Here is a 62375-nt window from a genome sequence, read left to right as displayed (position 1 = left end):
AACGTACCTGCTGGAAGCTTCTGGAATCAAAAGCAAAATTTGTTGACACATTCTGCAACCTTGGAGTGTCAGATGTTCCATCAAAAGAGTTGTATGAGGAATTTTAAGAGTATGTTTCACTATTGTATGGAGTTAAGGGGAAAAGTGTAAATCAAGCAAGATATGATATCTTCAACAGAAAGTTTTCCAGACACAACAAGATTACAGATATATAATTACTGCCACTATGTCAGCAGACCCTTGAGTTTCATATACCTAGAGCACACTTCATTACTAAAGAATGGCAATCAGCAGATGTCAATGATTTTGTCAACAACAGTACACACAATGGATGGAACGAACAAATGGAGCCTAAATGGATTGAGACAGTGATTCTCACTGATGTCCAGGAACTGTTTACACATAATGAATATGAAGAATTTTCAGATTGCAGTGATGTGAGCGATCTTGAAGATTAATACACGACATACAGTCTGAAACACTAAAGGGAAGCATGTACAGTATATAGTAAAAGAATTAAATTATTGGCCTTGTTATGGCTTATTTATCTCATATATTCGGATTGCACATGAAAAACTGGTCCAGAAAATAATATGAGAATGTCAACCTCCAATTGGCACAAAATGAATTAATTGACAAAATTAACGTGATCAGATGGGAGAAATTTCTTGCATTTTGGGTCAAAGGTCAGTAACGTTATTTCCGGTCATTTTTACAGATAATGTTCTATTAGTCTGAATATAAACATCTATATTCTGGAGAGTTTGACACCAATTACAACTTTCTGTGTCGAGTAGTTACGGAGATATGATATCTGTTAGATATTAGGTCAAAGGTCAATAGAGATATTTCCGGCCATTTTCTGACAAAATGTTCTATTACATCAAATAGGAACATGTACATTCCGAATAATTTGACACCAAAATCACCTCTCTATGACCAGTGGTTGCCAAGATATCATAGTCTATTGTAACTGGCAGCCATTTTGAAAAAAAGCGCCCTCACGCGAAAGTTCTCAGGTTACAGCTCGTTTACCCAATATATTTGGATTCCCCAGAAAAAACTGGTCTAGAAAAGTCATATGAGAATTTCTACCTCTCCGGGTGGCACCTACCTCATTCATAGCCTAGTCTACTTTACTTATTTATATTTTGCACAAAAACGTGTTTTAATTTCAGTCCTTGTATACTGTTAACTATACAAATACAACTGAATATCAAGAATAAACTGTACTTTCAACAATTTAAATAAACACAATGTGGGGCCTAAGTTATATTTGTATTAATATATTAAAATGTTTATTTAAGATGTATTGTCCCCCAAAAACAGGAAAAATAAAGGTTAATAATTAAATCAGAATTTAAATAGGTTATTTTGTAATCTAATAAAGTTAATCCCTTCCGTAAAAAAAAGAAGAAAAAAGTATGTTTTCTTATATAAAATGACAAAATAAATGGTCAAATTCAACCAAAAACCCATTGGCTGGCAGCCAATCTATATTTTGCTTTAAATTAATTTTTTTTTAGGTAAATACATTGTTTTTCAATTTAAACTTTGTTCAAAGTGGATAACTATTACGTGACATTAAAATGGCATATTCGAAAAAAAATTGAAAAAAATATTATTTCAGGGGAGGACAACACATCTTTTATGTTACTGTGACCTCTTATAACTCTCCCGATATCCTTTCCGATCCTACTAATTAACTAATTACAGTACAATCTACCCAGTTTTTTGATAAACATGCATTCTTAAACAATTAAATAACAAATAAACAAAAGATATACTAGTAAAAAATGTTATAATAAATGCATGCAAATATTGGGTAAAACTTATGTCATTATTTCTATTCTTAATTGCGCCCTCTATGAATTGATGTAATTTTGAAATGCCATAGCGCCCTCTATAATTTAGACACGCACGATATCAATTACTGTATTCCCATGATTATTCCAAGTTCTAAATAATAATTTTATAGGATATATCAATATTAAATAATAATCGGATTGTATGTAATAAATATATATTTTCAAATTTTAATAAATAATTTTTCAATTTGAAACATTTCACTTAATATTAAAAGTTAGTAAATACATTTATTGATAATTATATTTATTATGTGTTACTCTCCTCTCGTCGTCGCGCGCTCTCCTCTTCCGCCGCCGCCCCGATCATAATTATAATATTCTGCTAATAGCATTCTTTCTGGCAATTTTTTTTTGTTTGAAATATTAAAATTCAATAATCATGCAATCTCCTTCCGGGTCTCACAGGTAAAAAAGTAGTCAACGGACGGACTGCCCGTAAAGCGACATACATAGCGACGGAAACATTGAATTTTTTGTATCATTATTACCTGGCGAGCAGCTAAATTCCATTGTGGAATTTAGTGTAAATGTGCCATATTTTTTAAGTAGTTTTGGTAAGATTATTTTTAGATATTATTGGTTTAAATTGTTATTATTTGTATAGATATTGTGCAGAATGGGTCGCTAAAAGTACAAAGCCCTCGCGGAAATCGAGAGAGGGCTTCACATGTGTGCGGTCTGTGCTTGCTGCCTCTCGTGGAACGGTTTTGTATGATAGAGAGCAGACGTGAATCACAGAAAACTGTCTCAAGTTCTGCTATGATTTAACCTAATATTAGTAAAAATATTCTTCTCATTTCAACAATTTTGTAGCATAACATGATCAAGACTGATTTTAATGCAAAGATTGTGGATAAAATATGGTAAGAAGTTTTAAATAATGCAATGAAATCTGAAAAATACGTCATGCAAAATGTCAGGCCTTGCCCTTTCTTTGCTGCTGGGATGGAATGCGTCCACCATTCGTTTTTTTCGCCGGTGACTTTTAATTTCTTAAAAATTGTTAGTTACCCAGTTGTTATAGCCTTATAATTAGTTCTGAATGAATATCGACCATTGTTGTGTATTATGTTCTGGTTTTTTTTTGATAAAATAAAGCCTTACAAATGAATACAAATTCCTTTGTTCAATCAAAGTTTAAATAACTTTTCAACCACCATGCCTCATTTAATGAGCCAACAAGAAGAATTCATTGCAAAATACATTTTATCAAATGTTATTCAATTCAATATTTATTGCAGATGATCTACACAGTAGACTAGACAGAAGAAAAATGTTATATTTTGTATGGCCTAAAGCCTAATTTAATTTTTCACAAAATCTTAATAATTCCCAGTGAACTTTTACCTGAATTTATAAATTAAAGTAAAATATGTATTTATTATTTTGTTTTATTTGATTCTTTGATGGCAAAACAACAAAGTACAAACTGGTCCAGGACCAGGTCGGATGAGAAATTCGCCTACAGTATGCACATGTACAGATAGGCCTGACGCCAATCACAAGTGTCTACTACACAGAGTAACACCGGTTCTCGTCAGATCACCGAAGTTAAGCAACGTTGGGCCCGGTTGCGTTCTGGATGGGAGACCGTCTAGAAATCGTGGGGGGTGCTGTATATACTGGAGAGTGATGGTGTAATGGTAATATCGGACTAGCATGTGATAGGCATGGGTTCGAGGTTATCTGTACCATACTAATTGCATCCTTAGGCAAGATGCTTTACTCTCATTGCCTAATCTGGTAGGCGCTGCACTGCTGGCTGCCGTGGGTCCGTGGAGGGCCTAATCCTAATTTCCTCACTGAGGACAAATATTAATACAAAATACAAATACAATAGTACAGACTGTGTCTACTACTTAGACAATGTTAGAAAATTCTTGCATGGGCCCATGTTTTATATTTTATTTTAATCATAAATTTTAAATGAATAAAATATAAAACACCTACACGTATGATTAACCGAAGAAGGTTGCCATTTTCATGGTTTTTTAAAAATTGTAATAATGTGCTAAAGAATTTACAATTTGGCAGACAGATCAGCGACCTTTCGCCAGTTTTGCAAAAGCAAATTTGACCTTAGCTTGTGTCACTGTGTGGTATAGTTTTATTAACATACAGGGTGGTTATGATACAAATGTTAGGATCATTCCATGCCAACAAATTTTATGAAAATCATGGCTGGGTATACCATCTCAGATTTCCTTGAAATTCACGTATAATATGCTAATATAACTATACGTCTCACGAACAAACCACAAATTTCCCATTTGGAATGTGTTGTCTGTGGCATTTTGATTCGTGTGTTCGTGAGACATTATGTAGTTGCATATTATGCTAGTTTCAAGGAATCTAAGATGGTACCCAGCCATCCCATTTGTTGAATTGGTATGGATTGACCCTTGGGTAAAACATGCCGAAAGCTGTTTTGCTTGAAAGAATAATTTTCTGTAAAGTTTTGTCTTTGCTCTTCAATAATTTTTTCGTATTTCAAGATAGAAATGGCAGATGGTTGAAATTATTGAAATAATAGGAAATTGAGTTTGTTTCCGTTGAAGATGCCATGGAGTACAGTACATACTATATTGCATGATGAGATTAAAATGTTTTTTAATATAAATAATTGATAATCATTTCCTTTCATCTGGACAATATTATTAAAATTGTTGAAGTAACACTAACAGTTATATGTTAGTAGCTAACCTCATTCTGTAAAGTTGTGTTTCAGCTGGGTGGTGTAAGCACTGTATGTTCTTTCTTTAGAGTTCTTTATATCCTGTTCATAACAAGTCGGATGTTAGATTTAATAAAGTAATGAAATCCATTATTTTCTTAGTAAACAACAGCAAAAAATAGCAATTGCGCCCTCGTGTGTGTGGAGAAACATACCTTGTTCAACATAAATGGGTAGTAGAGTCCATTAAGTATTTGGGGGTCCACTATTTCAGAACCTATTTAGATTATCGAATGTAGGAAAATACCATCTGGATCTTAAAAAAATGTTTGCGGAACGTTAATTTAAAAATATCAGGTGATTTTCAAGTAAAGTATCTTGGGAAGCAGGCAAGCAACATGGGGAACAACTAATTTGGGAAGTGATACTGTGTGACTCAATATTTCCACTTAGACAGTGTCCTGATATCATGTGGCTAGTATGAGGTCATTGATTAGTAATTATTATTTTAGACTGGTTTTAGACACTGTATGGTGTTATGCTTTCATAGTAAACATCGTCACTGGCATTGTACTGTACACAAGTAAAGTGTTGGACTCTAAATTACTCGCTGCAAACTGTAGTGTTGCAGATTCGGGAAAATGCCTGGTTGTGATAGTAACTCTAATTTGTTGTAGGTCAAAATCATTGATGCATGACATATTCTAAACGTCGTGCACTTACCTTCTTTCAGCATTCGTAGCGAATGAAAGTTCAGTGTCGTAAGAGGTATCTATCAGTATCACCTAGTGTATCTTTTCTTAGTTTGAACAGACTGTACACTAGAGGGTTGTATGCCATGGTGAATACAAAATCATACAGTACAGTACTACCGTACCTGTTTGTTTCTGAACAAGCCCAGTATTAAAATTATTACAAATCTGCCTATTTCGGACTACATTTAATCTGTAAAGAGGATGCTAAAATCATTATGCACAGACACCCAATAATGTAATTGAGGACACTGATCCTTATCCACACACTTTGCATTTCTTTGTGACTAAAAGTACAAAGGATTTTGAATTATTACCGTACTACCGTGATATTCGTCAACACGAATACGCTTTACGAATATGAAATGGGGATCAGCTCAAAAGTTTCACAAATGTATGACGTATCCGTTTTCGTTATCGTATTCGTAAGGTTGCGAAACCTCCCTATTCTACGATAAATTACACGAACTAGCCTATAAGCTTAATTTTCGACACCCTACACCTTGTGTATTTAGAGGCAACGTCGTACACGTGAGGGCGCTCGCTCGCATGGTGGAATACACAGTGTACTGTACATGTGCTGTTTTTGACGATCTGCATTTTTGGATCCTCGGGTATAAGCCCACCCCCAAGCTTGACGTGATTTCATGTTCAAGGGGGGTGGGCTTATACTTGCGTCAGTACGGTAATTTTTTTGTTTCCAATCTTGTTTGCTGTGTGTGACCACAACTTCCTTTTTCTGAATTTAATAGAAAGAATACTTTGGGCTTTGTACACTTTTTGTACTGTATATCTATCGGTTTCTTTTAATGTACTCCCTATTCATTTTATACTGATCTTGAAAGCATCTTGCTGTTATTCAGATTGATGTACGTATAACCTATAATGCTCTGTCTACACTAGCAAACTTTATTATGTGACAAAAAAAATGTGCCCTATGAACACGATGATCACTACTGTATTAAGCATCATATCTATTTTTAAGAATTGCATTTATGAACGATGATACTCATCCACTCCGTACATCCTTCATGTTTAATCGTACTGGGAGTGAGAGTACCATCAAGGTTATGGACAGCACGGTACCGACTGTCGTTTGTCCCACAATGCATATTTAGATACAATGACAAACACAAATAGTAAAACACCTGGGAACGCCTGATTGCGTTTATCCTCTGTACATATTTTATTGTTCTGTGTATTTTTCTTTGTGTTTTAACATTTTACTGATTTCATTCTATTTTTATATTAAGTTGCCATGAGAAAAACCAATTTCAAATCTTTCGTTGACGAACTGTTTGAATTAAAGTTATCTTGTATCTTGTAATTAATTTGTAATGGAAATCCCGCCACAAGATTCTCATCTGTATATTAATTGGCTAATTTTGTTTCCAAAAGATATTTACTGTATGCCACTGCCAGGTAATTGTCTATTAAATGTTTTCAAAATTGAACTAATTTTGAATTGTACTAATTTTGAATTGTACTAACTAAGTGTAAAGGTGGTACTACAGTATAATATATCATTATGATACAGATCTAGTTTACAGATTTTTAGTCGCGTGCAACGTGACTCTACAGCTCACTATATTGGTCGGTCGGTTGGTCGGTAAACGCTAACTTGAGCCCGCGACTGAAGCAATGTATGGCATTTTTTCAATTGGTTTGGAGGAACTAAGATCTTCCTGAAATGTTATATATTTTTTGCATTAAATTTGCATATTAACATAATAAGTTCATGAATAACCCTTGGTAGTTTTGGTTAAACGTAAAATAAACGTTTCACTGTCACTAATACGTTTGACATGGTTAATTAATGTTCTGTTACTTTTGTTAAACTATCAGCTGTAAAGAGTATCCAAGTAGGCCTACCTAGTTGAAAATACTAGGAGGATAAAGCAACGTGCAAAGAAACTGGCAACACTACCACATAATGCCAGACTTAGGACAATGAGCTATCATTTCCTTACGTTCAGAATGTTGGAAAACACTGATGCTCATTCAGAATTTCAAACAATTATAAGCTATGTAACGAATTATTGAAAACTTGCTACTAAATACAAAAATGTCAAATAATATTGTATTTTGTCTATTGAATTGACAAAATGTAACTTTTGGTGATCGTGTTTTTAATGGCTAGGCCTGCTGTACTGTAACCTGTACTGTACAACCACTATACAACAAAATGTGTAATTGTATGTTTCATATAAAACCATTTTTAATACCGGTTTGAGCCAATCTAATCCAGCAAATCTTTTTTGGTAAAGACTTGCGTCAGGAGAACACAGTTGCAAACTTATCTTATTATCTGTATACAACTAAACCCAGGTCTGAACAGACCCTTAGTTGAATTAAGAAACCAATATATGTCATTGTGCTAGTGTAGCCAACTGATTGGTTTCACCATGGTAATTACTCCTTGTTGTCATGGTTATTTTTAGCCCATTACAAACCGTCACTAATGACTAAGCAATTTCTTTGTCATGTTATTCAGATGTCATCTAGCGTTACTGAAGAACACTGCTCCGAGCCCCCTAGCAAAAAGTTGAAAGTTCAGACCGAGGTGGATACCAACAACGCCACAAATAATTCGCTTCCAACAACCAGTGTAAGTACGACTTTTGTTTTATTACTTCCAAAGTTCCAAATCTAACAGCGAAAAATTTCCAATTATAGGATGCCGTAAAATAATTTTCAAATATAAATTTTATAGATGTAAACACAATATAGACAACTTTAGAATGACTTTACCCTTTCCACATCTGCATGATAACTTGTCACAAGTTAAAACTAGGCAAACCGCGAGACATCTCGGAGAAAGAATAGTTGCGCGCTATTTGATTATTATGATTGGTCACATTAATGTCATAGTTTTAAACGTAACAAAAATGGTGTATTGTTTGGTTAATTATCTGTTTAGACGATCACATAATTTCAAACACTATTGATGTTGTTGCAAATTATTTAAAAAAATCAATATTTTAATGTGTCAAAAATAAAAGATGAATTTCCCTACTTTAAACAAGATTGAGTTTGCGTATACAACATTGAAAGAAACATATTATAAATTGGCAGTCGCATTTTTTTGTAATATTTTTGTACAAATTTAATAATTGATAAATTAGATTCAAAAGTATAGAAACACATTAAATACATTGTTCATATTTGTCTATAAGATCAGAAAATTCATTTGACAACAACCTAAAAAGTGTATGAGGTAAAATAACACAAAAAATAATTTATAAAAGAGAGCCAAAAGGTTACACCTGACTGAACAATTATTTACCGGAGTTGATAAAAAAAAGAACATTTAAAGAAAGGCATAATAGTATACCAGTTTTTGATTGAGGTGCTTGTATGTATTAAATGTACAGTATTAAAAGTATAACATTTATATGACAAGGCTTTTATCAATCGTTTTACTACACATCAAGAGCAATTAGAAAAAATTTCCTTAACTTTAAGTAATACTGTACTCAATGTAGATTAGGCCAAATAAGGATTACTTACACATGGTATTAGTTTAGATTTTTTTGTTAACATATTTTTACTATTATTAGGTGGAAATGGCAAAAAATGGGGATCAGACGGAAATTGATGAAGGTCTATACTCAAGACAGCTGTAAGAACATTTTTTAACATTATGAATTTATTAATTGTACTGATGAATATTCATGAACACGTTTACTGGTTCCGTCTCGTGTGCCAAGGAAAATATGTTGATGCACCATTTTACACGTCCGACGGGTTTTTACAAGCTCCTCAAGCTGATTAAAAATGATATATTCGTACTGCTCAGACAGAAACACTACAGCTCTGTGACAACAAATGTGATGTGCCCATATCATATAGACATGTCATATCTCTACCATAATTATTAGGCCATATCACTACCATAATTGGGCACACACTTTTTTTATCAAACTAGTTTTTACGAGCTCCTCAAGCTGCTCACAAATGATCTATTCGTACTGCTTAGACAGTACGAGTAGGACCTACCTACCCAAAAAGCTAGATTGCTTCAAAACAGTCAAATGCAAGCCTTTTGTTTGTACATAGACACAAATGGTTCCTACTGTAGTACAGTAGAACCTGTGTTTTACGTACCCTGATTTTACGTTCTCTCGATTTTATGTACGCTTAAAATAACAGATGACGTCATCATTTTCTTACATTGAGGGCGCAATTTAACAACAACAAAGCATGCACACAAAGCCACAATCATGGCTGTGTGAGGAATTCTGCTGTGTGTGGGACAAGCTACGCACGTGCATTCCCCCTAAAGCAGCGACTGTTTTTATTGATAGAAAACAATTATATTTTACACTTTATTTAAACATCGCACAGCCTGTATATACTGTACTTTTCTAGTTAGGCCTCACATCTTGCTAGGCCTGCTAGCCTAGCCTGAATAGTCTAGGCCTAGCTAGTGACCACCTCAGCCCATGGAGGTATCCTCCATGCTCAGCCTGCATACTGTACAGAAGTAGGCAAATACTACTACGATCTCTACGTATTTGGGGTCAATTTAAGGTCAACCTTGATTTTACGAATCCCTTGTTTTACGTACGCCTTTCGGTCCCGTACCGTACGTAAAATGAAGGTTCTACTGCATCCCCAAACTACATTTATATTGTTACAATATATCTGCACACAACATTGCTGTTCAACAACATTCTAGCCGCAGATTTTACTGTATGACATGTGATTATAATCACTGATGAAACCAAGTATCTTCGTCTCTAAAAAAAATAATTTCATGATGAATATCACTCTCTATAGTTGACTTTTTTGTTTGACTAAAAGACAAGATGATTTGACCGAAATTAATTTAGTTTGAATTTTAATTATGTTTTAAAAGCGTAGTGTCAACTCCGGTTTATAACAGTCTTTTAGAAAAGATTTTATTTTACTCTGAAAAATTGACTTAATTCAAAGTTTTACTTATTCCTCAAGATTATTTCTTTTTTCTTTACAGATATGTACTTGGCCATGACGCCATGAAACGCATGGGTCGGTCTGACGTTTTGATATCCGGAATGAAAGGTCTCGGTATAGAGATTGCAAAAAACGTTGTGCTGTCTGGCGTCAAGTCCGTCACAATACACGATGAAGGTGTGGTCTGTATGGCCGATCTATCTTCACAAGTAAGACATTTCTTTCCCTCTTTCCTACCCAAAAAGATTTTGTAGAGTCAAAGTACACATTTACAGGATGTCTTATGCAAATCGAACCACTAACACCAACACGTAATCGAATTGAAAATGATATCTATTTGCTATTTTGTCTGAATACATTGGATTCGCATGAATGAATTCACCTGGTGGAAAATCTTTAAGCTTCACACTTATTTTTGGTTGCTATTACAGTTTTTTCTTCGCAAAGAAGACATCGGCAAGAAAAGGGCAGAAGTGACGTCTCCCCGCCTGGCCGAGTTAAATTCCTACGTACCAGTATCGCATCACACCACTGCACTAAATGAGGCATTTGTTAGTAATTTTCAGGTGAGAATTTAATCATACTGGTAGTTTTAGTATGTTAATTTGTTATATAAGACCTGTTTTTTATCCATACAGAATATAGTTTTTTGTATAATTTCTGATGTTTAAAATATGTTCAGTAGTTTTATAACAGAAAAAATCTGTTTACAGTTTTGACATGTTGAGTTGGAAATACCTGCATAGCAATTAGTTTCATTTTTTTTATCAGTGGCAAACACTGCCATAGTGATGCAACTTCATGAGCAGGAAAGAGTAAATCTTAGGGGCCGTCCAAAAACTAATTTTCCGCGAGTTCCGCGATTTTACCTTCATAGTTCATTGAACCTCATTTCCGCGGAACGTGCGATACAAAAATATTCATTCGGAATGCTCGCGGAACGCAATTGATGAATATTCATATCAACAATCAAAATGTTGCCGCCCACATATCGCGAGTTCCGCGGGTAACGGCATAATAAATAGATGAGATAATAGTACAAAATAGCACGTTTTTTTAGGCCTAGCTAGGTTGGCCGACTTCGACTACAGTAGGCTAGTACTCTACTAGGCCTAGTCCTACTTAAACTACTCTGATACTAACGGAGAAAATGATACCAAAACTATTTGTTTGTAGGCCTTAACTACAACTATTCATACACAGGGTTTCAACCACGGTAAAATTCAAGCCAATGACATTATGTAGTAGAATATAAATTATAGTTATTTTCCGAGTTTCGATTTTTAAAGCTGTTTTTTTAATATAAAATTCAAAACACGGACGGACGCCGACCCCTCTCTCTCTGTTAGTTTAGAATTAATTCTGCACATGTATTGTGGAATATACCATTTCTTTGAGGTCGGTAAAAACGCGTTTGTTAATTTAGTGTACGACGTTGTTAAACAAGATTTTTCGATGATCTGTCGGCTGGATTATTTAGGTGGGTGCGATAAAATATAAATATAATATACTTCCAACGATCTTCGGATTGAGGTGCGTGTTTAACTTTGTTACTAAAAGTGGACACCCCTAATTTTAGACGTATAATGGACTGCACCATGTAGGAACGCACATGGTATTTTCTTATCAGAGGGTGCGTGTACGTCAAAAGGAATTGTTTTTCCAACGATCCTTCTAGATCTTTCGTGCGTGGAGGATGTATGTACACGACACGACGCCGTGTTAAATTTCTTATCAGAGGGGTGCGTGTGCGTCAAATGGAATTGTTTTCCCAATGAATTGAATTGCATGTGTTCTCGATCGGATCGGCGGTGGGAGGATAGGCTAGGAGTGCGTGTAATGCGTCGTAATCTGATTTATTATTTTCTTTCTGTACTGTACACAGGGGACTATCATTGTTTAACAAGCTAAGCATTTCATAATAAATCTAGGCCTACCTTGGTAGTTGTTTTTACCAGGCTAGCGGCGTGGCAATGACAATGTGGCGACAACGTTAAAAAATGTAAACGCAAGAAGGAGGCCTCTGCAAGCAAGGGAAATCCCCTTGCAAAGAAGTCAGGCGAATATGTTTGCGTCTCGTCCGAGTCGTTGTGTAAACAAATCTTCTTGACATTATTTTCTATCTACTTCAGTGGTTTTTATTGTGGTAAAACTCGGGAAGGGCACTCACATTTCATTTATTATTATCTATATATTTATTAATAACAAAAACAAGATCAGACACACGAATGGATATAACAATTGTAAACAATATTGAAATATTTGTTCTTCTGTAAACATCAATTACCGTAATACCTGGCTGGCAAAGCGTTATTCAAACGAGCACTATATTCTCTAGTATTGGCAATACTGCCGCGAGTTCCGCGATATTGTAAGGCTTTCGCGAGTCTCGCGATATTAATGAATATTCATGAGTTCCGCGAGAAAATCAAGCTTGAATGATTTTGCCTCATTACCGCAAGAGACGTTCACTTTCATGGTTGAGTAAGTAATAGGGTATGTTATCGCGGAACTCGCGGAAAATTAGTTTTTGGACGGCCCCTTAACAAAACACGAACTGAGAAATAACTAATAAATATAATTAAAATATTAAAATAAACAAATCAAATAATCAAAACAATTTACAATGCGAAAAGTACTTTACATTATGGTATAATAATCCCATAATCTTGTTGCATAATTATTTCAAAATATTTTATTTTTATTTTATTCAAACTCATTCCACAGCGGGAAACCCGCCCCTTACAGAATGGAATAAACTATACCATATAAAAATATATATAAATCTTAAAATCTAACAATACAAAATTATACAATTTTACTAATTTTATTACAAAAACTATGAAATGCTTGGCAAATTGGCTATTATTGCTCCAGTTCTACATGCATCATTGCTTCCCAAAGGTCATGGTTTGTCTACAAACATGTGGCCTAAGACAACCTCTGTGGGTGAAATCAATTATTGCAGGCGACAATTGTACAGTACATTAGTCTGTTGGGAGGTATTTTAGTAGCTGCATCATCACGTTTCTATGTTTGCTTTAAGATGTGATCGCAGCACTCGTTTACACTTGGTTTATTAGTACACAACTTCTTTTAAACAGTCCCTAAAATCATTGTATTTTTAAATTTTTTCACATAAGCATTTTATACAAATTTTTAATCTTTTAAATATTCGTATTTTAAATTTTGGATTTTAACTTTTAATCTATTCTCGTCTTAGTATAAGGAATCTGTGCAATTTGTTTCTCTATGTTTCTGGACCCCAATTGAAATAAGTTTTTAATTTTTGGGATATCCTTTTAACTCAAGTACTGTACTGATTTTTAATTGTTTACATGTTTTAATTGTATGTATCTATGTTGACTCAGTTAATAAAGAAATCAATCAATCAATCAATCAAATATTATTGTCGACATTTTGACGTTTGTTTCAGGTTGTCGTGTTGACAAATTCAACCTTAGATACCCAGCTTGCCTTGGGTGAGTTTTGCCACTCAAAGGGTATTCACATTATTGTAGCAGACACAAGAGGCTTATTTGGTCAGATCTTCTGTGATTTTGGCAAGGATTTTGTTGTCGTGGACACCACTGGAGAACAGCCAATTAGCAACATGGTTTCATCGGTTACTAAGGTATGCAATCCCAAAATGCATTATTATTTGCTATTTTTCAAATAAATGTAGATGGGAAAAAGATACAATTTTATCGACTGATTGACTCACTCTAACTGCTAACATTTGTTTAAAATTATTCTTCTTTTAAAATGTTAAATAAATACTGAACATTCTGAAATGGGTTATTTTATTTACGATTTTAGGATAAGGATGGAATTGTAATGTGTTTAGATGAGACCAGGCATGGCTTAGAGTCCGGAGATTATGTCACATTTGCAGAAGTTCAAGTAAGTATAAAATATTTTTTTCTTTTTAAAATGTGCTACCATTACCAAAAATTCAACCATTTATTTGTCATTTTTTAATTGAAAACATTTTTTTTTTCCCTATTTTTTTTTCTGTGGAAGTGTTTAAATAACCTATTAAAAGTCTGATTTAATTAATTGGGGGACAAAAAGTCTTTAAATTGTGACATCAGTTGACCTTCGATTTATCCACTATTTAATCATAGATGCTCTTGATTGCTCTTGATTATGGTCTCAACAATATTTTCATTTTATTACGTAGGGTATGGTTGAACTGAATCAGTGCCAACCGCGCAAGATAAAGGTGCTTGGTCCGTACTCGTTCAGTATTGGTGATACAACAAGCATGTCGGATTACACTAGAGGAGGTATTGTCACTCAAGTGAAGATGCCCACGAAAGTCTCATTTGTAAGTAAAAATACTTCGTCCTACTTTCTCAATATGGTGATTATTTTTTTTTTATATATTTTATTCAATCGAAACTTAACAGCGCTAATTACCGCCACTTAACAGGTTTGATACAAACAAAGCCAGGTCTGTTTTAAAGCACCTTGATTGGTCCTAACTTTGATCAAGGGCTTCTCTCGTCCTGTGCCCACCTTCACCAGAGGAAAGGCATAAGCCAATACGTCTGAGGCAGATACTAAATACTATTGTTGTAATTGTGTATTTGAAAATAGCGGACTATATCAATGTGTTTAGTTTATTTTCATTTATTTGTTCGACAAAAAAACGGCACCCAGAAGTCCCTCAGCTTAAAATTTACGACATTTTATACAGTACAAAAGTTAAAATTCACAAAAGCGAATAAAATGCAATATATGTTAAAAACAAATATGACTTAAATTTACATAAAAGTTATTAAGGTCACAGAAAATGGCATCGTTTGATATAGATTCAGACTTATATACTGTACAGAAAAAGTATGTATAGTTGTTATAATTATTCTGCTGCAGTAACTACATTTTGTTACTGCAGTAACATTACTTTAATGTGTTTCAAAGTATTTTATCAGGCAGTCACTGCACTAACAGTATTATTATCCTTTTAAAACCTTGCGAAATAATTGTATACATATCTTAAAAAGTAATTACTGCATCAACTGCAGTAGAAAATAATATTAGTATGACCCCTAATGTCAGCCCTAACTTCTAACCATTGAATAGCCTTATAGGAATAAAGAATAATGTAATATTGTGTACAAAAATTCATATTGACTGAATAAACCTTTTTTTTTTTTTTTTTGGATCTAGAAATCTATAAAACAATCTCTTGATGAACCAGAGTTTTTGCTAACAGACTTTGGCAAGTTTGACCGCCCAGGTCAACTTCACATAGGTTTTCAAGCCCTGCATGAATTCATTAAAACAAAAGGTGCTATTCCAAGACCTCGAAATAAAGTAAGTAAAAAAGTATATTTAAATTTGTTTTGGTGCAGGAAAAATTAAGCAACATTATTTTTAGATCTTAAGGTAAGCTTATGTTAACTGTTTCGATATAAGCTCCCCAAGCCACTAAGAGGTGCGGAAAAAATGTAGATGGTAAGAGTAACCATGACCAGTAGCGATAAGGCGTCATCTACAAATTATTTCAGACCACAAATCAGCGTCCAGACGCGTTTTCTATTGTTTACCCAAAAACGCGTCTCAAAACCCGTCTGATTTGGCTGCGTCTAGACGCCAATATGCATGTTCGACTATGGCCCCGCCCCTATATACGGCTGACTGCACATTGTTATACTGTGTACTGGTGTTAAACGCGCTACATACAAGTGAATTCATTGAGAGCGTGATATTAAATTATTATTTACAACCGGCAGTAAGACAAACAAATCAGTACAGGTATACCCTTTTACCGCCGACAGAGTATGTAAAGCGCAAATTTTCGTTTCTATTTATTCGCGACCTTTTATTTTTGCGATTTTATTTTTCTTGTGGTAAAGAGTGAATTTACCACATGCAAAAACGTTAAAGTTAACTTTTGGAACATGGAATCACTCAAACTATTGACCTACAGTACAGAAAGAAAATACTGCAACTTTACCTACGAAGTAGCTTTGTAGGCTACGTTGTTGGCTTCGTAGGTTCCATTGTTTGGCTTCGTAACCTCAATAAACAACTTTCAATGAACTACATTCTGAACTTCGTAGGGAGTTCGTAACCTAAATAAACAACCCTACGATGTTCTTAGTGAAGTAAGGTGTGAAATTAATGTGTTAAATTTAACTGGCGGAGGACCAAGTTGTAAATATAATATAATATTTTTTAATCGTAATCGTTTCCTTCGTGCGTGTTTACCTACTCAACGGCGAATATAAATATAAGTTTCCCACGATGTAAACGTAGAGACACGCGATCCAACACAGGTGAACCTCAACGAACAGGCCAACTAATAAACATATTATAGCGAACGTCCAGTCCATCCAGAACGATGCCGAGAAAAAAAGATCGTAAACATTCATTCTAAATATAGTATCAGAACGTTTTCAGTCGGTCGCTCAACATTTTGCTCAAAAAGACTGCCGACAGAAGACCGTAATAAATACAGACCTAGTTTTTTTGGTCACATGGCATGAAACGCGATACTCTGGTGGCTGCCGTCTGACGACGATAAAACTGTAATTAAGATAGTGTACCTGGATTTTGTGTCACATGACATGAAACATAATACTCTCTCTCTAGCTCTAAACTGCTCACATGTTTTTTCCCCTCCAAATTCTGGTCGAGCCTTTTTCTTTACACATGTCGTAATCATTTTAAACGGCCTAGGCCCTAGGCCTATGTTAAATCTTAATATGGAATATATATTTATTTTCATATCCTAGCCTAGGCGTCATTGTTTTTATAATTCGCTAACCCAAGGTAGGAGCGTTAAATAATTTATAGGCCTAGTGTAGGCCGCCGAAACTAGGCTAGCCTAGGCTTTCTTTCTCTCTGCATGAGCTGAGGTCCACAGGCCCGATGTCCTCTCATCGGCAAATTTCCGTCCAAATTAGGATAACCTAGGCCTAGTCTCAGATTTGTTGGTTCTGTGAAATGATACCAATGTTGTTTCACCATACAAGCAATACAGACGGGTTTTAATCACTCAGACGCGTTTTCTATTGTTTTACCTACTAACAGCGAAGACGGGTTTTAATCACACAGACGCGTCTTCGGCGCGATTGGGTAGCTCATGAATATTCATAATAGATTGTTAATGAGGTTCAGCATTGGACAGACGCGTCTGATGGGTTGCAAGTTTTCAGACGCGTCTCTGTGGTCTGAAATAATTTGTAGATGACGCCTAAGTTTGATGTTGCCATAGCGCCCACACATAATGGCACCTTTTTAACTATGAATCATGTTGTTCACGCGTTATATGGTAACCAACTAACCGACCGTAATGACAAATTACAATCAGTTTCGAAATAAGCTCTCACTCATTGATTAAAACCTTACACAGGTACACAGGGATGTCACCAGCTTTTTGGAGTGCCGGTCGGGTTTAACCCCCCCCCCCCCCCCCCCTCCGGGGGTATCCCCCGGGGGGGGGGGGGGGGTTGACGTTATTTCAGCGAAACATAAAGAATTATGAAAATAAATAACAACAAATTGCGACCAAATAGGCCTAACCTTGTACCACCGGGGAGTCGCCGTTATTATTCGCGAAAACAAAAAAACGCTCACGAAATGAATAGCAATAGATCGCGTCAGGCTTAGACCTAGCCTTGTAGACACTACGACCACTAAGGCCTAGCCAAGGCTTAGATAGATGCCCCAAAACACAAAATCTGAATTCCACAAAAACGGGCGCTTCTTTATTTAGGCCTAATCCCTAATCAAATAATGTAGATAAATTATTAGCCTAGACCTTACTACGTGTTCTTTTGCGCGAGAGTTTTTTAGCGTATTCGCGAATTCCGGATTTTTTGTTTCACAACTGTGCGGCAAGCATGTAGTGCATGGCCGGCAAGAACAGAGACACGTGTTTATGGGTTAACTGAAGTTCAGCAACCTGAAGTTATCCCAGGGACATGTAATTATTGTACCATGCTCGGCGATCATAAACGAACGAACTTGCCCGGTCTCACTGAACCATGCGCATGTTTTTTTTTGTTTTTTTTAATAGTTCGTAGAGTACAAAAATGTAAAACTTTAACATAATATAATTAAAGCAGGGTGACAAAACATTCAGCAATTAAAAATGATTTTGTTTGGGTCTATGTAGTTATACATTTTTAATTACTGCGTACTTGTTTGTATTCTTAATCTGTGCAAAATAAAACGCTTGAATGGTCGCTATGTGAACTTTAAACTTGTACACTGTGCTGTGTAGCATGTTGTTCGCCATGACTCACAAGCTGTAACAATGAATACCAGGGCAGGGTAGGCCTGGTATTGTGTTACAAATAAAGTAACGTACGTAACCACGGGAACATTTGCTGTAGTCTTTTGTCTTATCTATATGAGGCTAGCTTGTCTGTTATTAACGATGTGCTAGGTAAAATGTTTTAGTACGAATTTTAGTTAGGCCTAGGCCTAAGAAATATCGTAATGATTAATAAATAATAGTGGTGGTCGGCAGCCTGTAAATCCTGGTCGGAAATGTTGAGTGCTGGTCGGGGCCGACCAGCGCCGACCAGCGTGGTGACATCCCTGGGTACATAATGACAATTCTCTTTATTGCAAAACCTTTTATTGTAAATATTCTTAAATGAAAATAACTTATTTGAATATCTCAACAGGAGGATGCAGCTGCCATGGTTGCCATAGCAAAGGAAATAAACAACAAAGCAGCAGAAGGTGCTAAACAAGAGTCTGTTGATGAGAGTCTAATTACACAATTAGCCTACAATGCTACAGGCGATATATGCCCGATGCAAGCCTTCATTGGTGGTGCCACTGCGCAAGAAGTTCTCAAGGTTCCTACAATAACTACCTTCAGTTTTTTTTTTTCATTTATTCTCTAAAGTTTGACGAGATAGTATAATTAATATTAGATTTCATATGTGTACAAAGCGCCCAAACTCGCTAATTACAGGATGGATAAATTATTTTATAATGTATCATGCTTATAAACTAAATCTCATTTGAGGAGTAGAGTTGAAAGAGTTGTTAGTTACAACCCTGGCACTAGGTCAGGATGGAACCCTAGACCTTAGAATTGGAAGCAAGTACGTTAACTACCAAGCTACAGCTCCATTACTCCATTTAGAAAGTGTTTTCAGGGTGAATAAATAATCATGTTTTAAATTGATTCGGCAGGCATGTAGCGGTAAATTTAACCCTATAAAACAGTGGATGTACTTCGATGCTTTGGAATGCCATCAGGAAGACGGAACTGACCATCTAACTGAGCAAGAATGTCAACCAGTAAGTAGGACTAGTAATTTAGTCTTATTTTTAACTTGATAATGGGGTTTTCCAAGGCAGAATCACAAGACATTGTGTTATCTAGTAGACACTAGGAAAAATACTATAGAGTTACTAATCCTCTATCAAATTTCTCATGTAAAAAGTTGAGGGCATATGTTTCCATGTGTGGCGTAAGAATAGTTTTTTTTTAAGACTTTGTTATCAAAGTTACCTCCAGACTTCTTTTAAAGCTGTAAAAGATAAAATGAATACATTGCACTGCTCTGTTTGATGGCATTTATTAATTAATGAATGCCATTCGTGTGAACATCTTGGTGTTCAGGTCAGTCTTGTGCCGTATGTGTGAACATGGTCTACCATGTTTCGATTTGTTCTTTATTTAATAATTTGTAAATATGTGTTTTCTACAGAAAGGTAGCCGATATGATGGACAGATTGCTGTGTTTGGGGACAGTTTTCAAAGGAAGCTAGAAAGTTTAAAATACTTTATTGTAAGTTATGATATTGAAAGACAATTTGTATCATTATTAATTCTATTATATTTCCAATTACTCCTCTCAATTCATTGACAAAGACACATACCAGGTCAGAGGACCTAAAAAAAATAAGACTATGTCCCTAGACAATTTTTTAACTGGACACTACTGTAAAACCAGAAACTTTTGTGCACATAAAAATTTCTTGAATTTCAATCGCCGAAATTTGAAAAAGTTTCATGCAGCAATTAAATTTTATTGAGTACGCAAAAGAAAGTACTACAATTCATTCCAGAACATGCGCGCCTACTACTGATAGACTGACTGGTTAGTTTGCTTTATCGCGTATTGTTGGTAAAGACAAAGGACGATGCATTTCTGTGAGAATACAGTACCGTACAATAATGCCTGGACATTGGAATTGTGTCAAATAATTACAAGTTAATAATATACAATAGCTTTAACACGAACGTCGCCGCACACCTGATGGTTGACATGATTTTTTTATTAATTTTACTATAATGCATTGTAACACAAAGGTTGTGTCCACGATGGATTGACACGCTCTTGTTACAGTATTTATTTTTACTTTATTTTTCAATTCGCAAATGGTTCTGGTTTTACAGCATTTATATTAGCACCCTCAATTTTTAGTCGCGTGGACGCGACTCTATAGTTCGCTATGACGGTCTGTCGGTCCTGTCTGTCGGTCTGGTATCGCTATGAGTTTTAGCACGCGACTTAATGGCTGTTGGCCTTGCTTGATAGAAATTCTGTAATCGTTTGTTTTATAGAATATTTGAACATTTAAAAGTGACAATGTGTGTTTTTTTTTTGTGTAGGTTGGTGCTGGTGCTATAGGTTGTGAGCTATTAAAGAGTTTCTCAATGGTTGGCGTAGGCTGTAGTCCAGAGGGGAGAGTAACAGTTACTGACATGGACATTATAGAAAAGTCCAACCTAAATAGACAGTTCTTGTTCCGACCTCATGATGTATCTGTAAGTATGCAAAAGGAATCCTCTATTAAGAGGAAACAAACAACAGAGTTTTCTTTAAATCAAGGCTGGTTGCCCTTTATTCTGCCTAATCGCGATGTCCCAGGGGACGGTGGGGTACTACTACTTTTTATTTTCTTGAATATAATGAAATAGTATGTTCTTTACACTCTTTGGACAACCTCCCAAGTATTGGAGCTATACAGTAGCAGTTATCATTCCAATCCAAAAATGCAATCCTGTCATCTTGCCATGGGTCAATCTTGACCTCTTGCAAGGGTTCAACCCTCACCTCTTGCCAGGTTTCAATCTTTATCTTTTGCCAGATTTCCGTCATGAACTTTTGCCAAGGTTCAATTCTGACCTTTTGCCAGGGTTCAATCCTCACCTTGCCAGGGTTCAATCTTGATCTCTTGCAAGAGTTCAATCAACTCGTGCCGGGGCAATCCTGAACTTTTGCTTTTTTGACAAGGTTCAATCATTACTTTTGCCAGGGTTCAATTCTAACCTGTTGCCAGTGTTTAATACTGACCTTTTGTCAAGGTTTAATTCTGACTTTGAATGATGGCTAAAATTCTTTCAGGGTTAAATCAAATTATTAAGACACCTTCCCTACAATTTGTGACGTTTTGTAAAAATAATACATATATATTACTTTTATAACACTTTGACTGCCAAACACAAAGATCTTCGTGTTTGGAAACACACCGCTTGACTGCCAAACACGAAGATCTTCGTGTTTCGCGTTTTTTTACGAAATCCGGTAGATAGGTTAATTATTGGTATATACTATAAATATGGACACTATATTCGGTCTGGACCGTCAATATTTTACTATTTGAAAGTAACTAATCTGGTTACGAACCACGGTCAAAATGGTACCTGTTGAAATAACATACACCACGCATAACAGTAGCGCGTAAAGCGATGGCTTGGCGCATTGTGTATCGGTCGCGCGCTAGACTATGCTGCCGAAGCATTATAAAAGGTGTTGTGGATTGGCATGTTTGTTTGTCATTTGAATAAAAAATAATGGAGTCATTTTCAATATGAAGTCTTTAATTTTATTATTGTATGTATACTCTAATTGTTTTGGTGTTTTACTGAAAGTGACAGAGTTTCACACAACAAACTTTTTTGAAAATGGTGAAGATATTATCATCAGTTTACTAGCTAGGCTTGTAGTAGTAGTACTAGGCCTAGGCTAGTCGTAAAACGATTTAGGCCTGGTTAACTAGACCTGGTGTCTTTACTATGTGGATTTTGGCTAAACATTGATGTAAGATTTATGATTTATAACATGTAATACATTTTTCGATAGTGATAACTTGTTTTTATAGGCCTATCGGTGCCGTGTAAGTAACCTTTTCGTTGTTTGTTGATCTCACCGGGCGATATTTTCATATTGTGATGACTTACAAAAAATCGCGAATATCTCGACTTTCTTGCGCGAAACTACGAAAAACTCAAAAAGTGGGTTACTTTTATTTTACTATTACGATTTACATATTGCGATTTGAAAATCGTTCTTGGTACCATTGTAAAGCTAAAATCTTTATGATTATTTTAGTCTAAATTACCTATAAATCAGATTACATACATAGTTTCAATCAGCTTAAATAAAAACATCGAATTGGGCTAAAAACGCTGGTGGTGGCAGTTTCTAACTGGAAAAACCTCTGGCAGTCAAAGTGTTAAAAACCTTAAACCAGGTCATTCCTTGTCTTAAATGTACGTTTTATGGTAAATTATGATAAAAAGTGAGAAACAATGCACTACGACTACTCGCGGCGACTGACCTCTCGTGGACGGTCTTTAGGCCTAGCCTAGCTAGGCTTAGTTTTGTAGGCCTAGCTTGTAAACATCGGTAACGTACGAACATCGTACGCTAGCTATATACCGAACCTGACGTTGTATAGTTGCTGCATTAATTTTCTTTCTATTTTTGCCAGACTCCGTTGATACAATTTGGGGAAAACCCGGTATTTTGGCTGAAAAGTCTTCCATTTGTTTTGGCCTCGCGATCGATCGAAAAGTGGGTGAATTACAGAAGAAAAACAGAAATATCAATCCGCGTGCAATGCATTTTGGGATTTATAGCGGGCCGCTATAATTATTAGAATCGACTTATTTTTCACATTTTTAACCATTTAAAGACGAAAAAAGTTATCGCAATAGGACCATATAGTATTATTTTTAGATTAAATATAGTTTGTGATCTTAAAATAGATCTAAAAAACGTAGGGAAGGTGTCTTTAATCTAGCAGACTACCGTTTACCCGGTTAAACTAAATCATGTTATTAAAAGACCAATACTGTAAGTATGGTTATCAATGATTTTCCATTTTTGTAAAGCTCAGTGTGAACAAGGGCTTAAGTGTTCAAAAGACAGTCAGACAGAAAAAGTTTTTACTAACTAAATTCATTATCTTTTTTTAGAAACCCAAATCTGATTGTGCCGCTAATGCAGCTAAGAAGATGAATCCATCCTTTAATATTATATCTCACCTAAACCGAGTCGGTCCCGAAACTGAACACATTTATAACGACGATTTCTTTGAGAGCTTAGATGGTGTTGCCAATGCATTGGATAATGTAGATGCCAGTAAGTTACTGTTACTAACGCTTACGTCCATTTTTACTCGGGGTACCCGAGTCTAGGACTCTCTGATCTTCTCCTCTTCCATCCGACACTATTGAGTAAAAAAAGTGCGATTTATAAAGTACTACTCCTCCCTTATTTCGTTGTAGTATTGAGCTAGGATTTGGCATGAATATACTACAGGAACATGTCCTCAAAGCTTTAGAGCCGGATTTTAAATTTCAAACCGGATGAAGCCGTTTTATATATGACGTCTTGAAGATGGTACCGTATAGCCGTATAAACTATTTGGTAAAGAGGTTATTGATGTTTATGTGACATCCCATCGCAGCTACTTTTGCTGTACCCCGAGTATCGCACATTCGTGCTTGTTTATTTTATGTCCCATCGCAAAGAGCTCTATCCGAATCAATGAGAAAAGTCAAGAGGTCGATGATCCAAAACCAGCTGGGTGAAAATTATATAAAATGATACGAAAAGAAAAATAAATAAAATAACGTCCATGCACACTTTGGCCAATAATCGCTCTGATTGGAGAAGTCTTAAGTGCACTATGTCGCAAGACGTTCACCATTCGTGTTGAGGCACATGGCCAATAGTAAATTATCACTGTTCTATATGTGGTAATCCCCCAGACACAGTTTTATCAAAGGCTCTAAATATTCAGTTTCCAAAAAAACTGGATAGGCCACCTTAAAGAAATATTGTCCCCCTGAAAAATAATTTTTACAATTCATTTTGTTGAATATGCCATTTTAATGTCATATAATAGTTATCTACTTTGACCAAAAATTAGATCCAAACCAAATTTTTTTACCTGAAAAAAACTGTAATTTGAAGCAAAAAATTGTCAAATTTGTTATAAATGAAAACATCATTTGTTTTTGTTTTTTGCTAAGGATTTATTAAAACTACAAACTAACCTATTAAAAGTCTGATTTAATAAATTTTCATTTTTAATGTTTTTGGGAGACAATACATTTTTAAATATGGTAATAAATAAAATATTAAATGTTAGCATTTGAATCTCCTCTGTTTTAATCATCTCTAAATTTAAGCCATTTTCATTCAGAAATAAAAGTATAGAAATGTGTGTAGTATGTAGTTCTGTGTGTAAAATTGCAATACTATAATACAAATTTCTTTTGAAAGGGTTGTACATGGACCGAAGGTGTGTATTCTACCGAAAATCCCTCTTAGAATCTGGAACTTTAGGAACAAAAGGCAACGTCCAAGTTGTGCTGCCCTCATTGACAGAATCGTACGCATCATCGCAAGATCCTCCAGAGAAGTCAATCCCGATATGCACGCTAAAAAACTTTCCCAATGCCATTGAGCACACACTTCAGTGGGCACGGGATGAATTTGAAGGACTATTTAAAAATCCATATGATAATGCACTTATGTATATTACGTAAGTAAAAAAAAGCACTTTTTATTATTTTGTGATTATTACTGTACCGACAATAATTATTATTATTTTATTTTTTTTTAAATCTGAAAACAGCAGAAACAAATCCGCCACTTACAGCAGGGTTAACAGAAACAAGGACAATAACTCAGAAACAAACTACGACGAAACAGAAATTTAAAACAGGAATTTAAAACGATGATTTTGGGATGGACCTTGACTAAACTATTATAAGAAAAACTTAATCTACTAAAGTAACATTATTTAAGTACATTAAGTACTAAAGTGAACACAGAGGAGAATGTTGTTTCTTAAATTGCGAGCGGGGACATGAATACCAAATTTCGAGATAAAATTGCAGTAAAAAATATAATAAAGAAATTTTAAAAAATATCTTTTTTTTAATATACAAACAATGTTCTTATATTTAGAGATCCAAAGTTTTTAGAAAGAACAATGAAGTTACCAGGAATGCAGCCTGTAAGTTTTCTAGTTGTATTATTTTTCATATTTTCAAGTTTTCATAAATCCTAGATAATGGAGAAAGAGACCATCAAATATGGTCAGATAAAGTATTCTATAAAAAAATGCACAAATTTCAAGACATTTACCCCCCAAAAAAATGATTTTCTTGTCTCTAACAATACAATTTATCAAATCCATACTGTTTTTTTTTTCAAATATGTCAAATATTTTATTTCACATCCAACCTATCCTAAGTTAAGATTATTATTATAACACACCTGATTGTATTCTTGCATTTTGATTGGTTAATTACGCATCACATGTAATTTAGAATTAGTGGTGATAATTGCGGCATAGTTTCCTGGTCTAGACTTGGTCGATGATTTACAGTAGATAAATTGAATCAAAGTTTATTTTATAACAGTAATGAATGTTCTTAATAACTCCGTTAACATGCTTGTCTCCCTGCAATCATAGGGTCCGGGGGTGCAATCCTGACCTACTGCCAGAGTTACTTCTCACAACTCTTTCATCTCCACTCCCTAAACCTCAAACCTACACGATAAATTAATTAATAGTTTATCCATCCTGTAATTGCCGAGTTACTCACTGTTGGATGCATATGAAATAAAAAAAGAACACTTGATAGCTCCTCATTAAATAGAGCAATTGTTCAACTCATGAAATATTCTCATCAACAAACTCGTGTAATGTTTTATAATTATTCATTATTTTATACTTCATAGTTGGATACATTAGATAGTGTGAAGAAAGCCTTATTAGATGAACGTCCTAATGACTTTAAGGATTGTGTACAGTGGGCTAGAAAATATTGGCAAGCACAATATCACAACCAAATTGCACAACTGCTGTACAACTTCCCGGCTGATCAGGTATATAATAACAGGGGAAAATTTCATTTTTAAATTTTGCTTAGCAATATTGCTAATCAAACTGATTTTTGAGTCGAGAAACATAGTTTTGTATTGTATTTTTTGCTACACAAATTTAAAAATCTGTAGCAAAAAGGTTGTTTTGTATAGCTTTTTGCTATGCTACACTGGCGAAATTATTCCCTGGATTATATCATCATTTAGCTTCTTTTTCTTCTATAAAATGTTTGATTTTTTTATGTGATCAACAGCTGAAAATTACAGCGACATAATGGCGTACCCTAAGCTGCACTAAATGTGCTTGACATTACAGTAGATGGGGAAGCAGCGCCATTTTTATCCTTGCAAAATAAAGTACAAGTGCAAGTTTTCGGTGACCTAGAAGTTTATATCCAAAATATTCTTCAGCTCCAACCATGGCAGGGCTGAGGTACTGGATGATCCTCTAATTGCTTCATTATGTCACTAATATAGGGCGGGGCCGGAATTTTAGGCTGCGAAATAAAATGTTTGCAGAATGCTGTTTTTGAACATTGGTACTACCCATTGTTTCAAAGAGACAGATTTCACTTACCGTACTGACGCGGGTATAAGCCCATACTCGGGTATAAGCCCACCCCCGACTTTTGACTAATTTTCATGAAAAATGAGGCACTCGGGTATAAGCCCACCCATTAATTCGAAGATCTACAGTGTGTGTCGTAATACATATTTTTGTATTTGGCGACGTCCATACACCGAATACACCTACAGTACCTTTGATCATAACCAAGCTAGGCTAATATACGCTAGGCCATATGAGACCTAGCGGTCCTGTTTTGTTTACACTCCATCGCGGTCGAAGATCGCTTCACACACGATGCTACATACAAGTCGCCAAAACGGAAAACCACTATTTGGTATCGGCTGCCATAAACAAGCTTATTAAATTTCTTTGGTACATTTCTATTTAACGAACATTGTATACTTGCTTTTCTGCTTGATAAATTCTTGTTCAATTGATGTTTAAAATAAGATATTCTACGATAAATTACACGAACTATAAGCTTAATTTTCAGACACTCTACGCCTCGTGTATTTAGAGGCAACGTCGTACACATGAGGGCGCTCACTCGCATTTTTGGATCCTCGGGTATAAGCCCACCCCCCAAACTTGACGTGATTTCATGTTCGAGGGGGGTGGGCTTATACCCGCGTCAGTACGGTAATTAATGCAGATTCTCTCCCATTAAGTACTTGTTTTATTTATATTTTTTTTTTATTACACAGGTGACAAGTTCTGGAGCGCCATTCTGGTCCGGACCAAAAAGATGTCCACATCCTCTTAATTTTGACTTTGATAATGTAAGTTTTACAATCAAGAAAAACCTAGAAAAATACTAATTTGTGGTCTACTATAAATTTATGGAAAGATAGGTCATTAGGTCTTTTTTAGTTTTTATTGTTTGATCAGTTGTTAGTTCCATGTTGATCACGAATGTAAAAATTGTTTTGATTGTGTTTTTTTTAACACAATTACCATTGTACTATGTATGAATGACTTAATAAATCGAATCTGAAGTCTGAACATAAGAGAAATATGTAATTTTTTAAGGGGTGGTGGAAAAGAGATTTCTAAAAACGATCTTATTTCTTGTCCATACCTTTCTTTTAGTTAACTAAAGAAAACCAATGGGTTTGTTAGTACAGTATATTACTATATAATAAATAATCCCCTTTTAGGAGATGCATATGGATTATGTGTGTGCTGCAGCGAACCTAAAAGCTGAGGTGTATGGCGTCAAGGGAAGTAGAGACAGGTCTTGCATTCAGAACATTATCAGCGAGATGACTATACCACCGTTTGTTCCTAAGTCAGGTAGGACAATTGCGGCATATCAAATACTATTTGTAGGAACTATACCTCCCACCAAGTTTGTAGACCCATTATATCATTGAGATGATTAAAGCCACTGTTTGTTCCCATTGTAAACTAAAGCTATAGCTTGCTAAATTGTGGTTTTTGACTCGTACATCTTAACGACTTTGTAGAATCATTAAAACCATTTCTGCTTCATTTATATGTAGTAGTGACATCATACCTGTTGCTTGCAGAACCTTTAACGATTAAAATGCATTATTTAATTTCTTGCTATTTTCAGGGATAAAAATTGATGTGACTGAAGCTGATGCAGAGGCTTCGGCCCAAGCCTCGGTAGAAGATGACAAATTGGAAACGGTTTTGAAGAATCTAGCAGAACCTGGCACATTTAGTAATCTTAAACTCACACCACTAGACTTCGAAAAGGTTTGTATAAGCGGATTTCTTTATTTAAAAAAAAAGTGTCTTACCATTTACAGTAGAATTTTTTATTTTACGTTCCCTGGGTAGTATGCATAATAACCGATGATGTCATCATTTTTAGTAATTTAATACACAGTGTGTTGTTTTCTGACATTGAGAGCACAATTAACAACAAAGCCATGGCTGCAAGTACAGTAGGCAAACACGGCAGCATTTTTTAGCTACTGCATGTAGAAAAAACTACCGTCAAATTCAGGTCAACCGGGATTTTACGAATCACATGATTTACAATTACATACATCTTTCAGACCCACACCATATAGGAGAGAAGAATTTGGTATCGGTGGTAACATAAAAAAACAATCCAATCTGCTAGCCTATGCTAAAGCATTGCTGTCAAACAAACAAAAAACAATTTGAACACCATTGTGACCATAAATAAATATCAACGAAACATACGTAGAGAACATATAAATTATATGCACATTCTGATCCTTCTTGAAAAGTAATTTTTGAGGAATAATTTACAATTAGCAAAAAAAAAATATGTTGATGGATTTTATCTGTTTTTTATTTTATCAACATCCAATTGTTTTAACCTCACCAATTTTTCTTATCTTAGGACGACGATACAAATTTTCACATGGATTTTATTGTGGCTGCCTCAAATCTACGAGCTGAAAACTATGAAATTCCTCCAGCAGATAGACATAAGGTAAGGAACTCACTATCTACTATTTGTAGTATTATGTTTTCTACAGCGTGTTGGATGTTGGACTTGTGTTCGAATCCAATGCTCGCAGCATTGCTTGTGTGCTTAAGCAAAGCACTTTACTGACATTTGTCTCTCCACCCAAGTGTACAAATAAGTACCTGGTAGGGTCAAAACACAACTGCGCTGATTAATACAGCTTACTATTATTAACAGTTATTAGGGCTTGATCATCTCATAGTGCAATTTACCAGCTCATTTAGTTGATTATTTTCAGGGCTTGAATATTTTTTATTTGAATTAATAGACAGCTGAGCTAGTTCATTGTAAGTTCTGCTAGTACACTGGCTTACAGTGTGAGTGGCATTAAATAAACTTAAAACTGTAGTGTGGTGTCACTAAGTACTTTGTAAGTAAGTACTAAGGTAAACTAGCCCAGAGCATTAACTAGACATTGTACGTAAACGTGCTAAACAGAGCCTTGCAGATACATGGATCTCTGAACTGGCAACTCTTCTAAAAAACACAATCTTGGGGTAGAGTCCAAGATTCACTCACTTTTTTTAATTTTTTTAAAAAAAAATGATGATGAATGTAATTTTCACTATTACCAATGATGAATATCTAATTTTAACAGAGTAAACTAATTGCCGGGAAGATTATTCCAGCTATTGCCACGACCACTGCGATGGTGGTCGGGTTAGTGTGCTTGGAACTGTACAAGATGGCCAATGGTAACAAGAAGTTGGAAAGCTACAAGAATGGCTTTGCCAACCTAGCTCTTCCGCTCTTTGCATTCTCTGAACCAATTTCAGCACCAAAGCAAGAGGTGAGTACTATGTTAAAGCATTTTATCTTTCTAACTTTATGGATGTAAAATGAAAATGTAGTCATCTATCCAGTGGCTTAATCAGTGGATGTCCAAGAGCTTGTTTAGAAAGCTTCTAGCTGCATACTTGGCTGTCTATCCATTGGCTTAATCATTGGAGGTCCAAGAGCTTGTATAGAAAGCTTCTATTGGCACATCTTTGCATTCTTTGCAACATCTATCCAGTGGCTTAATCAGTGGATGTCCAAGAGCTTGTTTAGAAAGCTTCTATTGGCACATCTTTGCATTCTTTGCAACATCTATCCAGTGGCTTAATCAGTGGATGTCCAAGAGCTTGTTTAGAAAGCTTCCAGCTGCATACTTTGCCGTCTATCCATATCCAGTAGCTTAATCAGTGGAAGTCCAAGAGCTTGTTTAGAAAGCTTCCAGCTGCATACTTTGCCGTCTATCCATATTCAGTAGCTTAATCAGTGGAAGTCCAAGAGCTTGTTTAGGAAGCTTCTATTGGCACGTCTTTGCATTCTTTCCAACATCTATCCAGTGGCTTAATCAGTGGATGTCCAAGAGCTTGTTTAGAAAGCTTCCAGCTGCATACTTTGCCGTCTATCCATATTCAGTAGCTTAATCAGTGGAAGTCCAAGTGGAAGTCTTGGTGTATGGTGCTACCTACAATGATGTTCATATTGGAGATCAAGAAGTAAAATACAGAATCAATTCAGCCAAAGGAGCATTTGCAGAGAATAGGGCATTGCTTACCAACAGAACGATCCACCTACAAACAAGAATGATGTTTCTTAATGGTCTAGTTAGGAGTAGACTCACCTATGGTTGCCATGCTTGGAGGGCAACAGGAAGTGAAATGTCCAAACTTAGCACAACATACAAAACCTTCCTAAGAAGAATGCTAGTGAATGGCTTTCAAAGAGTCTGCCCACCAAACTATGTAGACATATCCTCAGATGAAGAAACAGATGAAAACTATATAGACTGGCGTTACGTAATTGATAATGACGATCTCTACAAAATTACTGGCTGTCAACCGCTAGAAGAATATGTCTACAAGCAACAATTCAACTGGATCGGACATGTAATTAGAAAAGAAAATGAAGATCCTACAAAAATTCTTACTTTTCACACAACACAAAGTAAACGAAGAGGTCGGAAGATACCATCAGTACTTGATAGAGTTGTACAACAAAGTCAACTTACTAGATGCAACTTCATTAGAGCCTGCTTCAACAGAAATTTATAATTCCCAGCAATGTTTTAACTGTATATATGAACTGTTATATAAGTTGTTTTGTGACTGTGTAATTTGGTAGTAGTCACTCTCATACTGTAGGCCTACATTTAAAAGTAACACATCCAAATGCCAACTTTAAGTCAATGGCTACCAGATGTCTCTGTGAGACGGTTATTTGAATCAGTACCAGTACCAGTACCAAGAGCTTGTTTAGGAAGCTTCTATTGGCACGTCTTTGCACATTTTGCAACATCTCTCCAGTGACTTAATCAGTGCAGTTTTTTTGTGTTTTTTTAGTATTATGACAAATCATTCACACTGTGGGATCGCTTTGAAATAGACGGTAGAAAAGAAGGTGGAGAGATGACACTGCAACAACTTATGGACTACTTTAAAGATGAAGAAAAACTCGAAATAACAATGTTATCTCAGGGAGTTTGTATGATCTATTCATTCTTCATGTCACCAGCAAAACGAAAGGACCGTCTTGGAATGAAGTAAGTATTTATTAATTTTATGTTTTTGTTTGTATATTTTTGTGTCTGCAGTTTAAATTGGAAGAAACTGTAATAGTCAGCCGACCTTTTTAGCTACTACGATCTACATATTTGGGGGTCAAATTAAAGTCAACCTGGATTTTACGAATCCCATGTTTTGCGTACGTCTTTCGGTCCCGTACCGTACGTAAAATGTATGTTCTCAGGGCTCGAAATTTACTTTTTTTTCGACTAGCAAACTTTGCTAGTTGTAAAAAAATTAACTAGCAAAATCAGCAGCATATCTAGCAATCACAATTTTTTTTCGCTAAAATAGTTAAATTCTACACAAATCTGAATTTATTTAGGTGTAGACCTAGCTTTTAGGTGTAGGCCTAGCTAGCTAGGCAAAGCTGTAGTAGTAGTAGTACCCTTTTCAGCCAAATTAAAAAAAGATCAAGACATGCTTTCATGCTAGCCAAATCAAGGGCGTTTCGGCCTATGGACGATTCGTCCCACTTTTGTTTAGGTCGAAACATCAAACTTTTAAAATTTGAAGCGGAACAAAATTGACTAGGCCTATGTATAAAATATTATTGCCGATGAAAAAACTGAGTTTTATATTGTTTATATCCAGACGTAATTAAAACATTAAATTTAATTGCCACCGAGCGAAATTGGTAGGCCCTAAACTAATCCGTCCAAGCTACGCCCGCCTCACTCCGCCGACTCTCGCGCTCCACTCGTCTCTATCCAGGAAATTCCCTATAGCACGAGAGGCATGATGTTGGAATAATAGTGGGCTGATCAATAGTTTGAAAACAGCTTACGGCATTTCTTAAGTGAATTTTTATTCAACTTATTATTCTTTGATGAATCCTTTGCCCATTGCTGTGTAAATCAGTAATTAAAGTTGTGATGCGAAAGTGTGTGTAATTTAATTCCACAGGTAAACAATAGGCACAAGAAAATCCATCGCACAAACAACAGGACCTCGTGGTGTGCCGAGGAGACGTTCTTCTCAAGCGCGAGATCATAAACAAAATTGGAAGAGTCCATTAAGTGGGGGGTGTTTACTTTTTACGAATCTATTAAATACGCGCTTCGACCACTGTGTAGGCAAAATATTTATTTCGTTAAATCCCTAAATTGATAATCGCGTATTCTGTAATCACGTGACTGATGATGTAATCCTTAGCGACGTACTAAATGCTCATGCTTTTGTGTTGGGGGAAAAGCTTGCTGTTTATAATGCACATCGTTAACAACTATGCTACCACATGATTCACAGTGCTATTCGCGTTTCCTTGACGTAAATTGGCGGCGTGTAAATGAAACAATTGTTTTCACCAAATTGGTTCCTATTAGCCGTTGTCGACATAGCGATTGGCGACTAGCGTGGCTAAGCTAAAAAGTACGTATTTTTTCAAAAATTACAATAGCAAACATTTGCTAGTTTTGAAATTTTCAACTAGCAATTATGAAGAATCTACTAGCAAAATGCTAGTTTGCTAGCGTGAATTTCGAGCCCTGGTTCTACTGTTGTTTAGTAATGTTCTGACTTTATGAAAATATAACGATATATAAATGAACATTTTAATCTTGTTTCTATTTTTAGAATTTCTGAGGTAGTTGCAAAAGTATCAAAGAAGAAAATCCCAAAACATGTACGACATCTGGTTCTGGAACTATGTTGCAACGATACAGACGACGAAGATGTTGAGGTCCCGTATGTACGCTACACGTTCCGCTAATCATGAGTAAACGTAACTGTGTTCAGACGCAACACGTTATTCATGACTAAGGTTTCTAGCAGTGAAATACATTTTGTTGTAAAATCTAGGGAGATATTCCAAGTAATGTACGGTGTAGTGCATTATGTCATGCTTTAGGGTCAATGACCTTTGCAAGTACAGCAAGATAGACAGAAATGTGATATGTTTTAAAAGTCTATCAAATAGATTTAACACCTAGCTTTATATACTCTTGAATAACATATTGCGTCTGAACATAGCTTAGTTGTGAACTGAGAATGTACAAACGTTTCCTACCCTTGCACGCTTTTCTAGAAAACAAGAATGAAAACACGAGTTTAGATTTATCTTATGGGATAAAGGTACTTTTTGTTTGTGCTGATATACGTAGTGTAAGTGAGGAAGTCCTAGAAATCATATGTACAACATGTAAAACTCCACAATCCCTCATTTCGTTTGTGTTATTTATTTTTGCATTCATTCATGATTATTTTAGAAATCAAATAAAACAATTCTAAGTCTGAGTAACCTGGGGTAATTATCCCGATATGATCTGTAATATTCTAATGTTAATCTTGATTATTCTACTGAAATTTTATTGAAGCTGGATAGAAAATTTGTAATAATTATACTGAAATATGCCATCTATAATTAGCCATACAATAATTAAGGGTGTTACTAAAATGAGGACATTTTTATCGGGTTTGCTCAGTTCATTGTATGAGATGTGTTACTTGTGTCGACCTGCTTGACGGATATTTCGCACAGTCATGTCTTCATTATTCACACAATACTTTAATAATAATAATGAAGAATTGTTTGTAATTCTAGTGCTAGACCATGTATACATAATGGATAATTAGTGCTATGAGTAAAATATTGATGAAAACCGCCTACAAAATCTGGTTTCTGTCACTGATGGCATTGCTATGTATAGACATCTAGCTAGGTACAGTGTATTGCATACGATACCTTGACATCTAGGCATTAGACTGTGCAGTGTCTGATGCTATTTATAGACATCTAGCCGTTATCGAGACTGTGACAGTGTCTGATGATGTTATTTATAGATATCTAGCAAAGCATTGCAGCTGATACCTTAGCTATTTATAGACACCTAGGCATTAGTCGGTGTCTAATGCTATTTATAGACATCTGGCTAGTTATATTGCAGCTGGTATCTTGAGCTATTTATAGGCATTAGGCCGTGTCTAATGCTATTTATAGACATCTAGCCAGGTATATTGCAGCTGATACCTTACTATTTATAGACATCTAGGCATTAGACTGCGGCCGTGTCTGATGCTATGACATCTAGGTCAGCTAATTAGACTGCGACAGTAATGTCTGGCATAGCTATTTATACTTCAATACCGATGCTCTTTGTCAATGTATGTCTGCTTTGTCTTGTATTAAAATGAATTGTTGAAAATGGGTGCGTTTACGTCTATTGTTTTTGTGGTGTGCCTGTTAACAAAAACGACAGAAAGTACCCCTCCCCCGCAAAAGAAAAATAATAATAAAACAAGCACGAATGTGCGATACTCGGGGTACAGCAAAAGAAGCTGTAATGACGTCATAAGACGGGACGACGTCACATACACATCAAAATCAGCTACCAAATACGGCAATTGTGTTCATTGAAAATACTCTATAAATTGCATATTTGTATTGTGATAATAATAATAGTAAGAAACAAAGATAATTTTACTCAGCGTATAAATCGTGTTACTTCATTAATTAATATTAATTAATACTCTTGAGTAAGGTTGTAAGAAAAATGAGATTTACATAAACAAGGCCAACAGCCATAAGTCGCGTGCTAAAACGCATAGTGATACCGGACCGACAGACAGACCGACCGACATAGTGAACTATATGTTTACATTTATATATATAAGTATATAATTTTCTTACATGGCTTCCCAACATACAAGTTTTCAATTGGATTTTTGTTTCCAATTGATCGATACTTTCTTGGGTTTTTTTGCCTCTTTCATTTTTTTATATAACTGAATCATCTTTTTTTTATACATTATGATTTTCTGTATTATATTTCTAAAAAAAAAAAAATATTTATATATCAAATATCAGAAATTATGTTTTACTCAAATATGAATGAAAGAAATAAATGTTTATTTGATTTGATATAGAATCGCGTCCACGCGACTAAAAAGACTATATTGCTTTTAAAATGTTTTCAATGCGATTGATAAACGTTTTAAGTTGATAAATTCAACACGGAAAAATTAAAAAAAGAACAGAACAGATTAAGCTCGATAAAACGATACGGTAGCCTACCTTTACTTTACTTAAGCGTGGTTCCCACTAGCGACGCAACACAAGGACGTAACGCAACGCAAGTGAATTGACCAATCACAAGCGATGGCTTATTCGCCTGTGATTGCTAACTGTCTATAACTTCGCTTGTCATTGGTTAAAACGCTTGCGTTGCGTTTACGTCCTTGCGTTACGTTCTAGTGGGAACCAAGCTTTATTCGCTTGTGATATAACTTCGCTTGTCATTGGTTAAAACGGTTGCGTTGCGTTTAATCCGATGCTCTTCGCCGCGTGAGGGCCAGACGTGCAGGTGTCACATGGAATGGTGCAAGCAAAAACATTCAAACAATTCGGAATAAACAATCTCTTCTGATTACGATCATTGGTATACTACTTTAAAACACAACATAAACGACAACAACGTATCTATATCCCGGTGGAGCTACATAACTTCGGTTCATGGTAAGTGTAGCATAATTTATGCAATCATTATTGTATGCAACAATATTATGATAATGTGAATTTGAATCTACCAGTTTGGTTACTGGTATTCATTGTCCAACTGGGGCGAGTCTTACAGTTGAGTGCTAATGTTCGGTCTAAACCATTGTTTGTAGGCCTACATCATTTCTTATACTGTACTAACACCGGTTCGTTTAATCATCAAATATTTTTACCACACCGTTTTTTCTCCTATTTTTTTTAATGCCACTCAGCTATTTACACATGTGTACAAAAGAATAGGTATTATCTATCCCTTACCCTCCAGCCCCCCACCCACCGATAAGAAAGTTTTATTTTCAACAAATCCCAAAAATGGTGACATTATAGATCGATAATTTTTTAGAATGTATGAACAATAGAAATTAATAAACAGCTACTTTAACACGTTTTGTTTTGTGATACCAGAAAAAACAACAATTATCATTATCGTTTTTAATTTAATTCAATAAACTTTCAACTAAAAAACAATTAATCGAAGATATAAGCCCAGTTTAAAATGTAATATTCAATTCACAAAACTCGTAAACGACAACTTTTTCCAATAAATATTAAGCCTTGTCTACACTATCAAACTTTATGTGACAACACAAATAGTGTGATGTGTCCAAATATATGGTAGTGGTATGCCCAAAGATGGTAGTGAATGACATCATCATGTCCATATATGGGCACATCACATTTTGTTGTCACATAGAGTTTGATAGTATACAATACTAACAATAATCTAGTAAAACATGTCTCTTATTAAATTAGTATGCAGTTGAATCCTGAATGGCAGGATCCTGAATCCCCTCGCCACCGATGAGAAAGCGTTGTTAGTGTTATAGTATCCCTTATTCATTTCACAGGATAGGGATGGATACTCAGTGGGCCTACGTTTCCCAAAGGTATCCTAAAAGAGGACTCAACTGCATTATTAATAAACATCATTGCACAAACTTTCAACCTAAATCAAATTAATTCCAATATATAATGGTTTAAACAATCAAAAAGCCACACGTACCGTATCCAACATGTTTGCAAAGTTAAAAACTATTCTAGAATATTATAATAATATTATTAAGAAGCTATAATAAAGCTGCTTCTATAAACGTATCTAAAGATAGAACAAAAGTGAGACGATGGTCACTTTTGACTGACCTTTCAGAATAGACTATCAACGATGCCATTAACAATTAGTTGGCACTTGTTTAGATCTAAACAAAGTAAATTACACTTCAGCAAGAGGTACCTTAATTATGTAAAACTAAACTAACAGTTACTTCTAAAAACAACAAATTAAAAAAAAAAAACAATTTCCAGAATCTAGTAAACGGCTCGATTAATATTATTCCGATTTCTTGAACTTTTAATACCTAGGTCTCAATCAATAAATTGTCCAGTGAGGAAGTAGTGGAATATTTATGAAAGTTTCCGTATTAGGAAAGCAACATTTTTAGATTTAAATGATCTTGTTTGACTGTTGCCTTGTTTTTTTGTTGTTTTTTTTGTTTGTTTCCCTGGATTTTCTCTAAGTTCGAATGTTGCTCAAAACAAAGCAATCTTGGGAAAAGCTCCTGTATCATATCAATTAATTATTTCAATAATCTTGTCTTCTACAAATTTTTTTTATTTCTTTATTTTTTTACAATGCATTTAATATCTATACTTATAATCCTGAATACACGAACGAATGATATGTTAAATTTTCAGACAAACAATTTATTCCACCAGCTGCATAATTAGTTTTCAGTACCAAGGGTAGAATGATGTCTACATTCCAATGTGTTGCCAAAACTTCATGGAATAACTTACCAGATTCAATAGTTCAATATAAACTGTTAATAACAATAACAATGTAACTCGTTAAATATGCCCAATCATTTCTTATATTCAGCTTTTTTATAAAATTTATCCCTTGAACATCAAGACGTTACCAGTACTTCAGGAAGAAATTGTTCACGAATTTTTGCATAAGTTTTTGTATTTTATCTTATATGTTAGACTACCATTGTATCAATAATAATTGTATCTCTGTCAGAAGGCGTTTACTGTTTTATGTTGGAGATGACAGGATCAGGATGTAGATTACATTTTGAGTAGATAATAATATACTATATTATATAGAGAAAACAAGTATTGTTTGTGTTTGTTCTTATCTGTGTTTGTTTTCTCTACATAATGGTATCGAAATAAATCAAATCAAAAATAACTACTCTAAAGTGTCACTATAAGCCAATATCTCGTTGTAAATTCAGATAAGTTGCTTTGGTTGTTCCCAGGTAAAATCAGGGTCTGATCTTCCGAAATGACCGTATGATGCTGTCTTTTCATAGATTGGTCTTCTTAGATTCAGCTCCCTAAAGAGGCAATTAATAATAGTGTATACAACATCAGGAGGGAGAATAGAAATATAAAATCATTGGTCGATATAGAAGTCACTGGTGTACATGTTCGAAAAATATGATTGTCGGTTTTAATTAAAGGTAAATGTATTTATTCTGGTCCAGATCAAGTTTAACTGGAAACTGGTGAAATTCCGATTAAGCCGTCGATGGACCAACGGCAGTCAACGGTGCAACGCCTACCAGATCAGCACACCGGGAGACTATCCTCTAAACTCTTCGAATAGTGTTCAAGTTCTTTAACGTGTACTATATGAAGGCCTACACAAGACAAACTGCTATACGTCCCATCCAAAGGACGAGGCAATGAGAGTTAAAACATCTTGCATAAGGATGCAATAAATATTGTAGACTCGAACCCATTATCTATCACATGCTAGTCCGATATTATCATTCACAACTTTTTCCGAAACACACGACTGAAATGTACGACTGCTGCGCGCTTGTTGAGACTACTTAACTTACCTGATTATCACACCAGGTCGAAGGTCAAAATTATCGTTGACAATCCTGAGTAGTTCTGCTTGACTTTTGCCTGAGGTACCATAGTCCCATACAGTAACAGAAAGTGGTTTAGCAATTCCAATGGCATACGCGACCTAAAAAAGATATTTAAGAAGTACAGTATCACATTATGACTAACATCATGTGATGCTGTCTTTTCACAGAAATGTATTATATAGTTCTAATTTTGTATGAATGCCCTCTTAAAAGTTGTAAAATTATAAGTGGAGAATTTCAAAATGGAAACAAAAAGATCGGTAAAATAAAAAAAAAGAACACTAAAGAAAAATAAAGACACAGTAAAAATGTCGAGGTAGACTATATTTAAATGTAGGCTTACAATAGTGATACTATGGTTTGTGTTGTATAGTGAAGAATGCTTAAAAAAGGTGAGTGTGAATCTCACAAAAACTTCTCATTACCTGCACAAGTGCTCTTTTGCACACTTTTCCAGCTACTAAAGATTTAGCAACCCATCGTGCAGCATATGCTGCAGAACGATCCACCTTGGTGACATCTTTGCCTGAGAATGCACCACCACCATGAGCTCCCCATCCACCGTAAGTGTCTACTATGATCTTGCGTCCAGTTAGGCCTGCGTCTCCCTGTAATTGCAAGTAATAATTTAATCATGTACGACCTTTAAACAAATCCTGTTTTCTAAGCTCTACTAACCCAAAACTTGAATAAATCTAGGGTTACTTCTGTAATTAAGCAACATACCATTTTTTAATGGCAGGCCTAACATTATCGTGCTCAGTTTTGTAACTATAAATCTGTCATTTATGAAATTCCTTTAGCGTAACACCTTAAAAGCCCAGAAAAATTCCCTTTAATAATGGTTGGGCATAACATTTCCTCTTGTTCGTTTTACAGAAAAGGTGTCCTAATAGGGAGGATTATATTTTCTTCTTAATCACTCATCAACCAATCTAGTAGAAAAAAGGTTTTTTTTCCGGAACATCATATTTTTTAATGTAATGTCAACTTACTAGATGCAACTTCATTAGAGCCTGCTTCAACAGAAATTTATAATTCCCAGCAATGTTTTAACTGTATATATGAACTGTTTTATAAGTTGTTTTGTGATTGTGTAATTTGGTAGTAGTCACTCTCATACTGTAGGCCTACATTTAAAAGTAACACATCCAAATGCCAACTTCAAGTCAATGGCTACCAGATGTCTCTGTGAGACGGTTATTTGAACCAGTACCAGTATGAAACAACTACTACCACTACGAATGGCAAGGAATATGTTACCTTTGGACCACCGATAACAAAACTTCCAGAGGGATTGGAGTGGAAAATCATTTTCTTATCACGGTACTTGGCTGGAATAACAGCAGGAATTACAATCTCCTCCAAGTCTCTCTTTATTTGATCTTGAGTTACATCAGGACTATGTTGAGTAGAGATGACAACAGTGTGAACACGCAGTGGAACGCAACATCCATCAACTATTTTGTGCTCTACAGTGACCTACAACAAAAAGATGTACTTAGAAAATAGTCAATCATAGACTTAAAAAGTACTTGATTATAGGTAATTAGTTTGTGATACTAAAAAGAACATAACACAAAAAATCTCCAGTTTGTCAATTTTGCATTGAAAATACGTGTATGGCAAGTACAGGGTCAAAGGTCACACCGAGCGGCGCCATTCTGATAGAGAGCCTGTCCACCAAACCATTAATAGAGATCTCTGGTACGCGAATACAAAACTTGCACTTCCGTTACTGGGCTGAAACGTCCTTTGGAGACAATGCCTTTTGAAATGTTACACGCGGATTTGACGAACAGGAGATTTTTGTGCTACCGTAAATCTTATAATAGTAACCCACACTCTAATAGTAACCCTCCTTTTAATAGTAATCCACCTTATAAGTCAATCTATAATAATAACAACCCACCACCCCCATGGGAGTCACAAAAGCTATTGACAAAATGACATTATGAAGACTCCATTGTCGTTTATGACATCCGTATTTTGAAAATAAGGAGATAATGCATGTTGGTCACGTCTCGGGAGTGGGGGAGGATTGAGTGTTTTTGAGTTTATAAAATAAAGTTAGAGTTCAAACAAATTAGTTTTTTCGATCGTACGGTACTGTTTTAATTTTTTGCTATGAGTTGCTGACCGGAATAGTTGGGGTGGGTTACTATTTTCAGGTGCCTAATTTAAGATTAGTATTAGTAACCTACTACTCTAATAGTAAAAACCTTCTAAAAGTAACCCACCCTACAAACAATCAAAGAATAATAACCCAGGGTTACAATTAGAAGATTAACGGTAAATATATATATAGGCCTATATGTTCTTTGGTCATTGTTAGGACTTAGACAGTCTTGGCTTTGTTTGTATCAAACCTGTTAGTGGCGGTAATTATCGCTGTTGGTTTCGATTGAATAAAATAAAAACATAAACAAATACCTGGCTTTTGCAATCTGGTCTGAGGTACGACATTTTACCATTCTCTTTTCTCCTTTCTTCAGCTAACTTCTTTGTAAGACCATGGGCCAGAACTACTGTCAATGGCATTAGTTCTTCAGTTTCATTGGTGGCATAACCAAACATAAGGCCCTATTATATAAAATAGTTAATAATAATCTGATAAATATGATCAACGATCTCATTCTCATAATTACCTCAAACAGTATCCTTCAAACACTATTAGTACAATTTTTACTTTTAATTTGTAGGCCTACATTCGAGTGGTTAAAATCATAGATATCAAAAATTAAAAGTATATCGTTGATTATTATAGAATAATAATAATCCAGTTTAAGTCTCTCTCTAAAAAAAACAGAGAGAGAGAGAGAGAGATAGACCAATAAAGGTAGGTGGATGGGGTGAGAAAATCACCTAGGCCTACCTGATCACCTGCACCTATTTCTTCCTCCTTCTTGTTGACGTGGACAGCAGCGGCAATCTCGGAGGCTTGTTCTTCCAATGCGACAAGTACATTGCAAGTATTGCAGTCAAAACCTTAACAAAACAATAGAATATTTTAAATGTCTTATCTCACATGAAAACGTATCTTAACCTCAAATGTTGTTATAAATGGCGCTATTTTAAAAATTGTCTTTTAAAAATTATTTTATCTCGGTTCAAAACCCATGCAACTTTCCGATTTCCAATGTTGTTTTAATACAGTAGTTGAGAGAGATTATTCAGAGGGTTACGTTCAGTTATTAGAAAATAGGTCGAATATCTTGTAATTCTTTAACAAAAAAATAATTAGGCTCATGCATTAATTATGATTTTTGCCTTGCCGCTTGATTAAATACGCCATACCTTTATACAAATATTAATATGTAAATCGTATTTAACAGCGTGTAATACCTGTTTCAGAATGATTATAGCCAATCCTCTCGATGGTATTCCTGATGACTCTCTGATAGTCGACGTTTGCATTTGATGAAATCTCACCAGCAACAAGAATCATTCCCGTCTTCGTGCACGACTCTTAAACCATAAAAAAAACATGCTGTAAGCTTTGTAGGCCTAATTCAATGCAAACTAAGAACTTCCCATGGTTTGATATTTCTCTAGCCCAAGTTGGCTAGCCCAAACCAATATTTTTGATGGCCATACATTAGCAGACATAGTATCTCCAGACAATTGTAATTTAAAGGTGAACTCCGAGTATAAAGTTTTTATTGGTAATTGTGTGCCAATATTCAAACTACTCTACATCGGGTATTTCACTTACTTATTTGTTTACTTGTTTCCGAAGATCAGCATCTTCTGGATCCGGAATCGAGACTAGGCTATGCCTATAAGCCCCCTTTGAAAATGACATCATTCATATAATCTTTACTAGTTAGGCTTTACAAGGTACGGTATGTCTACACTTACCACATGCTACCTTAGCGTTTGGATCCTGAGCAAGATGTGCATCCAGCACAGCATCACTTACTTGATCACATAGTTTATCTAGAAAGAGAAGACACCTTCCATCAACTATCCCAATAAACGCGAATGGTTCTCGCTATTTTGCATCAAGGGTAGATGTATCAGGTTATATGCATTATCATGGATATAAACTTATTGATTTTGTCAGAATCTTCTTTCAAATTATTTTGTCCGTCAATTATCTTGAGATCAATTTTATCTCTACTAGCTAAGTCAATTTTAGTACTTATAAATGTTAGGTTATATTTCATCATATGGCAATACAATTACGTGTGTAGCGCTTATAATGCATGCGTACGCGCACTTACAATTTTCAAAACATTTATTTTCGATGGAATTAGTGTACATTTCAGGCAATTTTAAACGTTTAACAATTGCTTTTTTCTCGATTTTTGTTTTACAACAAAATTAAACATTTATGAATATTGAGGATCTCTGCTAGGCCTTATAATGTTAACTAAGGTTAAAGAAAGTGTCGTCCTGACATATCCATTGTTATTGCTGATTTTGTTAAATACTGTATTTTCTACATATAATAATATTATTATTATTTACATTTTAATTGCGCCCTCATTTGTTTGGCTATGCTTTTTCAAATTTCCTCTGTATCAGAGATATTTACCGATTTACAGTTTAAAGCACGCAGAAAAAGTTAAATGTATTTATTTTAACTCCTATAGAGACAATAACGTGGTCCCAAACATCTTCAGCTTCTGAAATCTGGTTTTTGTAAGAGCATTGTTGATCCAGAAAAACATAAAATTGTTTATTTATTTCACATGAAAAAGTTAAGATGAAAGGCCTACTCAGTTGTGCATTCAACTTATCGATAATTTGACTTTTGAGCTGGTAGGTGTGATAGTCAAGTAAGTTTAGTAATTACTAGATTACCAGGCTAAACCGGAAGTGTATATCTAAAAATAGAAATAAATAGTATGGTTCTGTGGCAAAGCCGCAACCGACACGAAAATATCGTAGAAACATATTTTGTTTCACCTGATTTTTGTTCTTCTGAAAATTGTGGAATGTGAATTAACGGCACACGTGCAAGTCTTTAAAAATCGTACGCTTGCTTGCTTGCTTTTTTCGTGTGTAAAATTATTCTCGAATCTATATCTAGGCCTTGAGCTTTTAATGTATTCAAATATTAAAACGGTGTACTAAAACAATAATGTGATAGTAGGGCTACTTTTCATCTTTTTTGTACGAAAAAAAAAAACAGGCCACGTTGGAAATAAAAAAACGCCACCTATTCTATTTTTTCTTTTGCTTGGATTTAGAATAAACAACATTCAAAATAAGGAGAGCAATTTTGGACTAATTCAGTCCAAAAAAGTATCTAAATTTCATTCATAGGAACACCTATAAAATACCTTGTCATTATTCTGCCTTTCTATTCTAGCCTAGCTTAAACTAGCTTATGGCTACCTATGACGTAGACGAACGTTGGAAAAGATACATAATTGTGTGTAAATTAAAAAGATATTTTGTCCACCTCAAAAAATAATTGTAAAAAGTTTTAACGAAGGATAGTTCTGTGGGTTCACTACTATTCATTTAATATTATAGTCTGGTTGGAAAATCTTCGCGAAATTGAGTGCTTGAATGTAGCCTGCCATCTATTGCTAGTTTTAAATAGCTTGATGACGTAATTGCAATCTCAAATTAATGTGATTTAACTTTAGGAAGTAAGAAAGTCGCTCTGAACAGCAAAACAAAAAGGACATTATTGGATTTTCGTTTTATTTTTGAAGGAAATTCCGCATCTAATTTGCCCGAAAATTTGAGTGGGTGGTTTTATTTCTCTCCATGGTTTATGTTAGGGTTGGATCGTGTTAAAAGTAAATGGAGAGGAACAATGGATATAGCCCGCCATCTATTGAAATATGATATGCAAAATACAAGACTCCGATTGGCCGAATGAAGCACAATCTAAAACGTGACTCAATGGAAGGGAATAAGAAAGTCACTTGGAACAGCCAAAAACTTTCTGGAAATTCCCTAACTAATTTCACAGCTGATATGATAATGTGGTATTTTTTTTTTTTTGTAGTTAGAGCTATAATTTCGCATTAGAATTCGATCTGGTTAATGAAATCAATGAAAAAGTATATAATTTACAATAGTACAATGCTAATGTTATAATACTATTTTTAAACAAAATTAACGAAAAAAATGCAAATTAGAAGGTAATGTTTGTAAACATTCCGACTGACTGTGCCAAATATGGTAAGGTAAATTATTTCAGAAACCTAAGGACACAAACGAATTTACCAATCACAAGCGACAGTTCGAATAATCCATCGCTTTTGGTTGGTCTATGTCCTGCTTTGCGTTACAGTGGGAACCAAATTATGAAATTGTAATGCGTGCACAATTTTTCAAAATATTGAATCTTTTTGCTTAAACCAACGAAGTACACTTACCTGGATGGCCTTCTCCTACTGATTCTGATGTAAAAAGAAATGTTTCAGACATTTTCGACATCTTGTGTAGACCAAACGGCAAGGTTTAACTACTTGTGTTTTCAAGTCTGTTTGTGAGGCAAATGACATGAGCAATGCGTACATACTATCAATTGCTGAACTTTATATAGGCCTACAGTACATCCACCACGGTAGTGGCCACTCCTCTTTTTCTGAACCCAATCCCTATGTAAAGCGGTTGAACCGTGATTGGCTGGCGTTTTACATGCGACAGAAAGGGAGTTTAGCGTACGCGGGACCAATTGTAAGTGTCGATGAATTGCACTTACCTAGATCGTGAAATAACTTCCAACAGTAATATAGAATAATGCTAATATAATAGGCCTATCCTTAAAAACTTTATAAACTAAATGTCAATGTTATAACTACAGTAGTACTTTACTTTATAAAAAGATCTTCGGCATTTACTCTAGGCTCCCGTTTAACGATTCAGTACAGTAGGTGTTTATGTTACGAATATGTTTTGTTTTAACAACTTCTTTCCCACTAAACGAGCCCGTCACGGCGATAACACGACGATCGGATAGGAGCGAAACGACAATGGCTAAAAAATGGATGCAAATAGTACTAGTAGCATGCCTAAATATAAGTGCATGGTAAACAAATACAAATCAATCAAACGATACTTTGGGCCCATATACAATGCTCATTTCTGCCAATTGTTGTCGAGACTACAAACCCAAGCAGAAACTTTACTCCGACTTTTCTCACCGCCGAGTAGAACGTATTTCACGGCGAACGAACTGTAAACATATTCGTTGCATAGCCTAAGTTTTTGTTTATATTTCATCACGTAGCATTAAACAGTTTCAATCGTAAACCGCGATGTAAGCCTATAAGTAGAAAAACTAGGTAACAGGTAAACTATGTAGAGTCGCAAACATGTTGAGATTCTGGTTGACTATTGGTTTCACTCACGCTTATTGCTCTGTTGATTTTCTTAATTGCTTTGTTTTCATAATTTGCACTTTCTCTTTCTCTTCATCGATGATATTTAGTCTGAACACTCCTGTTTAGAAACGATAGCTATATTGCAACGGACAGTTTATACGATACGATATTTGCTCATTTGTTTATCACTGACAAGTGGTGGGTGCTTGTATCATGTTAAGTTATGGTCTATGGCAGCCTACTAGGCAATGTATTATCAGGGAGTTCTTATTTTACAACTCCCTGGTATTATGATGCTATATTAGGGATACTGGCGAATCTCTAGATACAATAAGAATCGGGCGGTTTATATAGCATGGGTTTCAGCATTCATTTGAGCATGGTTCCGGGTTTCTGTTAGAGGGCCGAAGGAAAATGTGTATTCTTTAGATTAATAATCTAAAAAATATGGAACAGGAAACATGATGACCCAATTTGACCCCACTGGAAAATTATGTAACAAATCAGGGAAACATTATCCATGTTTTGACTTCCGGCTGTGGGTTTTAAACAATCTTGATGTCTGTTCGTCCATTCAGGTAGAAATAGGAAAGGAGGCATGTAATGACCCTTTATCTGGTTAAGTCAATTAAACATACAATGCAATCATATTGCACTATAGAGGATGAGGTGAAAAATATAATCTTCTCTACTAACCGGACATATTTGTAGAAAACATGATGTGTTTATATTTATATCCGGGTTTGTTTTTACAATGATACAGTTTTAATATAATAATACAGTTCACTATGTCGGTTGGTAGGTCGGTCGGTCGGTAAACACTAACTTGTATATGGCCTTTTCTTGATATCAATTTCATCTAGCTAAGTCAAATTTTCACAGTATATTCCTTATGGCCAGGAATCGATGTGGTTATGTTTTCACGGTGCGCAATAAAAAATTACGCGGTCTACAAGCATGAATCACAATTGAATACAATTTGGTACTCATACATTTCAGGGCATAAATCATCATATGGCAATACAATTACGTGCGTAGCGCATGTAACGCATGCGTACGCGCGCTTTTTTTCAAAATTGTCAAAATTTATTTTCGATGAAATAAGAGTACGTTTCAGCCAATTTTAAGCGTTTAAAAAATTGCCATGAATGCGAAGGTTTTTGCACACGCATTGTGCGTTAAATGTTAATATGAACTCTTTTTGCCCGATTTCTGTTGTAAAACATAGATTATATCTTGTTCAAAATGTTTCAATAAGGACAATAAGGCCTACATAATTTTTTTTCAAGAAGGTGACTCTCCTCCTGAATAAAACTTTACTTTTTGTTTTACCATGATTGTCATCCCATTCACAAGAACATCCAATTATGAAAGTTTGTGACAATTTGATTAATTCATTAATCTTTATCTAACTTTATTTAATTTCTTCTTTATAAATCCCCAACTTATTACTTCGTACTTTATCTACCCTTGGTATCCTTTTAGCTGCATGCAAGATATAATATGTTCATCATTTTTTATCAAATTGCACTATACAATTCTATATAATATATTCTATTTCATTTCATACGTGCGTTCCAATCATTTGGAACAAATTGCACGATGAAATTTGTAATAATAATTCTGTTAAATGTAAACTACATAATTATTTTAATTCTTACGTATTTTTACGAAAATGTTTTGCAGTTGAACTATTTCGTTTTCTATTTCTGTGTTTTTTGGTTGACCAACTAGTATATTATATTCGGTCTTTCCTTGTCTTTTATATTTTGTTTGTTTTGTTATTGGCAGAAATTTGAATAAACAATACATAAATAAAATTTGTTTGTAAACCCCATCAAGTTGGCAGCATACCAACTGTTAAAAAATTGATTTTTGACTGGATTTCCAAATATTTTAACAACATTCGTTCAAAAACATTAAATATTATAAGCCAAAAAAGCCAATTACCTCTCTCTGCTTCCAACCTTGTATACCGCACATTGTTAGGTTTCTTTGACTTTAAATATATTAATGGGTTTTTTTTCACTAATCAAGTTAGGTAATAAGTTTTCTCGCAATTGACAATAACATTGATATTTGTGTTAGAAAATAGATATTTTGTCAATAATATCTAGGTTTATGTTTTTTTACAACCAAATTATTTCTTTTGAAATGTTAGTTCGCCTAATTGGATCCACCATGATTATGCACAATGTCTATGGAAGTTTATTGTGCTTGTAGATATTATTTTGTTGTACGACAATCGTTAATGAATTACCATTAGAATACTGAGCTTGCTTGTTGTCAATATAATAACAAAAGCTATCCAAGTTTAATGTTTTTACAACTCAATTATTTCATTGTAAATGTGAGTTCGCTTAAACTTTAATATTGATGTCCACACAAATGGAAATTACCGTTACTAATTTTCAATTTTTTTCATAATAAGTACACAAATAAAAGTGCAATTATTCAACAACATTCTGTCGTAAATAAGTTATTGCTTTTACTATTATTTTTCAATTGTATGGTAGAAAATTGTTAAATAAAGCTGAGAGCAATATGTATAGAATGCAGCCTACTGTGTATGTTGACTGTATAGCACTATCACAATGCTAAAGAAGAACGAGGAAATCTGTAATGAAAGCAGCACAAAACAATGTTTGCAGGTCCATCAGAAAAGAGATCAAGTCCATGCCAACATTTTTTGACATAGATTTTGCATAATTTAGGCTTATCAGTCCTTTTAAAACAAACATGGTCGTTTCGAAGAATACAGTAAACTGAATTTAATAGGTTTTCAAAACCATTTTAAGCCCTAAGCCATTGATTGGCAACAAGTTGTCACTTGTTAATTTGAAAAAAACTGTAGCTGCGTGCATAATAAACTTTTAGTACAGACTGCATGTTTAACCAAGGAAAATTAATGGTATCGAAGCATTGTTATGTGTGCTTTTTAAACATTCATTAGCATTTATATTTATCATTTTGCTTACCGGTAACTTTGATGTACCGATAAGTAAATTAAAATTAATTTAATTCTATTTCCAGTTTGCTAAGTAAATGTTTTTGTTATTATATAGTTATAACTATATTATTTGCATTAGTCATTATTTAGAATTTATACTAATGCAAATAATATTATAATAACTACTTTTTCTGCTAACAATTCTTTGCTAGGCTTACCTAAGCACTGTAGTGCTATTGACATGTTTACCACGTGGAGATTACCCTCTTTTTACGAGCATGTCCGCAAGTGCGTCTATGGTTTTAGAATAAGAGCTTTAAAATGATCTTGTTAGTGTACTACGAACTATCTGTTACTATCTTCAAATCTCTTCACTACACGGGAGAAAATCTTATGTTATTTTCCGTTTTTTATTGTTTGTTGTATATATGAAATTTGTTATTCTGAAATAAAGTGATCAGTCAATCATTATCTTTATCATTATCATATATGATTACAAAAAGCAAGTCAATCGACAGCATTTAGAAATGAACACGAAATATGTTTTAAAACATGTTAGTCTTTTTTTATAAATAGGAACGACAGTTTCAATGATCCGATACAATGGACATTACAAAACACATTTTATAACTTTTAGTTACTAAGAGCCTTTAGTCTATACTGTACACTAGCAATAATTGTATTTATCAAAAAGATGCACGCCCTAACTTCTACAAACTATTTTTCTGCAATTCACCGACTTGGTCTACACTTAAAACTTGTCTTACCAAACCTCGAAGTTTACACAAATTTGCAAACTTTAGTTAGTAGACTATGCGTGTTAGGTGTGGCAGGAAGCAGTAGTGAAATTCCACAAGTTTACTCTTCTAGGAGGCTTATACAAAAATATTTTCAGAACTAAATTAGCCAGTCTGTAAAAAGAAAATCAATTCATGTTTAAAATTATCGTAACACACGAGTATTTCACCACACTAACACATCATTTGCATTTAATTGACTTTGTAATCAATATAAACTATTCAATATTGTAATACGTATGTGACAATATATAATATACTGAAAAAGAAATAAAGGTGAATGGATCTCACAAAAGACAAAATAAAAACAATTCTCTCCTCTCGCTTTTGAGTTACTTATATTGTACTTCACCAGGAAATCTTCCAAGCTTTTATACCTGCTGCTATGCTTAATTCCCGGATTAGTTTCCTCAAGTTTTTCATATTACTTGCTATTTTACTTTAGTATTTTTTAGTTTTATGTACGTTTCTAAATTAGTTTAGTTACTGTCTGATTATTTTGTTTCTTTAGGTTTCAACTATAATATAGAAATTGAATGCGTAATTAGTTAGTTTGTCTTTTTATCTGAGAATTTGCCACTTAAAGTCGCTATCTTGGTTGAAGTATTTTGTTACATATTGCGTTCATCTTTTGTAATGGCTCTAAGTGCTAATTAGTAGGGTTATTGATTTAACTATAGGTTTGCACAGCTGGAATCAGACCTCTTCTTTTATTCTGTTTCCTGTTCCAGTTAGTGGTACTAAGTACCTTCATCTTTTTAAAGCCCCATGAGATATTATAAATTAGTATTGATTTAAATAGAGGAAGTACAACTGGAGTCAGATATTTCCTTCTATGTTGTGTCATGCTTAAAAGTAGACAGACATTGTTTTGAATTAGTAGAATATACTTAAATGTGTTGTTTTGATGAAAACCAATAGTGCATTAAACTCTTAATAACAATATGCATGTTTAACCATGGGGGACTATTGATATCAAAATATTTGTACTTTTTACATATTCATTACATCACGAAGCCCACTTTGATATAGCTAAAATAAATACGTTATCAAAAGATTGTTATGATGATAATAATTTCAATATGTATTATTTAAACTATTAATTGCATTCTATTTAGACTAATGAAAATAAATAAATTATTTTATGAGCTATCCTGGTATTTCCCACGAAATCAATTTATTCGTGTTTTTTTCATCTAATCTTTTTTACTTTTACTCTTTCTGTTGGGTTGTGTGGTAACTCGGACAATTCTTTTTCTAATGCTTATTATCGTTTCAGTACATTGTTATCATATGTTCACCCTTATCATGATTTAAAATATAATTAAAATTTTGTATACAAAAGTATGTATAAATAGGCCTATATTTGATGATGCGATATAGTTGGCATAGGTTTGAAGACAAACAATTCTAAATGAAAAAATATATACATAAGGCTTAATTAAATCATTGATTCGAAATATCTCTCCTTTTTGCCGATTGTATAGATGTTATTTTTGAAAAAAAACACAGAAAAAATTTAAATATTGCACAGAAATGTTGTATATTGTATTGCATTATTTACTATCATTATCAAATATATTTTAAACCTAGAAATTACAAAGCGCAAGTAAGTGCTCCAATCAGATCTAGAGTATAACTTAGTTTTGATCCCTTCTTAAAGACACATGTCTATTATTAGAACGCTTGTATAAAAAAGACCTCCTACGAACTAAGAAGTGTAATAATAATCGCCTGAAATAATTTATTTCACCAGAAGAGAGCGAAAACCACAAACTTAGCCTAGGTCGACTTAGGCCACTTTTTTGTAGACAAACCATTACCTCGGGTATGACAAGGATTGTAGCGTGAATGGAAGTCAAATAGATGCTACGCAGCAAATGTGTACGTTTTTAAATTAGTTAGGTACCTTTACACTCTGTCTGATTATTTTCTGTCTTAATGTTGTGTTGTAGGTATCCTCTTGGTCTTCCTTTTTCCTATTTTGTTGTTTAATCACTGTCTGTAGAAAAATAAGTTTATACTAAATTCGTAGGTTGTCTCTTAATGTTTAAGTAGCCTTCTTGACTAAAGATCAATGAGTTTGGTAGTTTTCTTGTTATATTATATTGTATGTGGGTATGGTATTTTGTGATTCTCAGTGAAGTTGCTTTATATGGCGCGGTACATATTCAATATGGTAGTGATATGACATCTTCATGTCCATATATGGACACATCACACTTTTTTTGTCACATAAAATTTGATAGTGTAGACAGAGCTATATTACTAAACATCAATTTTTTCTCTTTCTAGTATTATACCCCATGTGCAATTTATTTTGACTTTCCTTTCCTGGTGGTAATGCATTCATTTGCATTTGATGAGAGTTGCTTTTTCCGTTTAATATTATTTTTTCTTTATTGTTTACCTTATAGTAGAGGAGGCATTTTTTTGTTTGGTATTGCATTCATCGAAAATTATAATCTTGTGGAAAAACAAGCCTTATTGCATAAGGAATATAAACAGTAGGTTCAGTGTACACAACATACCCATGTGCACTTTAAATACTAAATACACACAGCCATTGCCACAGACATTGCCACACACAACCAATAATTACAAGTAGGCCTTCCGGTACTATTTAGGCTCCCTAATTCCGTAATAATCAATGTGTTTATTGTGGAACTTAACTTAAACCATGATGAAGATGTGATTCGTAAAACGTAAGTAAAATAATATACATACTAGCTAACGTCAACTAAGTTGCAAAACAATGTTTTGTATTTTGGAGGAAAAATAGAAACGGAACGATAAAGGATCGATTTTAATAAATATTAACGTTACAATGAACTTTCCGATATTTGGATCGTACGATTCTATTTTAATTTCGTTTAAACGAATTTACATTTAACAAAGGAATTATAGTGTCGTGAAGAAAATTTAAAAGCGTCAGCTCTCAATTTTATTAAATATAAATTAGTTGTCGAGGCATGCATAATCAATTTTTACACACACACACACACACATGCATATAACCCAGTTAAACTCAACTCTTAACAAAGACATATTTGAATTGTAAAACAGATAACATTGTTATTATTAACAATATGCTATCATTAAATTTCTTGCAATTATTGATTTTATAATTTTTGCCCAACCCTGTATAAGAGTAAAACTTTAATAAATAATAATTTAAGAATATGAATAGGCCTTCTATAATTCTATAATTATAACATTATAAAGAGGACTTACCTTATCTTATTTTAACAGCAATAGAATATTGTAAAAATGTAAATTTACTGAAATGTTGTGAAAGAAACAAGATAATTCATTATTATTGTAGGCATAACCTCTGTATTTTTTGTACGTAGCAAAATAGTTAACCTTTTCCACTATATTGTGTGTATGTAGCAAAATTATGTAGGCCTAAAACTTAATGCTAACTGTGTTAAATAATATGAATTTTCTAAAGACTGGTTTCCATTAAAATCGCTACAGCGTTTCCATTAAAATCGCTACAGCGTTTCCATTAAAATCGCTACACGCGCAGATGTCGCCGACGCAATCGGGATCGGGATTCATCGCAGTCAAATCGGCAAAGTTCAACCATGTTCAACTTTGCCGATTTTGTCGGCGATGAATCGTATACGCGTACCAAAGAATATTTAGCGCTCGCGTACTAGATCCCCGATAAATTCTAGCGTTTTCATAGAATCGCTACGCTCTGTCGTGTAGCGATTTTATGGAAACCAGGCTTAAGGAAATGAAATGAAGGATCCAACAAAAAGCTCCCTTTCTAATCATGTTTTATTGCTTAATTGAATTTGTTGCATAAGGCATGTCCACACACATTATGTATGTTTAACCATGGAGGAATAACGATACCTAGAATTGTATCCCATTCACACATGTATTGACATTGAACTAAATAGTCCATAATTAAACAATGGGATGCCTGTTTAATTCATGGTAATCTATAATAATTTCAATATGTTATTGAAATTGAAAACAAACAACAAACATTACTCTTGTTTCCAGGTGGCTAGATAAACACAAAGTTTGTTGTAGGTTGTTTAGACTACAGAATACAATACACAATGTATGTTATGTTGTATATTAAATCACCCTGGGATTTCCCACCAAAGGTTTTGTTTTCTATTGTAGAATGTGCATATTCAATTTCAATATTCATATTCATTTAACGACAAAAACGTCATCAATTACTAGCAGATAAATTGCATAATTTCGATCTAGAAGTTGTTTAAGCCACAACAAATACACTTTTAAAATTATGTTTTGAATATTTAAAAAAAAATGTATTTAACTTTATTTATAGAGGGTGACCCTAAACACTGTATGCTGACAACCAAGATTAGTTATGACTAGGGAATGTATGTGTAAAAGTACACCGGGGTAACCCTTTACTCGAAAGATGTACTATAGATTCTAGTACACATGAGCCAGATCTATACACATGACCCTTGACTTGTTATTTGCACGATATTTGATTATACTAATCCTGGCCTGTATTTACATATATTATATATTTTTCTTTTCTTATTGTCTAATTTGCAAAAATCTATTCCTAATATTGATGTTTAGTATTATTTTTTTATATCTTATTTATTTATGTATTTAAATGTCTGCCAAATCCAAAAACGGAGAAAGGGAACTAAAAATGTGCTAGTTGGTCAATCAAAAACAGAAAAAATATGTAATTAATTACGGTTTATACGAAATAAACCAACTGCAAACATGTTTGACATTGAATAATATATACTAGTACAGTAGGCCTACCACAATTACAAATCAGTTTACTCTTTAAAAGAACTTACATTTTATATAATAACGTTTATATTTTAATAGATAGGGCTACGTATTTGGTTGAAAGTTGGAAGTAAAGTTAATGTTTTACTGCACCTTTTATGTTCTGAGCGCCACTGAATGTCAATATATTATTATTAGGCATATTATTATTAATGTTATTATTATAGATTCATTTCGGTTGCTAGGTAAACACAATATTTGTTGTAAGTTGTTTAGGCAGTAGACAATAATAATAATAATATATCTTATTTTTGTATTGCATCATCCTGGAATTTCCCACGAAAATATGCATTAATTCACAGAATCTTCTGATTGGTGTGGAAGGAGCTATTTATATCTATTAGTTTCACTATGCTCTGATAAATGTTTTTCCAGGGTTATTTATCGTTGTCATCTTTAGGCATTTGTTTATCCGCTTTCTCAATTAATCGGTTATTTGGTAACGATTAATTTATTAATTAATTTTGATTGATTGATTGATTTTTATTGAATTTAACTGGTTCATATAAATGAATAAAATTAATCAATTAATTAAAACTACAAAATGTCCTCTGATTTTATCCATTTTCATTTTTGTTAATGTTTTTTGGGACAGTACATCTTTAAACAGGAAGTCAGCAACTCCCTGCTTTTGATTTAAGGTCAGGTTCAGGCAGTTTATTAATATTGATCATAATTATATTCATATTCATAGTTTGTTGAAGAAAGACGAGCAAGAATACTATCTCGTCAGTAAAATCCTTTTTTTTTGTACACAAATGTTGTAAATAGAGAGGCAATAAACAATAATTCTGAAACATTTTATCAGACTAAATTTATATTATATATATTTCTTATCTTATTGTCTAATTTGCGCAAAAAAAAGTTAATATTAATGAAAGAAAACATCTATACTGATTATTGTATAACATCTCTGTCGTTCTTAATTTTGCTTTTTATAGTGTTATTATTATTTCTTTATATCGTGTTAATTAATTTATTTTAATGTCTGCCAAATAAAAAACGGATACAAGGCAAGAAGGAAAGTCTAAACTGGAACTAAAAATACGGTAATTGGTCAACCAAAAAACAGACCAAAAAAATGTAATTAATTACGATTTACACGAAATAGACCAACTGCAAACATTTGACATTGAATAATTCAATTCAATTCAATTTCTTTATTGCTGCAAATGCTATCAAGGGCTAATATCCACTTAAACATACTACATCATACAAACAAATACATATTTACATTTAAAATTGATATCATTAATATAGTTGTTTTAGTAATTACTACTAATTTAGTAGTAGGCCTACCGTAGAACGTATTAAGTATATATAATGAAGTTTATATATTTTAATAGATAGGGCTACGGTATTTGGTTGAAAGTTGAAAGTAACACGTTGTTAATATTTTACCGCACCTTTTATGTTCTGATGGGCGACTGATATAAATTGTTAATGTCAATAAATATTATTAATATTAAGCCTATTATTATTATTATTATTATTATTATTATAGATTCATTTCGGTTGCTAGGCAAAGAGAATATTTGTTGTAAGTTGTTTAGGCAACAAAAGAAAATAATAATATATCTTATTTTTGTATTGCATCATCCTGGAATTTCCCACGAAAATATGCGTTAATTCACAGAATCTTCTGATAGGCGGAAAGAGCTATTTATATCTATTAGTTTCACTATACTCTGATAAATATTTTTCCAGGGTTATTTATCGTTTTCATTTTTAGGCATTTGTTTATCCGATTTCTCAATTGATCGGTTATTTGGTAACGATTAATTTGTTTGCTGCGAAATTCATTGCTGAAAAATAAAAGTCTAAATAATGTTCAGAATAGAATTACAATACTGAGACATTTAATTTATAATTACAGTTATTAGTGGATCCTGTTACAGAGGCCGATTTTATTATCTAGAACATAGATAATCATATGTCAGTATATGTTCTAAATATTCTTTATTTAATTTTTAAAATTTAAACTCGCGTCTAATTCCAATATTGTTCGTAGACTTCGTTTACGTGACTTCCTACAAGGAAGTTCCTTTTACCGTGTAATTGCTTGTTTAAAATGTGTTTTGTGCAGAACATTGCAAAACGACATCTTAAATACCAATTAGTCATTTTAAAACAATTGCTTTTAAGCTTTAAAAATAAAACAAAATCAATCGATTTTCCTGACGAAATGTAAACTAAATTAATTTACCTGTTAATTACGTAAACTTATAAAATAATGTTTCTATAGACACAAAATGTTTGGTTGAGCTTGCTAGGCAACATAAGAAAAATACTTACCTTTCTGTTTTGTGTTGTATGCCACTGGAATTTCCAGTTTTCGATTTGCGCAATTCACAGAATTTGACAAAAGTAATACAACAATGTTGCTAAGTAACCATAAAATGTTTTGTCAGGGTTGTTAGGCAAAATAAGACAATAATACATACTTATTTTATTTCGTATGCCACTGGAATTTCCCAAAGAACTTTGCGTAATGCTCAGAATCTTCTGCTTGATATGAAGGATTTTTTTACTATTTATTATTCAAATCCACATCGCTCTTAAGTATGAGGAAATAAGTAAGAAATATGGCGCGCCAAGCTGTCATTTATTTAAGCAATAGAGATATCTTAGTTTTTATTAGAGATATCTTTATATAGATATCTATCTATAACACACATAATAGTTATCCACTGTAAACTGTAATTTAATAGCAAAAAAATAGTCAAATTAGCTGCGAGCCAATGATTTTTGATTAACTTAACCATTTATTTTGTCATTTTATAGGCCTAAGTAAAAATATTTTCTTTTCTATGGAAGTTGTTAAAACTACAAACGAACCTGTTCAAAGTCTGATTTATTTAATTAATTAATTGTTCATGATTGATGACAATACATCTTAAAAAATTGTATAAGGGAGGGCACACGAAAATAACAAACATTTTATTTGGCATTTTATTATTATTATTGTTTCTGCATAGGCCTATATGCTAGAATGGCGACTATCAATTTCAGGAACTACAGTATCATTTGTTTGATCAACTGACTGTCATTATATACATTATTCTAAACCTGTATTTCTAATAATTTAATCAAATTGAACAAAATAAATGAATTAGCAGCAAGTAGATTTATATTACTGCACAATGAACTTAAAAATATTAGGCCGAGAAAAAAGAAACAACAACATTTTAGTAGTTAGATAAATATGCTAAAATATGATTATGGTAAGAAATAAATATGCCAAAATTTAAATTGTGTTAAGAAATTTATAGGCCTATGCTAACATGATTATGTTAAGAGATGAATACGTTAAAAAAAAACGAATACGCTAAGAAATGAATACGCTAAGTGAATGTGTTAGGAAATTAACAATTAAAGAGATGCATTATGTACATTAAGTTATGAATATTTCATTTCATTTCATTTCATTTCATTTATTTCGTCTCACATAATTATAACAAAAAAATAACAAACAATAGAGAGAGAGACAGGATTCCCAAAAGCGAACTAAATCAAACTATCAAGTGGGTCTCCAGCAAAACAAAATCATCCAACAATAAAATACAAAATTACAACATTAAAAACAACGTGAAGATTAAAAAGTACAAAATATCTATACAAAAGTTACCCAAGACAATATTATTATTATAAAATTTATATATATTTTGTAATAAGAGAAAAACAATCTTAGATCTTTTCTTTTTTTTTTTTTACTATTTTTATTCTTCTAGCATTATGATCATCTAAAAAACAGTTTTAGCACATATCTGAGAATAATCATGTGGATGTTTAACCATGGAGAAATAATTGTAGCAAGAATTATGATCCTTCCACACGTATATCAACATCTACATTGGGAGCACAATTTGAACAATGTGATGCCTGTTATGTTAATCTATAATCATTCCAATACTCATTACTTAACTAAAAAGACTGTTAAATTCGTCAACATAACACAATTGGTCTACAATTTGGAAGAATACAACAAAAGGTTCATTGTTTATTGCATCGCCGTGGAATTTCCCAACATATCTATATTCTAAGAAAAAAAAACATCAATTGAAATATCAATGCGCTTATAATATCAAATCGTTACGTGCATAATTAATATGAACACAAAATGTGTTTGTTGTATGCATGTTTAACCAAGGAGAACAATCAATGATACCAAGAACTTTACTTTAATATTGTTACTGTTACTGTTGTCAATTACATGAAATACAATAATATGTTTTGTAAATTATTATTTTATAAAATTAAAGTCGATAAATTATATTAACTAGATGGTACGCTCGCTTCGCTCGCGTACCATCTAGGTCGTGCCCACAGATGGTTATCGAATACATAATAATTTCAGCGTTAAAAAACTGGCGATTTCAAATGTACGTACCGCAGGACAATAATACATGTCGTTTACAGGAAAGAATAAATAGACACTGTGATTTATGTACTGAACTAAAATTAGCACCCTGGGAATTATTTCCGAAAGAGAAACTTGTCACAAAATGAGACCAATTGTTTAAGTCAAATTTAAACAAACTTAATTTGTGTTTTGTATGTAACATTATAGTGTTGATGGGTGGGAAAGATGATGGGTGCAAAGAGGAACAATTTTTAAATATATTCTTTATCCATGTAGTAACGAAATATTAATTGTTTTCATGTTTTACAAATAATATACCACTAAACACAGTAAAACATTGCGATGTAATACTTTGTTGAAACTATCACCGTCCTAGTCGATTGAAATAGTACAGTACATATAACGATACATCACTACCACGTATATATGTTTATATAATGTAGAACAATTTGTGAAAACCACTTCTATTAGGGGCAAATCATAAATTCGATTTAATCGTCAATAAATATTAAATTATCGAACTCAACTTAATTAGTAGGCCTAATGGTTTTCAATTGTTTCTTAAGTTGGTTCCTACCCTACCCACCAAAGTTGATCTGCGTTTAGGGCATGTGATGCACCGTAGGCCTGTCCTCTACTGGCTTTACAACGCTACTCATGCCAGTGAGGGAAGGGTGATGATGTGGGTGGTTTAACTGCAATAATAAAGATGTGTACATAATATACGGCGACTGAAAACGCTAGCTCATTATCCGTTAAAAAAAATCTATATCCAACCATGGAACTATAATATAAGATATATATATATATATTATAGTTCCATGATCCAACCTCTGCAGCACAGATTGAAAAAAAAATGGATCGAATTTCTTTTATGAGTATACAGTACTTGCCTTTACGACGCCTGAGGGAATATACACTTGTGGAACAGTGATTGGAATGTTCCATTCATCGCAAATCAATACATTTGTATAAACGTATATTAAATCTATCAAAATAGTATTTTTTAAAGAAAATCGGCCTGTCTTCAACATTATGATGCTGTACTCGAGCTGTTCAACCGGTTTTCAGCCATTAAAAACAATTATCGTAGGAGGAGATAGGAAGCGAAGCATCCTCGTATTATCGTCTGCGGGTACTTTTCAAGACGGACATCCATTAGACAGTGTATACCACGATCGAAAAACACCCCTATTTGGGGCAAATCGTTGAACCTAAATTCGTTTTAATCGTCAATAACTAATTATCGAACTCAATTTAATTAGTAAACAGGGTTACATCAGGCGGTTAAAATCAGTACCGAAAGTACGAACCAACTTTATATACCATCGAGTAAAAATTCTAGAAGTAAGGCGCGATTTACTGAATTTTGCCCTTACGTAAATTTATATATAGATTATGTGAAGAAACCATGTTGAGAAAAAAACAATACCAAGAAGAGGAAATGATTTATTTGAAATAATGGAAATGCGAATAATAATTGGCCTCACCCACAAAAAAAATATTCCATAATTAAAGATGTGTTGTCCCCCAAAAACATGAAAAATGAAGATTAATTAAATCAGACTTTGAATATGTTATTTTGTACTTTTAATAAAGTTAATCACGAACAAAAACGAACAAAAATAATGTTTTCACTTATAAAATGACAAAATAAATTGTTAAATTCAAGGAAAAATCCATTGGCTGGCAGCCAATTTGACCATTTTTTGCTTTAAATTACATTTTTTTGAGGTAAATACATTTTTTTAAATCTAATTTATGGTCAAAGTGGATAATTATTATGTTACATTAAAATGGAATATTCAACAACAAATTGTTTAAGAATTATTTTTACAGGGGGAAAATACATCTTTAAATAATTCAGTACCCTGCTGTTATAATGTATTGGACTCATTCCAAAAGATTATAATATTACTATAGAGAGATATTAAACTCTAATTTCCTGGTTTAGTATATGGCATACCTGAAACAATTAATGAAAGAACAGGGTTATTAAATGCTATTTACATCACCTTGGAATTTCCAACTGATGACATTTTCAAAACCTACAGTACAATCGCGGAAAAGGAAAAAAAAAACGAATTCGTATAACTAATTTTAGTCTATTAAATAAAACTATACTTTTTAAATAACATTGTTTTCTTCTTATAATATTTCATATTTAATTTCATGTGTTTTTTCATATTATGAATTATATATACATACAGTATATGAATTATTATAAAATATGACCTGCTTAAGTTAAGTGATTCGGATTAAGTTGGTCAACTATTGTTTCTTACTTACAGCTAGATTCTTGTTTTTATACACTATGCTATTAATTTTTAATCTGAAGATAAAAAACAAATGTTTAGGCTGAAAATGAATCGTAGTGTTAATTGTTATCGCGGTGGCTGATGCAAGAGTTGGTAATTGTGGGCGTTCACACACTGATGGCGTATAGACTTATAACCGGCTACGGTGGTATATATGGCAAGCATTCGTGGCTGCGTTTTAAATTCATCGTTTTGCTCGCCATCAAAAACAACGTTTGAAAACATCAAGAATGAATATCTTCTATGACGAAGGCAATCATTTGGCTTTAAAAGCTGCGGTTGCCTTTCATGTAGGTGAATCAAAATTGCATGTAAATTGGAAAACTGTAAAGTCTTCTGGTAAGTTGCTTACTTGCTTACTATCTAGGCTATATAGGCCACAATTGTCAACGTAAACAATGACGTAACTCGGCGTACGTACAGTACGTAACACATAAATGTATACACACTGTACAGTGTGTATGTTTAAAGGAGGTGGAAAAAATAGAATTTTTAGAACTAGTACCATTTTTTTATTATTCTT

At 33.8% G+C, this 62375-nt stretch overlaps 3 protein-coding genes across 7 annotated transcripts in view; 2 read left to right on the top strand and 1 right to left on the bottom strand.

Annotated features, from left to right (window-relative positions):
- The first annotated feature begins 2264 nt into the window (after window positions 1–2264).
- Window positions 2265–35083, top strand: LOC140058703 (ubiquitin-like modifier-activating enzyme 1). Of its 5 annotated transcripts, none has more exons than XR_011847042.1 (25): window positions 2639–2731; window positions 7789–7902; window positions 8855–8916; window positions 10273–10441; window positions 10664–10798; window positions 13669–13866; window positions 14052–14135; window positions 14416–14562; window positions 15408–15554; window positions 18881–19057; window positions 19401–19508; window positions 19922–20002; window positions 20830–20985; window positions 23422–23587; window positions 24737–24998; window positions 25427–25475; window positions 26207–26353; window positions 27623–27697; window positions 28076–28211; window positions 28495–28640; window positions 29260–29352; window positions 29987–30178; window positions 31719–31918; window positions 33516–34848; window positions 34879–35083. XR_011847042.1 is itself a non-coding variant. In XM_072104417.1 (24 exons), exons 2-24 carry the CDS (start codon window positions 7789–7791, stop codon window positions 33649–33651), a joined length of 3180 nt encoding a protein of 1059 aa, XP_071960518.1. In that variant the 5' UTR covers window positions 2265–2422; the 3' UTR covers window positions 33652–35083. The 5 variants fall into 5 exon arrangements, 3 of the variants coding, with proteins under 3 accessions (XP_071960518.1, XP_071960519.1, XP_071960517.1); XR_011847043.1 differs by having other exon boundaries at window positions 34923–34937; XM_072104417.1 differs by lacking the exon at window positions 2639–2731 and adding an exon at window positions 2265–2422 and having other exon boundaries at window positions 33516–35083.
- Window positions 35084–36887: 1804 nt separating this feature from the next.
- On the bottom strand, window positions 36888–45811 carry LOC140058482 (probable S-adenosylmethionine synthase 3). The gene is made up of 9 exons (XM_072104107.1): window positions 45665–45811; window positions 43182–43259; window positions 42666–42788; window positions 42196–42308; window positions 41754–41903; window positions 40584–40802; window positions 39746–39928; window positions 39285–39418; window positions 36888–38774 (listed from the first exon to the last, which is right to left on the bottom strand). Exons 1-9 carry the CDS (start codon window positions 45723–45725, stop codon window positions 38669–38671), a joined length of 1167 nt encoding a protein of 388 aa, XP_071960208.1. The 5' UTR covers window positions 45726–45811; the 3' UTR covers window positions 36888–38668.
- Window positions 45812–61959: 16148 nt separating this feature from the next.
- The window catches only part of LOC140058932 (methionine--tRNA ligase, cytoplasmic-like), a 15444-nt gene continuing 15028 nt past the window's right edge, over window positions 61960–62375 (top strand). Inside the window, exon 1 of the mRNA XM_072104725.1 lies at window positions 61960–62191. Within this exon, the coding sequence (XP_071960826.1) occupies window positions 62083–62191 (109 nt within the window). The 5' untranslated portion in view covers window positions 61960–62082. The remainder of the gene's footprint in view (window positions 62192–62375) is intronic.

The sequence above is a fragment of the Antedon mediterranea genome, chromosome 9, assembly GCF_964355755.1.
Source record: "Antedon mediterranea chromosome 9, ecAntMedi1.1, whole genome shotgun sequence".
In the NCBI taxonomy this organism is placed as follows: domain Eukaryota; kingdom Metazoa; phylum Echinodermata; class Crinoidea; order Comatulida; family Antedonidae; genus Antedon; species Antedon mediterranea.
This window is presented reverse-complemented; position numbering and strand designations above follow the sequence as displayed.

What these genes read in the sequence shown, in the direction of transcription:
- LOC140058703 (XM_072104416.1), top strand. An exon ending in CTGCGCAAGAAGTTCTCAAG is followed by an intron (nt 19,058 to 19,400) that starts GTTCCTACAATA and finishes TTGATTCGGCAG; the next exon opens with GCATGTAGCGGTAAATTTAA. An exon ending in AAAGTTTAAAATACTTTATT is followed by an intron (nt 20,003 to 20,829) that starts GTAAGTTATGAT and finishes TTTTTTGTGTAG; the next exon opens with GTTGGTGCTGGTGCTATAGG.
- LOC140058482 (XM_072104107.1), bottom strand. Translation starts at nt 45,725, where the DNA reads ATGTCGAAAATGTCTGAAACATTTCTTTTTACATCAGAATCAGTAGGA. An exon ending in AGTAGGAGAAGGCCATCCAG is followed by an intron (nt 43,260 to 45,664) that starts GTAAGTGTACTT and finishes TTCTCTTTCTAG; the next exon opens with ATAAACTATGTGATCAAGTA. An exon ending in TTGTTATCGGTGGTCCAAAG is followed by an intron (nt 39,929 to 40,583) that starts GTAACATATTCC and finishes TTGCAATTACAG; the next exon opens with GGAGACGCAGGCCTAACTGG.